The following is a 63,570-nucleotide window of genomic DNA, read 5'->3' as shown; positions in this document are numbered from 1 at the left end:
CTGAGTTTTCCAATTCTGATTATTATTTTTTATCTTGTATTATTTTCATTATTTTGTTAATTTTTAGATTATAATTCTAATCTGTCTTATGCTGATGTCTTTCTGTGTTCATTCCTGATCTGTAGGGATGTTATTCTGCTTCTTAATCTGTTTTTTCCTCTTAGTGTTAAGATCTGATCCTTTTATTTTTCCTTTTATATTTGAAATGAGGTTTTTCTTAACTTTCAGAAGTGGATGTGACTCAAGATATTTCCTCTAACTTCACAGTTCTAGAGTTTTTTGTTTTGTTTATGCAACATTTTTTTTTTTAATTTACAGCTTATTTTCTAGAGATTTGTCTTCCTGCCTTCCCTTATTTTATCTGGACCTGCTATTTCCTTTGACTGTTATTCCTGTGCTACTTACTTTGGATTCTCTTTGCAGAAGTTTTCTCGTTATTGTGAGACTTTGTCCTAGAAGTGAGTTTTGACTTGTTAGTCTGGGAATTCATGGGACCCAGACTTCTCTGGCTCCTTTAGACTTTACTGCAAACTCCTATATTCATTTATTATTAGAGAGTATAAAACTCCAGTTTCAGCTGAAGTTTCCAATAAATACTTCTTGACTCTTTTAGGGTTCTCAAGTCCATCTGATACACTTGATTTCTTCTATCCTGCAAAGATGGTACATTGCAGTCTTTTAACTCTCAATGGTTTACTCCCTGTCCATTCCTATTTTGCAGTATATGGCAATATCTTGTCACCTACTAGTAAAGATTATCACCATGGTTTTTGGCTTTGTTTATTTTTGTTTCTGTTTATAAAATAATTTGAAGATATTCAAAACCTATGTCATTTCTGTTTCCCAGAATCCCTTCAAACTGAACTCTTGATCCTACCTGCCTTTCCTGCACTAAACATGTTTCTCCCTCAAGCTACCCCCATCAAAGTAATGATAATACCATCCACCACCTTACACAAACCTGAAATCTGGTTGCCACTCATGATGCTATGCCCTGCATTCTCACTTCTAATACTGCATCTGTCAAGACCTATTGTCTTTCTAGTTCCAACAATGGAACCATACTGCCAATGGAGAATATTTGCGATGATTTTTGGCTTCCTGGCCACACCATTCTCACAATTGGGGAATACCCCATATTATGCATTCATCTTCCAGAGTAGAGGCTAGAGACTCAATTTCCCCAGCCTCTCATGGTATACTATGTGGCAATGAAATGCACCCATTTGATACTTCACTGTTAAGACAGCTGTGTGAGAAAGCAAGAATCTACTTTCTGGCAAGGGTGGTAATGAAAGCTCTCAGCTTGGGGTAGAATAATTGCATAGCTTTTATTATTTATTTTAACTACAGACATACTTCATGTTATTGTTCTTTATTGTGCTTCACAGATATTGTGTTTTTGTTTTTGTTTTTTGTTTTTTTTTTACAAAACTGAAAGTTTGTGCCAACACTATATCAAGCAAGTCTGTTGGTGGGATTTTTACAATATTTGCTTGCTTGTGGCTATGTTTCACATTTTGGTAGTCTTCAAAATACTTCAAATATTATTGTTATACTTGTGGTGGTGTTCTATGTTGAGTGATCTCTGATATTGCTATTGTAATTGTTTAACACCATGCCCGTATAATATGCGAAACTTAATTGATAAATGTGTGTATTCTGACTGCTCCACCGACCTGCTATTTCCTCATCTCTCTCACTGTCCTTGGGAATCCCTATTCCTGGTGACACAATTTCTTGGTGAAATTAGGCCAGTTAATAACCCTAAGCTTCTAAATGTTCAAGTGAAAGGAAGAGTCGCATGTCTCTCACTTTAAATAAAAAACTAGGAATGATTAAGCTTATTGAGGAAGGACATGTCAAAAGTCAAGATAGACTGAAAACTAGGTTCCTCGTGCCAAAGTTAGCCAAGTTGTGAACACAAAGGAAAAGTCCTTGAAGTAAATTAAAAGTGCTACTCCAGTGAACACATGAATGATAAGAAAGCAAAATAGTTTATTTCTGGTATGGAAAAAGTTTAGTGGCCTGGATAGAAGACCAAACCAGCCATAGCATTCCCTTAAACCAAAGCCTAATCCAGACCATTCATTTATTCTGTGAAGGCTGAGAGAGGTGGGAAAGCTCCTGAAGAACAGTTTTAAGCTAGCAGAGATTGGTTTAGGAGGTTTAAGGAAAAAAGCCCTCTCTGTAACATAAAAGCACAAAGTGAAGCAAATGCTGATGTATAAGCTGCAACAAATTTCCCAGGAGATCTGGCTAAGATAATTAATAAACGTGATGTTACCAAACTGGATCCATTTGCTAGATGTGCAGCAAACCAAATGCTGAGACACTGAGGTTCATAACCAAGAAAGAATTTGTTTGCAAGGCAGCCAAGCAAGGAGATGGAGAACAAGTCTCAGATCCACCTTGGGAGTATTTATAGAATAAGCAGGGTGGTCTCAGGCATGGGAAAGGAGATTGAAGTTATGGAAAATGGTGACGTAATCAGTGTTCTGTGCAGGTACATCTGGGTTATATGATTCTGCATATTCAAAATGGAGACACTTAGTATGATCTGAGGGTAGAGTTTTCTGGCTCTTTGACATCAAAAGACCATTCATTGGGCATCTGAGCAGGCCCAGTTTTAGGGTCATAGTCCCGTTTAGCCTCCAACCAGCTCACACTGGGCAGCAGCTGACTCCAAGTTCCTATAAAGCAACTGAGCTGTATGAAGCTAGGAAGGCATGCTGTTTAAAAGAGGAAAAGAGGAAGAAAAAAATATTACTGTGAACTTAATCAATGAAGTCAGATTAAAAGCAAAGAGGTTTTAACAAGCTGATCCTTTGTCTGTTCTTCCCTAATGAAAGTTCAAGAATTTCTGTTAGTTATCAGCTTCTGTTAATACTATGGGGCACAGTTTCAGTGTCTACATTAAATAAAAGATTTTCGATGTAGATGAAATAGCCTTCTATTAGGAGAATATGCTTTCTAGGACTTTCATAGCTAGAGAGAACAAGTCAATGCCTGGCTGACTATCTTATTAGGGACTAATGCAACTGGTAACTTTAAGCCAATGCTCATTTACCATTTTGAAAACCCTAGAAACCTTGAGTTATGCTCAATCCACTCTTTATGTACTGTATAAATGGAATGACAAAGCCTGGATGATAGCACAACTGTTTACAATGTGGTTTACTGATTATTTAAGCCCAATTGGTGAACCTTACTGCTCAGGAAAAAAAAAAAAAAAAGATTCCTTTCAAAATATTATTGCTCATAGACAATGTCCCTGGGCACCTAAGAGCTCTGATGCAGATGTACAATGAGATTCATGTTTTCATGCCTGCTAACACAGCATCCCTTTTGCAATTCATGGATTTTGTAAGACTATAGCTGCCATAGATAGTGATTCCTCTGGTGGATCTGGGTAAAGAAAATTGAAAGTCTGGAAAGGATTCACCATTCTAGATGCCATGAAGAACATTTGTGGTTCATGGAAGGGGGTCAAGATACCAACATTAGCAGGAGTTTGGAAGAAGTTGATTTTAATCCTTTTCAATGACTCTGAAGGGTTTAAAGCATTGGTGGAAAAAGTAACTGCAGATGTGGTGGAAATTGCAAGAAGACTTGAGTGGAGCCTGAACATGTATCTGAATCACTGACAAAACTAACAGATGGTGAGTTGCTTCCTATGAATAAGCACAGAAAGTTGTTTCTTGAGATGGACTCTACTACTGGTAAAGATGCTGTGAAGATTGTTAAATGTTCAGTTGCTCAGTCACATCCTACTCTTTGGGACTCCATTTACTGCAGCATACCAGACTTCCCTGTCCTTCACTATCTCCTGGAGTTTGCTCAAACTCATGTCCATTGAGTCAATGATGCCATCCAACCATCTCATCCTCTGTGCCCCCTTCTCCTCCTGCCCTCAATCTTTCCAGCATCTGGGTCTTTTTCAATGAGCTGGCTGTTCCCATGAGCTGGCCAAAGTATTGGAGCTTCAGCTAGAGCATCAGTCTTCCAATGAACATTAAGAGTTGATTTCCTTCAGGATTGACTGGTTTGATCTCCTTGCAGTCCAAGGGACTCTCAAGAGTCTTCTCCAGCACCACAGGTGGAAGCATCAGTTCTTCAGCCTTCTTTATGGTCCAACTCTCACATACATGCATGACTACTAGAGAAATCATAGCTTTGACTATACAGACCTTTGTCAGCAAAGTGATGTCTCTGCTTTTTAATATGCTGTGTAGGTTTGTCATAGGTTTTCTTCCAAGGAGCAAGTGTCTGTCAATTTAATGGCTGCAGTCAACATCCCCAGTGATTTTGGAGCCTGGGAAAATTAAGTCTGTCACTGTTTCCATTGTTTCCCCATCTATTTGCCATGAAGTGATGGGACCAGATGCCATGATCTTTGTTTTTTGAATGTTGAGTTTTAAGCTAGCTTTTTCATTCTCCTCTTTCACTTTCATCAAAAAGACTTTAGTTCCTCTTCACTTTCTGCCATAAGGCTCTGTCATCTGCATATCTGAGGTTACTGATATTTCTCCCAGCAATCTTGATTCCACCTTGTGTGTGATTCATCTACCCCGGCATTTTGCATGATGTACTCTGCATATAAGTTAAATGAGCAGGGTGACAATCTACAGCTTTGATGTAGTCCTTTCCCAATTTGGAACAGGCCATTGATCCATGTCCGGTTCTAACTGTTACCTCTTGACCTGCATACAGATTTCTCAGGAGACAGGTAAGAAAGGTGAGGTAAGATGACATTCCCATCTCTTAAGAATTTTTCACAGTTTGTTGTGATCCGCACAGTCAAAGGTTTTAGCATAGTCCATGAAGCATAAGTAGATGTTTTTCTGGAATTCTCTTGCTTTTTCTGTGATCCAACAGATGTTGGCAATTTGATCTTTGGTTTCTCTGACTTTTCTAAATCTAGCTTATACATCTGGAATTTCTCAGTTCAGGTACTGTTGAAGCCTAGCTTGAAGGATTTTGAGGATTCCTTGCTAGCATGTGAAATGAGTGCAATTATGCAGTAGTTTGAACATTCTTTGGCATTGCCCTTCTTTGGAATTGGAATGAAAACTGACCTTTTCCAGTCCTGTGGCCACTGCTGAGTTTTCCAAATTTGCTGGCATATTGAGTGAAGCACTTTCACAGCATCATCTCTTAGGATTTGAAATAGCTCAGTTGGAATTCCATCATCTCCACTAGCTTTGTTCGTAGTGATGCTTCCTAAGGTCCACTGACTTTACACTCCAGGATGTCTGGCCCTAGGCGAGTGACTATACCACTGTGGTTGTCTGGGTCCTTAAGACCTTTTTTGTATAGTTCTTCTGTGTATTCTTGCCACTTCTTCTTAATATCTTCTGCTTCCGTTAGATCCATACAATTTCTGTCCTTTACTGTGCCCATCTTTGCATGAAATGTTCCCCTGGTATCTCTAATTTTCTTGAAGAGATCTCTCTTCCTTCTCATTCTATTGTTTTCCTCTGTTTCTTTGCATTGTTCACTTAAGAGCACAAAGGATTTAGAATATTACATAAACTTAGTTAATGAAGCACCAGCAGGGTTTGAACAGATTGGCTTCCACTTTGAAAGAAGTTCTTCTATGAGTAAAATGGTATCAAACAGCGTTGCATGATACAGAGAAATCCTTTGTGAAAGGAAGAGCCCAGTAATGCAAACTTCACTGTCATTTTAAGAAATTGCTACAACAGCCCCAACCTTTAGCAACCACCACCCTGATCAGTCATCAGCCATCAACATCAAGGCAAGAGCCTTTACTACAAAAAGATTATGGCTCATCAAGGGCTCAGAGGATGATTAGGATTTTTTAGCAATGAATTATTTTCCAATTAAGGTAAAACATTTTTGAACATGATGATTTTATACACTTAATAGACTAGTAAAGTATAATATAAACATAATTTTCATATACACTAGGAAGCCAAAAATTTTGTGTGACTTGCTTTACTGCAATAGTTTCTTTATTGTGGTGCCCTGGAACCAAGCCCACAATATCTCTGAGGTATGCCTGTGGGTTATTATTTTCCAGCTAAATCTGCCAACTTGTCATTGTCATCATTGCTATCTCCTCCTCATCTTCCTTCTTTTGCCCCTCCACCTCTCCTCCTCTTTCTTTTAAAAATTGAAGCATAATTGACATATAATTAACTTCAGGTGTACAACATATTGTTTTAATGGTTGTATATATTATTAAATGATCACCACAATAAGTCTATTTAACACCATTACCATACTTATAGTATCTAGCTGTCAGGACAGGTGACGCAAACATATGTACATGGAACCAGTAGAGCTGCAGGAGGTCTTCAGGGAAGCAGACTCCTAGTGAGTGTTGAGCATATTCTTTGGCCCTCCCAGAAATTCTAGGAACTATCCAACACCCTTTAATATTGGATTGGCCAAAAAATTCATTTGAGTTGTTTCACAAGAAATTAGAGAAATCCAAAAGTAATGAACTTTTGGGGCAACCCAATAAACTTCTTTCCTATCCAACCAGCTTAAGTGGGTTTTGTTGTTTGCTACTATGGATGCTCTGATACATTGTTCTTTTTTCAATGCACCAGCCACAAAAGTTACTCTTTTTTCAGTCTCATGCCCTCTGTAGATACCTGGATAATCCCTCCATCTCCCTAATCTGTCCTTTTAATTATCATTTTCTTTTTCTCCAAAAAGTAGAATGAAGAGAATATTTCTACATTAATTTTTTTTGCATGTCACATTAATTGCTGAGTTCTATTTTCCACAGCAGTATTTTCTACTCTATGAAAGGACCTACTGAAAATTGCTTTTTCTCTTCTTAAAGAGTTCAGCCCATTTTCCCATATCCAGAGTCCTATGTAGTATTTTTATTTTTAAAACTCATGAAGAGGGTGAGGCTTCCTACATCTCGCATATATTTAGTTATTTCTTTTAATGGAGACTGCATTTTCTTGGGTTTTATTTTGCCCCCATTAAAACAGCTACATCATCTCTTTAGCTGTGCATAGGAAACAGAGGTAAAATATGAAATCATTTTGAAGACAAAATACATTTTTTAGGAAATCTGGGATAATTGAAGGTCTTTTAAGACCACGAGTGCGTAGAGAAGTTTTGAGGAAAGACTCTAGGATACAGACTTTTAAAGCTCTCAGTCAAATCCCAGAAATGATTAAGTTTGATCTAAGGAGAAAACAATTTCTGAAATTTCTACTTCTGGCATCCGATTGATTTGTTTTGGAAAAATGGTTGTATGTTGGCTGATACATTTGGGGATGAACACTTAGATTATTGCAGAGTACTGGAGAGGTCCTGGGGGAAAACTTTTCAGGAATTTAGACATTGAACATTTTGAAACACTGAGTATTTTATTTTGAGACTCAGTGTGGGACTGGATTATAATAACAAAATTCACAAACTCCACGACCACTTATAGAATCAAGTCTCAATCATTAGGGAGGAATGTAGCATCAAATCTGTCCTGTGCATATTTTTTAAATCTCTAGAAAGATGATTTCCCCTTTCTACAGTAATTCCTGTTTTATTCTGACAAGTGATTGTGTTATTTTTCTTTCCCACCTCCCAGAGTATCTGAGTCTATTTTTTATATTGCTTAACTTGACTTGTTTATTGAAATTATTTAAATATATGTTCCTATTGTCACTCTAGGCCTTACTAATATTACCAAGTATCTTTTTTGTCCCTCAGAGAATTTATTTTATAAATGGACATGTAATTGCAGGGAAAGAGTAGTTGTATTATTTTCTTTCTACTTTGCACATTTTCCCAGACATGTCAATATTACTTAGCACCACATATGCTTTAAATTCCTAATATTTATAAACAATTTAAAAAACAATTTGCTTGCATTTCTTTAGACATTTTATAAATATTGTATTAATCTGAAATACTTACCTTCACATATATTTAAAACAAATGCTGGGGTGGGGGGAGTCCTGTTACTATTGAAATGTTATAAGCTTAGTTTGGGAAGATTATTAATAAAGATATTTATTTTTAAACTTACTAAAATGAAATAAAACTTTACTTGGAAGTAAAAATAATTGACTCGCTGAAGAAAATCCAGTACAGTGCAACATCAAGTTGTCCATGTGGATTAGGACCCTATTACCTGGAAAGAAAAGATCCAGATAATGTGTGGAGAATATTTTTTCATCCATGTTTCATATCAATATAACATAGTTATAAATTGACTTAAAAGACTAGCAGAAGTCTCAGAACTTCTTTATTGTTATGTTTCTAGACAATTTACTTTTTTAGCCTATGTTTTTAGTCCAAATCTATGGTTTAATTCAATTCAACAAATATTTATTGGAATTATGGCATAAGGTAAAATAGTCTCTGTAACCATTAAAAAAAGAATGAGAATTATGCTGATGGTTGCATAATTCTATAATATTCTAAAAATCATTGAATTATATAATTTAAGTGAGTGAGTTACATAGTGTTTGAATTATATCTCAGTAAAGTATTACAAGAAAAGTAAGGAAAATTACATGAGCTAATGTGAAAGAAGAACCAAAATGCATTGTATAGGTGAGGAGTGGAGAGCAACAACAGAAATTACATATAGGATGATCTCATTTATGTAAAAAGAATAACGCACATTTCTGGAAGGATATGTAAGAAACTGTCAGCAACTGTTTCTTTTGAGTAATTGAAACAGAAAAGTTTGATGTAGTGGTGACTAGGAAAGTAAAACTTTTTCCTGTATACCCTTTTATACTGTTTTAATATTTACCATGAGCCTTTTTACTTTTATAATAATGAATTATTTTTATAGGGTGCTATGTATCAAATGCTGGGGAACCCAGGAGTTCTCGAACCTGCACAAACCATCTGCTGTGACAGGCAACATCTAGTCAGGCTTCAAGGTGAATAGGGGTCAGTCAGTAAATGTTTGTTGTCTCAATAAATGGATGGATGGATGGATGAATGGATGGGCGAACTATATGACTTTGTTTTTGTATGGGATACTCAACCTAGAAATATTTATCTATATCTTCTCTGGATAAGGATAGATATACATGGTAGAGAGATAAAGTTTAAAATCTCTTCTGTTCCTAAAACATGCTCTGAATTTGAGGAGATAAAACATACACAGTAAAAGCAGTAGACACAAGAGAGCCTCAGAACAAGACGCATCTCACCAGTGTCACTAACGTTTGTAATCCCGCTCCTTAGCTGCTTGGGACATTGGAACAGCTCATGTCTTCTCCATTCCTTCTCTAACCTCCTTTTCCATCTTATACACAGAGATAAGAGAGAACTTAGAAACGAAAGGAAGGGAAAAGGTAAACCAGCTGGGATGGGTCCTAATGTTTATGTCAAGGAGGAAAGGGAGTTTTATAGTAGACTTACTGCTTGGCATATAAGTTAAAACATGAAACTGGGGTGCCAATACTGAGGACTTCTGTGGAGGCTATGACCAAGATCACCCTCAGAAAACCTCTGTGGAGAAATTGAAAATCTGGTCCTGGAGAATTCCAAGGACAGAGGAGCCTAGCGGGCTGCGGTTCATAGGGCTGTGTAGAGTTGGACACGACTAAAGTGACTTATTAGCATTGCATGCACACAGATAGTATTTCACCTTTGAAAGTTATATGACCTCTATTGAAACTACTCAGTTCTGTTGTAGTACAAAAGGATCCAGAGACAATATGTAAACAATGGGCTTAGCTGGGTTCCAATAAAATTTAACAAAAACAGGAGAGACAATTTTGGCTTCCAGACTGTAGTTTGCTGACCCCTGACCCAGAGCAGCCCCTCATTTTGTGTTTGTATTCATCTACTTCTATGATGTGGGCTTCCTCTTTGCTTTCTCTCTGTCTTAAGGACTTCCCTAATTTCTTATGAGCCTAATATGACATTTTAAAGTGGTGCTTTTAGGAAATGGGGATATTAGAAGGTGATTAGGTCATGAAGGTAGAGCCCAAATGAATGGTATTCATGCCCTTGTAAAAGGGACCCCAGAGAGTTCCTTTGCCCCTTTTGCCATGTGATCCTTCTGTACTACAACAAAACTGAGTAGTTTCAACAGAGATCGTATGACTGGCAAAGGTAAAATACTTAATATCTGTGTGCGTGCAATGCCAAGTCACTTCAGTCGTGTCCAGCTCTATGCTACCCTATGAACCACAGCCCGCCAGGCTCCTCTGTCCTTGGAATTCTCCAGACAAGAATGCGGGAGTGGGTTGCCATGTTCTCCTCCTGGGGATCTTCCCAACCCAGAGATCAAACCTGCATCTCTTAATGTCTCTTGCAATGGCATGCAGGTTCTTTACCACTAATGCCACCTGGAAGCCCACTTGCTATCTAGCCCTTTATAGAAAAGTTTGCTGACCCCTGTTCCAGAGGCCCAGGGTGAGACTACATAGAGCGAACCGTATGAAACTGAAGCCTGGGCCTTTCGTCTGTACAAAGTGAAGGAGGTGAAATGTAGACTCCCCACAAATGGGACACTTGAAATGACTTTACTCTCTGTAAAAGACTGGACCGAGAAAAAACCTGACTCTTTGCAAAGGACACAGACAAGGAAAGCTGGCAATTCTTAAATCACATGATTATGACACATTTGAGACAGAGGTAGAGCCCAAATGAATGGTATTAGTGCCCTTGTAAAAGAGACCCCAGAGAGTTCCTTTGTCCCTTTTGCCATGTGAAGTTTCAGTGAGAAGATGGCCATCTATGAACCAGGAAATGGTTTTTCACCAGACATCAAGTATGCTGGTACAAAACTTGATCTTTTCAGCCTCCAAACCAAGAGAAATACCTTTCTGTTGCTTATAAGTCACCCAGTTTATGGTATTTTTGTTATAGCAGGCCAAATGGACTAAGATAAACATTTGGATAAAGAATGTTTTAGTACAAACTTCAGCTTTGTCTCTTATTAGATCTGTGACCCGAAGCAAGTCACTTAACTTCTCTGTGCCCCAGTTTTCTCACCTATAAAATGATAAAATCATAATACCTCATAATGCAGTGGAGAAGGCAATGGCAACCCACTCCAGTACTCTTGCCTGGAAAATCCCATGGACAGAGGAACCTGGTAGGCTGCAGTCCATGGGGTCGCTAGGAGTTGGATACAACTGAGCAATTTCACTTTCAATTTTCACTTTCATGTGTTGGAGAAGGAAATGGCAACCCACTCCAGTATTCTTGCCTGGAGAGTCCCAGGAATAGGGGAGCCTGGTGGGCTGCCATCTATGGGGTCGCACAGAGTCAGACACGACTGAAGCGACTTAGCAGCAGCAGCAGCAGCATAATGCAATATAACAGTGTTGTTGTGAGGATTAAATGAATTAATATTTGCAAAGCATTTAGAAAAGTGGTCAGTGCTGTGCTATTATTATTATCATCAACAAAATCATTCGAAACAGTCTTGACTTTTCATTTTTCATTTCTGTGTTTTAATTATGTCTATTATAGCTTTAATAATTTTAAAGATATTGTCCTTGGCAGTCACTTTCTATATCTCATCAAGTAACTCAAATTCTTGAATATAATTTTCCTGTATTTTATGACCTTTGACTTTGCTTCACATAAAAATTGTTACTTATTGTGTGACTTTTTATCATGAGCTCATATTCAATGAGGATGAATGTTTTTTGAGAATCCCCTGCCACCTAGCTGGGTCTATGTTTCTCCCACATTGATTTGCATTTACTAATGCCAGGGACTTCTCTGTTCCATAACCTAATTTTCTGTTTATATTTTGAAATAGGGTTTCCTTGAATGCAATATAAATTTAAACTCCAAGCCTGAGTAAGGATCAAGAATGAATTTTGGATCTCTCAGGGAATTACATGTTTTTCCTTACTGGTTGCCTAGACAGAGACAGACTATATTCACTAGGATCTCCTGTTCAGGTTGACAGATTTTTTTCTCTTGAGGCTTAGCCCCAACACCTCACTCAAAATGTGTCTACATGAACTTTAGACACCAGGTTAGAGGCTTTAGAACCAAGCCTCCAGGTTATTAGGTATCTGCTCAGGTCACTGCTCTGGCTTGAAGTTTCTTCCTTTTTATTAGCATGTTTTGATTCTCTTCCAGAAATGTTTCATGTAGCTTTTGTAGGTATGTCCAGTTCTTGAGGATATGCAAGCTCTTCGTCTCTTAGAAACCCCAGTAGACTTGCTTCTCACAACATTATTTCACAACTGTCTTCCTTCCTTGTCTCCCTTCCTTCTTAATATTTCATTTTTCATCGTATTATCTTTCCCCATTTCATATCAGTTTCTTTCCTTCACCAGTAGCATATTTCAATCCTAGAGACTTTCATATGTATTATGACAACCTGAAAAGATAAATAACCTTATTAAATGGTCTCCTACCATCATTGAGACACCAAAGCATTTGAACCAAAGGGAATGCATATTGGGTTGATGCAGGCAATTTTCATTTTAAAATCACTGGCTTTCATCTGGTAGGAATATTTCTTGATGTTACTCTTCTCGTCTCTCTTCTGAGTATTTTAGATTTCATCATTCTTTCTGACAGTTATTGATGTGTTAGTATTCTCCTACTCCATTCCTGACTCTGATAAACTGCGCTTTGAAAAATAACCTTGGTTGATTACACTGTTTTGAGGAAGAATGCTCTAACTGGCTAATCCGAAGATTCAGGCCTCCTGGGCAAATATATTCCTATATCGAAGATGAGAACATTAAACAAAATAGTCTGTCTACTGGTAACCATCACCATACCTAGTCCTGGCCCTGACTTCTCACTCACCAAGCAAGCTTCTCAGAGCCACATGACTCCTCCTGTAGAACAGAGAAGCCCATATATATCGATAGGTTGTCAACCAGGAGACCATATAGTATGAACTTTCTTTCCAAAAATTAGTAAGTTAGAATTTGTTGTTATCAAAACCACAATGCAGACCTCAACGAGCTTTCACTTTTTTGTTATAGTAAAATGTACCTACTATAACATTTACCATTTTAACCTTTTCTGAGCATAGAAATCAGTGGTATTAGGTGCATTCACATTGTTGTGCAATGGTCACCACTGTTGTATCCACCTGTAGAACTGTTTTACCACCCCAAACTGAAACTCTGTACCCAGTACAGGGTTCCCCTCAAGTCTCTCATAACCGTCTTCGCATTTGACAGTTCTAGGTACAATGCTTGTCCTTTCATGTCTGCCTTATTTCACTTAGCGTCATGTCCTCAAGGTTTGTTCATGTTGCAGCATGTGACAGGACTTCATTGAGCCTTTACTTTTTTTTTTTTAATTGGAGGATAATCACTTTACAATGCTGTTAGTTTCTGTTGTACAACAGCACAAATAAGCTATATGTACACAGATATTCCCTCCCTGTTGAGCCTCCCTCCCACCATCAGCCCCATCCCACCACTCTAGGTCATTACAGAGCACCGGCTTCTTACTAGCTATCTGTTTTTGCATGGTAGTGTATATATGTCAATGCTACTCTCTCATTTCATCCCACCCTCTCCTTCCCCACTGTGTCCTCAAGTCTGATCTCTGTGTCTGTGGCTCTGTTCCTATATTCACCTGTTTACAGGGCAGAAATAGAGATGCAGACTGATGAACCTACTTTTATTTTCTAATTTTATTTAGTCATTTTTTTGGTTTACTCTTAAAATCTTTTTAAAAAATTTTATACAGTTTTTAAAAGTTTCTTTCCATTTACAGTTATTACAAAATACTGGCTATATTCCCCATGTTGTACAATACATCCTTGAGCCTGTCTTACACTCAACAGTTTATACCTCCCATTGCCCCACCCTTAGATTGCACACATACCCCCACCCCTCCGTAGCCACTAGTTTGCTTTCTCTATCTGTGAGTCAGGTCTTTACTTTACATATATCCTTTGAGGGAAAGAAGATTTTTTATTAGCCACAAAGCCATGGGAAGTTTTATCTAAATGGATACCGAGATCACCGCTGACATCCCTCACTCATCAGCCCTTTAAATGCCATTCTCTCCCACAGCTACTGCTCTGGCTCTGTCATGTTTGAACTTTCCTTAGCCTTTTAGCAAGAGAAAGATTTTGGAAACACATCATTTTCACACGAGAAGGGAATTTTTATTCTGAAATATGTATGCTATTTAACTTATTAGGTGAAATTTGAAGGCACTGACCTTCACAAGTAGGGGAGCTGCCTAGTCTAACAAAAAAATAATGTCTTTGGCAGCCCTAACTTATCTTTAAGGGCTTCCCGGGGGCCTCAGTGGGTAAAGAATCTGCCTGCAATACAGGAGATGCAAGAGATGTGGGTTTAATCCCTGGGTGGGAAAGATCCCCTGAGTAGGAAATGGCAACTCACTCCAGTATTCTTGCCTAGAGCATTCCATGGACAGAGAAGCCTGGCGGACCATCTTTACAGAGGAGTTTATCTTTACTCCATCTCCACCCGCCCGTCCTGCAGTGTTGGAATGTTGTGGGAGGGAATTAGTCACATCTTGGTCACCTCCACCTGCTTCAGTTTTTTGTTATTTTTAATTATTTCCACTTTACTCCTCCTTCTTCTTATCCTGACAGACTACCGATCAGTTCTGCTCTATGTGCTTCAGTCACTTGCCTTTGCCTGGGAATAAGATCCAATCTCCTTACCCCGACTTCTGGGGTCCCACATAGTAGAACCCCAAGCTACCTTTCCAGATCCAGCCAAACAGGATTCTTTACTATTCTTGTATATGTCCTGTATTTTCCTCCTTTGTTTTATTTCACATTTTTTTCCTCTGATGACAAAAGCCTCCTTAGAGTCCTTTCAGAATTATGACCCTGAAATAAAGCTCATCTCAAATATCTACCTTGTGCAAGAAACCCTTTCAAATTTTTCCACCTCTATACCATCATTTTCCTGATAACTTCTTGCATGCAAGGTAAGTTGCTTCAGTCATGTTGGGCTTTGTGTGACCCTATGCACTGTAGCCTGCTCCTCTGTCCATGGAACTCTCCAGGCAGAAACTCTGGAGTGGGTTACTGTGCCCTCCTCCAGGGAGTCTTCCTGACCTAGGGATTGAACCCACATCTCTTATGTTTACCTGCAATGGCAGGTAGATTCTTCACCACTAGCACCACCTGGGAAGTCCAATAACTCCTTAGAACACTCTTATTTCCACCTCTCTTTTCGAGTCTATCCAATTATCTCTGAATTGTAGTTATTCACACCTTTGTTTTAGTGCCTCAAACTTAGTAGAATGTCTGTCCATTGTCTAAAGGAGGTGACTGTGTCTTGCTCTCCCACAACACCTAGAACTGTGATTTGTGCATAGTAGGTCCTTTATATTTGTTCTGTCATTTGCATGCTAGCCAATGGCATTACAACCTTAAATCAATCATGGAACCAGCTCCAGAACAGGTGCAACCTCTGGAGTCCAAGGGGAAAAAGGAGAGGACGGGACCAGGCAGTGTAGGAGACAGATCTGGCTAGTGGGATTGGTGTCCACTGCTGATTATTTACCCAGAGTAAGTGGGACATGGGTAACATTTATTTGCCACATCAGTGGTTTTTGTTGGTTACAATGTTAGGAGAAAATACAAATGCAACTGTCTGTAAACTCAGATGAAAAAGTAAACTCATATGAAAGTAAAAAGAAGAAACCAGATTTTTAAAGATCTGTACTTCCTTTTCTAACAGAGGAGAGGCCAAAATCAGATTACTCAAATGATTTCTGTAACTCTGGAATGCACCCAGTGCTTCACAATGTTAATGACTAAGCTACTGTAGAGAGTAACAGATTTTCTAAGAAACTTTGGAAATTTAGAAAATAAATGAACATGATCTTAAATTACTACCTTTTGGAGGGTAATTTTTGACTCATCCTGTACAAACTAGATGATACTGGTCTCTAGATTGTTTGCCTGATGAATTTTTAAACTATACTTATAAAAATAATGTTTAAATAACATTTAAAGTTTCAGGGGAAAAAGTGATTTTTTTTTCATCTCTGCATTTATTTAGCATCACATCTTTATTTTTACACTTAGTATTGACTAACAAATGTAGTAGCTATACATTTTTTTTATGGCTCTTTTCAGTTTACTGCATGAAGGTACACTAGTCCAAGTTAAAAGCAGACCCCAAATGGTTACATTATACAGGCTGTGAGAATTTTAAACTTGTGACAAGGGACAGAAGGGAAATTCTACTCATTACAAGGAAATCCTCACTTAAGCTTCAGTGAGCCAAAGCACTTAAAACCCATGAACCTTCAGCCGGTCGTCTTTAGCCAGTCCAGTCTCTACCAGGAGCTGGCATGAAATTTGCCTGCAATGGTACTGTAATTGAACATCCAGAATATGGAGAAGTAATTCAGCTACAGGGTGACCAGCGCAGGAAAAAGTGATTTAATGGTGAGCTTTTGTTCTCAAGTGAAAATTGCTCAGTTTTTAGAAAAATAAGCTGATTCTATATTGAGTAACACTTATTTCGAAGGGTTGAAAAAGCAAACAAGAAATGAGGAAAACCCTTAAGAAGTAAATAATGAAGCAGGTTGCAGATTATGAGTATCTTCAGTTATTCATCTTAGGAGACATTGGATGGTAGACCCACTGGCCAAAATTATAGGATTATTAAGAGATAGAGAAAGTCCAGGTAGACTGATGAATTAAATGGTTGTATAGTCTATTTTTTAAAGGGTTAAAGAGAGACCCTAATAACTAAGGGTTGAGTTTGCTTAAGTTTTAATCCTGAGATGAAGATTGTAGATCAAATACCAAAACAACCTACTCGTGGTATAGACAGACAAATAGAGGCAACAGGATCCGGAGAGGAGCAGTGTGGCTTTATGAAGCTCGGTGCGCCAGACAATTGTAATTTCCTTCCATGACAGGATGAGGAAACATGTAGCTTGGAGGCACGCAATAGAAGCCATTTATCTATCTTTTACTCAAGCTTTCAATTCTATCATACACAGGATGCCCAGCAGCCAGCTAAGAAAATGTAAGTTGAACATTCTGTTTTTCAAGCTGCAAGTCCTGGAGAGTTCCAGGAGAATTTTAAATACAAGTATACAGTCTTGAATAGAAGGTTATATATTTTTTAAAGTACTCTACCAGTTAAGAAGAAACTTACTAACTTCTGTTTTGCAGTAAAAAAAAAAAATTAGAAAGATCTGCACATAAAATGACTTTAGTTTCTTACATTTTTCCAAATGGTTCTGGGTCCCCAGATGTATCTTGGAGGCTGTATTAATGGGCCCCAGCAGTAACTAGATGGCACAATTAAACTAGGGAACTGAGAGAATTTACTGAACTATTTACAAAAGGGTGAGCAGGATTTAGGGAACAGCAAAGGTGGTGTAGCCGGAACAGCTGTTACCAGCACTGAAGTGAGGTGTCTGGAAGGGAGCGATAACCAGAACATCAAGGACAGCACTCTAACTAGGGTCACCCAGAAGGACTGGGGCCTGTGGCAGGCCATGCGGGTATCCTGCCATGACAGATTGAGGAAGGTGTGCAAACCCATGAATTAGATGCAAACTCAGAGTTACATGTGTGCATATGCCTTTTTCTGTGGAGTTGGCCCATAGATTGCTATCAACGGTCTCCTAAATGAATCCAAATGTTAAGAGCTATGTTTTTAAAAGAAGAATATAAAATTTAAACTCACTTTGTTGTATTTCTGAAGGTGATAGCTTTTAGTCCTTGTTAAGTACCTACGTAGTGCAGAGCACTTACTAACACTCTGTAACTATTCTATAACTGTATAAAAATAAGACAGGAAAAGTTAATGAGTATATTTTGGACCAAAGATTGAGTTTTACTAAGATTGCCTCGTGTGTCAGTTGTCTGGTGTGTTTGGCAGTGAAATGTGGAGCGGAGGAGCTGAACTGGCTGGTAATGATCTCACATAGAAAATTACGCTGAATAATATACACATGTTATTCTGAAAGGTTGGTCAGGGGATAATATTTAGGCAAAATTAAGTTGACAGGCAGTCAGCTATGTATTTGCATTAACTGATCAATTGATCGTGGTTGTTTTTGTTTGTTTGTTTATGGGGTTATATATACATATATATATGTATACACATGTAATTCATATATATGATATGTATCTTAGCTGTGGGTGCCATAACAAAATACCAAGGACTGAGTGATTAAAGAAATATAACAGAAGTTTATTTTCTCGTAGTTCTGGAAGCCAGGAGTTCCAGATCAAGATTTCAGCTGATTCCATGTCAGTTGAGAGCTCTCTTCCTGGCTTGCAGATGGCCACCTTCTCACTGCATCCTCACATGGACCTTTCTCAGTACATATGTACAGAGAGAGAAAGACAGTGAACTCTCTGGTGTCCCTTCTGATTAGCACACTAATTCTATCAGATAAGGGTCCCATCCTGTGACCTCAATGAACCTAATTCCTTATAGGCCCCATTTCCAAACATAGCCACAGTACAGGGTGAGAAATGCAATGTAAGATTTTCCAGGCATGAATACTAGAGTGGGTTGCCATTTCCTTCTCCAGGGGATCTTCCTGACCCAAGGATCGATCCCGGGTCTCCTGCATTGTAGGCAAACACTTTACCATCTGAGCTATCAGGGAAGCCCAAGAATTAGGTGAGGGGAACACAAAAATTGAATTGATAGCAATATATATAGAGAGAGATATAAATTATGTATAATTAATCCACTTTTATTATGTGTTAGGCACTGTGCACATTGCTGGGGATATAAAATGGTTAATATACTGTTTCTTTTTTCTGTGAGAATGCTAAGAAACTACTCCTTTAGCAAATTTCAAGTATACAATACAATGCTAAACTATAGTCACCATACTGCATATCAGATCCTCAAAACTTATTCACCTTATGACTAGAAATGTGTATCCTTTGACCACTTAGACCAACATCTCCCCTTTTCCTGCTCCAGCTCTTGGTAACCACCATTCTATTCTCTGTTTCTATGAATCTGATTTTTTGGGGGGATTCTACATATAAGCAATACCATACAGTATATGTCTTTCTCTGTCTGGTTTATTTTATTGGTATAATACCCTCCAGTTTCATCCATGTTGTTACAAATGGCGGGATTCCTCCTCTTTTTATGACTAAATAATATTCCATTGTGTATATATATGTATATATTACACACATATATATAACACATTTTCTTTGTCCATTCATCAGTCAACAGACACACATACTGTTTCCATAGGTTGGCTAATGTATATAACTATGTGAGGTGATGGATATATTAATTAACTTGACTGTGGTAATCATTTCAGAATGTAAGTATCATAAATGTATGTATCATAAATCATCATATTGTACACTTGAAAATATTAGAAAAAAAGGATACTGTTCCCATTGAGGAGTAAGAATCAAGTAAAAGAGCTTGATCTGTATATAACTCTTCCAATGAGGTCATCATCAAAAGGCTTCTAGAAGTTCATCTGGAGGAGCGCCAGCTAGATCCACAGACTATTCATTCTTTTATTTTTTTTTAAATCAGTGTCTTTTGACCCAGGCTGCACATCATCAGAGGAAATTATTAAAATAGGGCTTCCCAATCCCAGTCTGAGAGACTCCCATTTAGCTGGTTTGAGGTGGGGCCCCGGTGTTTTTTGAAGGCTTTTCCGATATCCCAACGTGCACCAGTGTTGAGAGCAACCTGGAGTAAAGGCATTGATGTACACACCTCTCCCCCTCCCCGCCTCCCTCACTCACCACTACACTACACTCTAGCCTCTTAGAATCATGGCTAGTTTGTTCTTCTCCTGATGAGTAGTTCACATTTTATCTTAGAGGCGCTGTAAATGTTTTCTCTTTATGAAGCAACTGCTGGGCAACCCAGAGCCAATTCAGGACCTACTGTCTGCCACTGCATGGGCTATATGCAGTGCACTGTGGTATTAGCTTCAGGATTTGTGTCAGTGGTGGCCCTTCCCTTCCCTTCCCTTTTTCTTTTCTTCCCCCCATTATGGCTAGTTTATACTATCTTGATGTACTTAAATTTATCCTTATAAATTGTCTCTTATTCTTCTGGGGGAAAAGGAGAGATACGGATTTATAACGAATGAATGAACAAAGGAAAAACATACCAAAATTGCATGGAAACACCCATAAATAGAAATAATCAGAGGAATTTTTGCAAGTCTAAGTGTTTCTTGAACTGACTGCTAGGAGGGCAAGACTGAATGAGTTTGCAGAAGGTGAGGTTAGGAGTGAGGTGAAGAGGTGGTTCCTAGACTTAGGACAGGCATAGGTGAGTAGTGGCTGAATGCCTGCAGTGGATAACACTCCATGGCAGTCAAAGGGTAGAAAGGAAACAGGAGCCTCCCAAATGAAGCTGGGCATCCATTACCCAAGTTCACGTAAAAGCATAAGTGTTCTCAAAACAGCATATAAATGAGAACACATTGATATCTAAGGAACTAGGTATGATGAATCAAGGGGGAATTAAGCTTGGAGATCTTCCTAAAGAGGGTGAATTTGGGGTTTGATTTTAACAGAGGGGAAAGTCACGTACTATAGGAGAAAACAAGAAGTTCTAGACATCACCACAACTCTACACTGATGATGCAGAGAACTCTCTACCTCACAAAGTGGGATGTGATGGGAGGAAGCCAGGGAGAGCTGAGCTGACAAGGGACTGAATAAGGAGAGGATGGGTTTGCAAAGATTAGAGGCATTTTTAGTGAAAGTTTGTAAGGGAAATGTTTGAAGAGAATACATTCTTCACTTAAATGAAGCACCTAGAATGAGATAGGCACTTTTTGGGTGCTTGGGATACAGCAGTGAATAAGACAAATGTAGTGTTTGTCCTCGTGAATCTCATAGTCTAAACACATTAAAGACCCAAATCTCAACACAATTGCAAGCTGTCATGAATACTTTAAAGAAGCTATGGAGGGTGCTGTGGGAAGCTATGGGTGAAGCTGGGAGGAATCTGGTTTGAGGACAGGGAAGGCTTTTCACTGGAGCACAGGTTGGAAAAACGTCTTAGAATCAATTAATAGGCATGTGATTGATTGGATGTAGGAATAAAGGAGGCAGAATCATCAAAAAGGTTTCCGAGGTTTCTGGCATGTGTGCACACATGCATACACCCCACACAGGAGCTGAGAGGAGGATTAACTGTGAGTATTTAATTCTCTCTCTCTCTCCCCCTATAACCTCTTCTTCTCTCAATAAAAAGGAAAATAAGATTTTCCAGGAACAGACAGATAAAAGTTCAAATTGAAGGCTTATGGAGAACACTCTGAAGTACTTTCCACTTTGTCTGAAAAAAAAAAAATGAAACACAGTGAAAACCCCACTAATAACTACAATGTCATTCTACCTTACTTTTAGTTCTAACGATGGTATTTAATGGTCAATTATTGGGACGGCTTTAAAAACACTCCAAGCATAACTGTTACCAAAAATGTTTCCAGACTGATGTTCCTCTCTGGGGATTGTTTACTGTCATTGATTACAGTAGGCAAAAAATATCAAGGTTGGGATTAAACTTTATTTGAGCCACAACAATATAAATATATGTATACAACATTATGTACTGTTCAAGATTGTAAGCCATCCTCCACCCATCCTCCATCCATGCCTCCCAACTCCTAAGTGTATCATCTTTAGAAGAACTGCCCCCTCCAAGCAGCATCAATTCATACAAAGCATGTTGTACCCTCCAAGTGGCACCATATGCCTGCCAGAGGGTCAAACTGAATAGGCGGGGCAGGGTGCAGGCAAGACCACTTCAAAGTCACACAAAAGGATGACTTTAACATCTTGAACTCAAGTCTAAATTCAGCTGTTATTATTCCTCAGCCTATGAGGTTAATATTGAAATGAAATTTAAAAAATACAGCCCGTTTGAAATGCATTTCCTTAAAAGAAAAAATTGTTAGAAAATAGTTTAATCGTGTGTGATTTGGGAAGAAAAATGAAGATCTTTCTTTACATTCCCAAAGGTTTTCATCTGAAAATCAATGTGTGATCTAGAGTTTTTACAGCTTGTGATAAAATCACAAACATGGGCAAACCTCAGCCTCTAATCCTATTCTGTGGTGCACTAAAATCCTGCAGGGGGAAAAAAATGAAGTATGGTCCTATTTCCCTATGCGAAGCTTTTTCATAGAGACCTACATTACACTGACACTTTTTTTCTGTAAATATTTTGAATGTGCATGATCAATTTCTGTCACTTGTCCAACACCTAGAAGTGCCTGACAACATCCTAACATGAATTTCTGGATTGGTTTCAGAAGCAGAGTGACGGATAACTGTATCTACAAGTGGTTGATCTATTTTGATGTGAACTTAATTAATGCTGCATATGAAACTCCAAATGTCACAATACAGTTTTACAATTTTAATTATTAGACTGACTAACTCATTTTAAAATGAAATTTGAACTTAATTTAATGTAAGTTATTAAATTCTTTTCAACAAATTCATGTTTAAGAGAAAGGGTTTTATAAAATCACTCAATTATGATTTTACCATGTGAATGAGAACTATATAAAAATGCCACAAATAATATATGACTTCAGCATCATGACTGGAACTAGGAATTTGCAGAGAAGGATTGAGCTGCCCACCTATGATGTCTGGTCACATAATCCAAGCCGCTGTTTAATGAACTTGGAGATTAGGAGCTGAGGCCTTTTCTGGTACTCCACGAGAACATCGTGGGGAGAGTTGATCTGGTCACATTCAAGTCTGTTGAGAAGTGTCACACAGACCACAGCAGCTGGAAAAGTAAACAAGACCATTACTGACCAAATGGGTTTATCTTTCTTACAGAAACGTTACCTGGACACTCCCCACGTCCCCGGCACACGGGCTGTGTCTTATTTTCCCTATTGTGTGAACGCAACCCACTGAACCCACTAGACTTCTATGTTATAATTCAGGTTTCTGTGGACTCCCATCAAACACTCCATCTAAATAGATTAACTGAAACAGTTGTCAGTACTCTCCCTTCTCCTTTCCCCTACAACTGGGTAGGTGAAGGCTCAGAAAAGCTTTGTATTCAAGACAAGAACAAGGAAGGATCTTTGCCATTCAAGACACACAAACCTCCAGCTTTCTATCCCATGTCCAGTTCTTAGAGCAGGCTTTTCTTTCTTGAGGATATAACTAGAGAGCTAGCCATTTTTCCTGAGATGACATTTTACTCCTTGATCCAATATTTGAGTGTGCCTGCTGGAAAGGGAAGTAACCAGAGAAGAGATATGAACAGCCTTAAAGGCAAGACCTGACCCTTTTGAAATTTGAGAAAAAAAGTGAAACAATATGCTTAAACATAAGAATCAGTTCAGTGAAGGAGCACATTTATTAGCATTTAGTTTCTAAAGAATGATGACAAAATCTTGTGATAATTGCAAAACTAAGGGGAAAGAACAAGCATCTTTCTTTTCTAATAAATGAAAGTTTCACTTTTGATAAGTCACCAACATCTTTGATTTGTTCCATCAAGAACTCGAGAGAAACACTGAGTACCCTACAAATTTTTTTATTGCCAGTTTCACATGAAATATTTGATTTCAAGGACTATGGTTACATACACTGAAATCAGTGACAGTCACTTTAAATTGATAGCAGTATCATAATCTCTATGTTCATCTGCATTATTTAAAGAAGGATTTCAGTGGATCTGAGATTAGATGTAGCTACCTTCACAAGCTTTGAGGTCATGAAGATAAATTTGGGTATGAAGGCAATATTTATTTCTTTGACTTCTCTGCTATCTCAGACTTCTGGATTTCAGAAGGAAAAATGGACTGTAACTATAATAGGTGCTATCTTTTTTGTTTGGTTTAGCTCTTGCTAGATGCTGGGTATTTACGATACTGTTTAGACCTCATTGCTGTTCCATAAGCTAACTATTATTCTTAGCCTCTTTTGACAAATGATGAAATGAGGAATTAGGGAGGTCAAAAGGTCCAGGAGGACAAGCTAGTAAATAGCCAATCAACTCCCCACTTCATAGACTGCTGAGAAGACTCCTTTTCCTCCCATCCCTCTTCTACTGAGCTGGCACATGGCAAACCATAAGGCAGACCTGTCCTGACCTACCAGTCAAATTGACTCTCCTGTTCAGTGAACTGTGACAAGCAGTGAAAATATCCAACTGAAACTGAGTCAAATATTTCCTCACCTAGGACCCTATTTATTCAAAAATCATCCGGTTGTAAAGCAACTTGGCCCAACAGGTAAACAAGCAAACGGAAGGGCTAGAAACTTCCTCAGCTTTTCAAGTTAATGATCAGCTAGTCTGTGAAGGCTGACATGGGCTGGTGGTAGCAGAGAAAAGATGAAAGTCCTTCTCTAATCCTTCACTTGGCAGAGAGATAAAAGGAAACTCGTGCTTGTCAAGGAGCAAGAGCTGACTTTATTAAACATCTTCTCCAGGGATTTCATGGGTCGTGCCAAAGAGGGACAAGAACAGGTCACCGTGATCTCAGTGGTTTTCTTGACACTGGCAGACCAATTACCAAGCAGCTTGTAATAATCTTGTCATCTAAAATTACAATTTCCACAAGCAATTAAAAGGGACTAACTTACCCAAAACAATTTTTCAGAATTAAGCCTGACAGTTTTGCCACCATAATCCTCTTATTGGGCAGGGAGGATGTCCCTGTGGAGGGACATTTAGTTACCTAGCTGTCACCAAGGAGGTTGTCAGCTAAGTGACCTCAGGCTGCAATGGGATGGGAACACACCAATGTCAACATGGAGCTCAATCCACTCAGAGCTGCACCAGGAACTCCCAGTGATTCTCAACTCTTTGATCCTTAATTTTTTTTCTTTTTTTTTTTTTGGCCCTTTGCAAATCTGATAAAAGCTGTAACAGGAACCTCTCTTCAAAAAAATACACATGTGCATATACACATAAAATATTGGGTTGGTCAAAATGTTCATTCAGATTTTCCCATGTATTATGGGAAAACCTGAACAAACATTTTGGCCAATCTAGTATTTGTGTATTGGAGAAGGAAATGGCAACCCACTCCGGTATTCTTGCCTGGAGAATCCCAGGGACAGAGGAGCCTGGTGGGCTGCTGTCCAAGGGGTAGCACAGAGTCAGACATGACTGAAGCGACTTAGCATGCATGCATGCATTGGAGAAGGAAATGGCAACCCCCTCCAGTATTCTTGCCGGGAGAATCCCAGGGACAGGGGAGCCTTGGTGGGCTGCCATCTATAGGGTTGCACAAAGTCAGACACAACTGAAGCGACTTAGCAGCAGCAGCAGACTTACAGAATTAGGAGTGAGGAGTAAAAAGGACAGTTAAGCTGTATTTTATAAAAAAGCAATTATCAGTTAAATTATTTGCACACTGATATTTGAGAACTATTGCCTTAAAGACTTTAAATTTTACCCCTAATTAAATCACATGAAAACAAATGTTCATACCTGCCCCCTAGCACTTTAGATTCCCAAAGAAATGCTGGATTAGAACCAAGATTTAATATTAACTTCTATCAAAAATTGTCCCATATCTTTTATGAAAGTGTTACTAAAGACACTGTCAATGTAATACAGTTGATCACTTACATTTAACATTTGAATAAATTTTTATGACAAACCTCAAATGCTTTCTTTTACAAGATAATGAATGCTGTATTACTCAAAGAGTCTCTATTTTCAACCTGGCTTCTAGGAAACTCAGACTACTCATATGTAGTCTTGCCCTTCTAGGTAACTCTTTGCTATTGAGAACATCCATTCGCTCCCTTAACTATATGCCTCTTATTTTGTTTACTTTTGCTTAAATTTATTTATACATTCATCTTTTATTGAAAGCTGCTGCTCATGCCTTTTCAAAAAATAGGGAAAGTATAGGTAATCTGTCAATAGATAAATATGTTACTCTTTTACACCTTATGGAGTAGTGTAGAAAGTGGGAACAAAGAGGCAGGAGATATCAGGGCTAGTCCATCATCGTTTTGATCTAGCTGTGCTTCCTTTGACAGGTTACTTTTTACTCTCTGAGTTTTATTCTCTGAGAATGGAGCAGGTTGGACCTCAAAGGTCTCGCCCAAGCCCACCCCCTCAGCATCTGTGTCTCACATTATCTTGGTGGGAGGGCCATGCTGTCCTCTCCTGGAGATCCAGGTTCAACCTTAGGAACTTGCACTTCTGTTGGATGCTGGACCTCCAAGCAGAGCTGTGTCAGGATGGGCAGAGGATGGAAACTGCTGTGCTGGGGTTGGGGGCTCCAGCAGGGACAATTCCTCACTGGGGTCACAGATGGAGAGAGGCAGGTCATGGGTAACGCTATCACAGAAAAAGTTGGATCCATGGATCCAAATCATTCTCTAATGGGTGAGTGTGTTGGTACAAGGCAGGCAGAAGTAGGATAGAGGACAGGAGAGTAGAATTAAAATAAATCAAACAAAATTTTAGACACTGACCTTCATTAAAAATATGTAAAAACCAGCAAAACAAGAAGAAACAATTAAAAAAAATTTACCTTTATAAGCATAATAAATTAATTACTTATCATTTGTGTCTGATTTCCCAAATACACTGGCTTATTTTCTTGGTGAAATAATGTCTATACTTAAAACTGAATAAGTATCAATGTGATGCTTTACTTGATTTCAACACTATTTTGATATATGATTAACCTTTACGGGCTTTGCTTTCTGAAGTAGCACAACTATCTGCTCACAACGTATAAAATAGAAAAATCTGCACTTATTTTTTTGTTTCCTGTGAATAGAGACTCTGAACCTTGTGTATCCATCGGAGGCTGCCGGGAAGACACAGCAGGGCATGGTGCAAAGGGGCCTCAAGTCAGAGAGAGGTCAGTTCCAGTTCCAGTTCAACTACTTCTTATTTACTGTGAGAACTTGGGAAAGTTGTTAGCCTCTCTGAGCCACAGTATCTCTCAGCAGATACTGTGAGGTTGAAGAGCTGCAATGGGTCACCTTTTGCTTTTGTATAATAATAATTCAAAACGCATTTTTGAGTTAAGAAATAACTCCAGCTCCAGACTGAGTATAATCTTTAATCCTTGTTGTAATATCTTGTTTACTCTATCAATGATCATCCTGCAGTTCCCAGAGTCCAATAGCCTTCATTTTTGGGATCAGCAGATGAATATAATATGCACTTAAAGTCAGGATTCTGCTCCCTTTCATCAAACTGTAGTAAAGTAATATTATGAAGACTGAATTTATCCCCAAAGTTCCCAGTATATGTCAAAAGAAATAACAGTGAATTCTTCCTTTATCCTAAAGAAAAACCACTGTGAGTGCTGCCAAAAACTAAAGACAAAGAAGATTTAAGTGAACCTAATCTTGGATAAATACTAGGTTTCATATATTGTCATGCAAGCAAGCATGTGTCAAAAGGCAGCCAACACTGTCTTTTAAAGATGGATAAAAACTGAATATATCACAAGTTCCCAGTGCAAAAGGATTATCATCTTTAACCAGAATGTTAGGGGTTTTAATTAAAGTAGATTTTGTTTTAAGAGATGGAAAGATGTGTGCATATTATAGAACCATAGATGAATATACTTATACAGCATTGTACAGTGGGTTTACATGGTTCTGAAGCTTTAGCCTTTCAAGGTAGAATAATTTTGTGAAGACCACTATTTCCCTCACTTAAATCTTTGTTAAAACTACAATGGACTCCACTATTCTTTTTCAGCATAATGAGATCAGGATAACAACAGTGATGTAGAGATGTCCATGGCTCCATTTCAAGTAGTTTGTCCATCTAGCAGATATTAGGAGATATAGAAGTATTATATGAGCCTTATAGCAAAAGGATGCTTAACTTTATAAGGTTTTGCCACTTCCTACTGGGACGAGTATGAAGCATTCCAGAGTCCTTTAGACAATCCCAAGCCATAAATGTAGCTGAATAACGAGGAACCAATTGAGTCTGTTATAGCTATCTTCTATGGTCTATAGAGGTCGAGTAGTCATTCTTTTTATTCATTTAGCAAATATTTATTGAAAGACCATATACAGATATTATTCCAAGTGCTAAAGATATAGCAAGAAAATGACAGTATTCCTGTTCTTGTACTACTTATGTTGTAATGGAGATAGATGCTAAATATGTATCGCCATGTATTAATACATGCAAAATTATATGTAAGTTACTATATAAAGAAAAAAGAAATGTTGTTTGGTTTAGTGGTAAATATGATACAGAGAAATGAGGTAGAAAGAGTGAATGAGTAAGTAGAATGAATGAGAATGAGTTTAGTTTAGGTAGTCATGCAAAATGTCCCTGATGAAGTGAGAATTACGTCCCTTAATGTAAGTGAGATCTTACATGAATTGTAAAGAAGTGCTAGTCCATGGGGTCCCAGGACCTCCTTGTCCTGGTGAATGCAGAAAGATCTGTTTTTGCACTAGTCCATATTCAATGAGTGACTCCTCTGAGTTAGAACAATGATCCTCTAGAAGACTCTTGTTCAAATAAAATATTATTTATAAGCTGAAACCATTAGGCATCATTGCCTTAGTATGAAGCCAGTCATCTGGTACTACTAAAGGGACCTGAAAGGCCATTAGAGAAGGCCATCTGGAGACACATGGGGAATGGGACGTTGCTGACAGTGGGAGCAAGATGGAAGGGGAGGGGGAACAGGCCTGGGAGTCTTGAGCTTTTGGTGCCAGATGAAACGTATTTTCCAGTGTTGCTTACCATTAGTATATAACCTCCCTGATGAGTATGTTAAAGCAGCCATTTGTGAAGGCTCTTGCAGCCCTTCCTCAAATGACGCTTTTCCAGCTCATACAGAGCTTTTCCAAGCTTCATTCACTGCGTTTGGGGTAGGATGTAATGAAGTGGGGATGAAAGATGGGAATGTGGCAGAATCATATGCATGGGGTTTTGGTCTGTGTCCTTGGTGGTTGACCTTCCAGGGGTTGATCTTCCTGTACCAAGAATTCATCTTTGGAAACAGTGGTGTCTGAGGGAGATAAAGAGTCCCTGTCACCAAGAAAAAATTTGGACAGAAATACTCCCAAGAACTACAGAATTACATACTTAACAGATACAACCTTTAGTGTGAATGTTGGCAGCCGAGAAGGGATCTGCTCAAGGAAAAGGCTCCATCAGTGGCCTGGAAGACAGCTATTGGCAGGCTGAAATCAGCTACCAACAGCTTCAATAGCAGCAGAAAAGGGGAAACACAGCAGAGGGCAGGAACTAGAGCAAGCTAGAGAGGAAAGAGCCTAGGAGGGTACCTGCAGGTGGCAGAGAGAGCAAGGTCACAAGGACTTGTGGCAAGGGCAAAAACTTCCTCACAACAGAGTAACTTCTCTGAGGTTTTGGCAACATTTCAAAGAGAGAAAGACTGGGGTCCAGTGTTCACAGCCTAGAACTCTCTCTGACTGCCTCTTAAGAAAGAACTGATGGTCATCACCAAACATCAGGGCAGCAGTTCGTGACCTGGCACGTTGTGTTTGATTAAATTGGTTACCAAATTTTCCTCCATCTGCATATTTGATGAGGCGTGACTCAAGTGACCACTTGCTATTTCCATGAGAAAGAAATGTGAGGAAACATTTCCTGGAGCAGAAATAATCTGAATCCAGGTGTTCCTGCAGGTCATGTGCTGGCTAGGCTGCCGCTCAGAAAAGGGTGAGTTACTCCCAGCTAGGGCTCCCAACCTCACTAACTTGTGGAAGGAAAGCAGACATTATTGCTTCCCTGAAAGTGGGTATTAATGATGGCCTTCTAAAGAGGACAAGGATGCAACTGCATCCTTCACTCATATGTTACAAGTATTTGTGTGTGCATTCATTCTGCGATGAGCGTAATGGTTCTACAATTAATCTCTTCTTGTGACTTACAACTTCTAAGATGTGCTTTTAGAAATGTTACCACATACATTTTGTTTGTAGCTTTGTATATTAAAATTAGGTGACAATAAGGACAAATACTAGAATTAAAATTCTACCTGTGATCAAGTAAATCATTATCGGGCTATAATTCTTTGCTTCTTTGAAGATTTCTTCTTTGGTTCTGGGACACTAGACTCTCCAGGTGTTCTGAAAATTGCACTGACCCCTCCTCCTTAGTTTCTGCTAGATCTCCCTCACCTGCCCTAACTTTTTCATCGGTTTCCACGTTGATTTGCTTTGTCATCTCATTCATTGCGGGACTTTGAATGCTACCTACATGTTGTCAACTTACAACTTTCTTTCTTTACTTCTCCAGTCCAAACTTGACACCTAAACTCAAGATTGATAAACCCACCTGCTTATTTAACCTCTATTTGATGTCTACTACAGTACCCCCAGGACTTCCCTGATAGCTCAGTTGTTAAAGAATCTGCCTGCAATGCAGGAGACCCTGGTTCAATTCCTGGGTCAGGAAGATCCACTGGAGAAGAGATAGGCTACTTACTCCAGTATTCCTAGGCTTCCCTTGTAGCTCAGCTGGTAAAGAATCTACCTGCAATGTGGGAGACCTAGGTTCGATCCCTGGCTTGGGAGAAGGGAAAGGCTACCCACTCCAGTATTCTGACCTGGAGAATTCCATGGACTGTATAGTCCAGGGGGTCACAAAGAGTCGGACACGACTGAGCAGCTTTCACTTTCACAGTACCCCTAAAGCCCCACCCAATTTTCTCTGCCCCAATTGTGATAACTCCATCCTTTCAGCTGTTCAGGCCCAAAGCCTGGGAGTTGATCTTCACTCCTGTGTTTCTCTCCAAATTCACATCACATTGTCAACAAATCTTGTTGGGTTTGCTTTCAAGCTATATCTAGCATGATTTCTTCTCACTTTCTCGATTATGGTTCATATATCCCTAGACTATGGTATCAGCCGTCCTTTTTCCCTGCTTCTGCCATGGACCCCAGTAGGCTCTTCCCAGATCAGCAGCCAGTGTGCTCCTGTTCAAAGGCAAGCCAGATCCCATCACTTCTCCATTCAAAGGCCTCCAATGGCTTCTCATGTTGCTCCGAGTGAAAGTCACAGTTCTCATGGGGACCACCCAGGCCTCATTCACTCCATCCCTACCCTCTCCACTGCTGTCCCTGCCCTCCAGACACACTGGACTCCCTGTGTGTCCTTCACGCTCTGAATGCTCCTGCTTGGCAGTCTTAGATTTGCATTTCCCAGACTGCTTTGCCCAGGCACCCATGTGGCATTTTCCTGAGTGGCACCTTCTCCGTGTACCCTTCCCTATTTTAATTCATGGTTTTCCTCCCTACCTTGGTTGCCCCTGCACCTTTCCCTGCCTTATTTTTTCACCATCATGCTCCTCAGCATCTAACACTCTACTGTATTGTTATAGATAACTCTTTGTTGTTATTTCTCTCCCCTCTAGACTCCTCAAGGGCAGAGATTCTGTGTCATCCTCTGCTGTGTCCATACTGCCTGGGTGCTCAGGAAACCAGTTGATGCCTAGGAGAAAGTTCTTCCTTCTTTAGGAAGACAATGATTGAGACAAATCTTATCAGCCAAAAATTTGATTTAAAAACCAGGCTTCTTGTATTGTGCCATGCTATAAAACACATTTGAATAGATGACATTTTTATGGACTCTTATGAAAAAAGATAATTGCCATGTGAAAAACAAAACTAGGCATTCTTTTTTTTTAACTCTCTAAAACCATGGAAATATTAGAACTTTATTAACATTTTTCCTAGCTAACTTACTACACTAATATTTTCTAACTTTTCATTGTATTTTATTTTTCCATTTATTTTTATTAGTTGGAAGCTAATTACAATATTGTAGTGGTTTTTGTCATACATTGACGTGAATCAGCCATGGATTTACATGTATTCCCCATCCCGATCCCCCCTCCCACCTCCCTCCCCACCCCATCCCTCTGGGTCTTCCCAGTGCACCAGGCCCGAGCACTTGTCTCATGCATCCAGAAAACTAGGCATTCTTAAAAAAAAAGTTGCTCCAATGTTTTCTTGAACATCATTATTCATATTTGGGGACTGCTTGCCATTCAAAAATACTATTTTAGATGATGCTATTTAGCCTTAGATCTGAGGCTTTCATAGCCAAGTTAATATATAACATTTAACTAACTTTGCAGCTTTACCTTTTCCATCAGTTAAGCTTGATTTTTTATCTAGAAGATGAGTATGAAAATAATTCATATTTGACTTCATAATGCCATTCTCCACCCAAAGAAGCAGAGCTTCTTGGAGAAATGGATGATTCCAGACCTGAGGCAAAGACAATGCAAGTGATGCCTAAGAGGTAAGAGAATTATGTCAAAAAAGGACAAAAGAGTGTGTTAGAAGAGACTCTTCCTAGCCAATTTTGGGATAATTTGACTATCAAAAAGAGTTAACGACAGAAGCTGTATATACACACTGCTTTGAACAAAATCGGCAAGACAATAACTCCCTGTCACCAAAGAGAGAGAGAGAGGAGTGTGAGAAAGGAAGCCTCTTTTTGAAAAATACCAGCTAATAAATGTTGGAGGAATGATGGAATTAGAAAATCAAAATTATCAAAATGCCAAATTATTATCCCCGAGGTAACTTGTTACTTACAAAGAGAAAGCATTAATTTTTTAATGGAGAGAGATGACAGTTACCACTTGAACCAAGTGATGCAAAATTACTAATAGTGGAATATCTTCACCTTACCTTTCTCTGATATGGAGCAAGGGAAACTAATGTGCATAGTTTACGTTACTATGAAATCTTCTTGCCACAGAACTGACTCTAATCAAGCCCCTAGATTTTGCTTCTGCTTTACAGGAAATATTCAGTATAAATGCACAAGTGGAACCCTGAAATGATGTGTGCAGAAAAATCTAGGACATGGGTGTGCTACAGGATAGCAGCCTGGACTTTCCAAAAAAATCACAGTCCCAGGAAAAAAAGAAAAGTAGGGAGCCTATTCTAGTTGTAAAAATATAGAGATACAATAACCAAGCAACACAGCATATAAAGTTAATTCAATACTGGATTAAAGTACTCTTTAAAGATATTCTTAGGACAATCAGAAAATTTAAATATGGAATGGATATTAAATGATGTTATGAAATGATTTTTACTTTTCTTAGCTTTTCTTGTTTGATAATTGTATTATGGACATTAAGAGAACATCCTTATTCTTAGGAAATGATGCTGAGGTACAAAAGTTAAGTGGCGTGATATTTGTAATTTACTTATAATGATTTAGAAGAAGAAACTAAATAGATGGATATATATGTATATATATGCATACACACATATATACATACACACACATATATATTTAGAGAGGATGCACAAACGTGAAAATACTAAAAACTTGAATTTTGCTAAAGGGTACCTAAGTATTATACTATTCTTTCAATTTTTCTGTATTCTTGATTTCTTTTCAAAATAAAAGAGTGGGGAAAGCAAAAATGCGTGTGAATTAACTCTAAAAACACACTGCTCCACTGATATTTTGTCCTTTGATGGACTATTTTAGGGATATGTTATTTGTGTCATGTCTCAGTAAATTCAATTGTAGTAAAAACCAGCAGTCACTATTAGGATGAAGAAAACTGAACTTGCTGTCAAGTCTTGGCTACATGACCCACTATCTAGTGATCATGGGCAACTCACTTTTGACCCTTAAGGTTTAGTTTCCTCATTTGCAAAATAGGAATAATGTCCTGCCCACTCACAAGATATTATGACATAATCATACTTTCAACCCAAATTAATATATAGCTGAATTCCTTTTTCTTCTCCTGAAGTGTGAAAATAACTTCATGAAAGAAGAGAACTTGACCCTAGGCATTCATGAAAGTCTTACCTTTTAGACCACAAAGTCTACACATGGCTGCAAACACTGTAGATTCCATTTCAATATTTCTGACGCCGGCATTATACGCTCTCTTCAAGTAATCTAACCCCTTTTCTCTGGAAAAAGAGCACAGTGCTCCATCTAGTCGACCCTGACCTGAAAGAGAATGAGGAATGTTTAGTGACTTGATGTCCCACTACAGTTGCTGTGGCATCACTAAGAGGCTTGCTGTCAGACCAAGTGCTCTGTGGCTAAGTCTAACCTGTGGCCTGCACCCCCAGGTAAGGTAAACCTAGCCGGTAAATCTAGCCATCAGAATCATCCTACCAGAGGACATGAGGCAAGATTGTGCCTAGCTCAAGCATCTCACATAGAGTGGGGTCTCCACGGCACTGAGCTCCCCAACTCTGGGGCAAGTAACCACTGAGTGGCCTCAGCAGCCAGCACTGTGCCCAGGGATAGCGGGATCTGGAGGGTCGCTGGAAGATCTGCCCTTTGAGGAAAATCTCAGGTTGCTCCTGTGACTGGCAGATGGCCCAGAAACGGTTGCTGCAGAAGAATAAAATGCTCCAAGCCCCAGTGATGATCCTAAGCTACTTGAGGATCAGGAGGGTGGTTTGGATATTGCAATTCCGTCTGACCATCATAACCATGGTAGCAGCCTACAGACTGTTGATTTGTCAACCCTGTTCCCTGCCACACACCCCAGGCTGCACGCTAGCCTCTTGTGATCACATTTTCCCCTTTTAGGATGCTCTCAGTGTTTATTTAGCACTTAATTCCACCTGCACCTACTAGTGGGGCCAGAAGGCGCTGGAGAAAAGGCAGATGCTATGACTCCTCCACTGCGCATGCGCTGGGAAGAGACGTCACCGGGTCCTACCTCCGAGGGTGTCCTTTTGAAGCAGGGAGGCCAGTATACACTGTTCTCCATATTGCACAATTCTTTTTTTGTCTCCCTTTCCTCTCCTTTTCCCCCTTTCCTTTATCTTTTATGCTGCTTCTACTGTCCCTACTTCTCCCGCACTCCTTGGAGCTGCGTGCTAACACCACTAATGAACCAGTCTAAACGCAGACATCCCACAAGTCAAGCAGGTAATGTCAATGAGGTGCCTGGTGGGAAGGGAGCAGCCTCACCTCACCTTCAATGAATGCAGCCCCAGGTGTGACTTGCCAGGGCGGCTGTGCATAAATTATTTTATATTTTTAATATTATGTTATTTCAAGAAGCCAAAAATCTGGGTTTTTCATATGAAAAATGAAATTTTTTTTCGTTTTTCATATGAAATATCCAGAACATATAAATGTTGGCAAAATAATTCACATTTTAAAAATACTGTGCAGCCCAAAGAAACATTGACTCCTACATGTGCTCTTTGCAAGCTCTGGCTTAAACTCATTGGTGACCCTCCAAATGAAGGGGCCAGTGGGCTGAGATGGAGTCTTTACCCTATCAGACCCAAAGCAACTCCTATTTTATAACACGTATGTTGTGACAACACATTTACTAACCTGAAGTAACCAGTATAGATAATATAATGTATCTTCACACATAATTGCTTAGAATTCAATGTAGTACTTTAAGTTTGATCCAAAGGGAAAAGAAAAATAATTAAAAATGAAGTAATATGTGGTTTGATGAACATACTTAGACACAGCTGTACTACAAGATTTCTAGAATGTCCTCCAAGGAATGGTACCAACCCTGGTTAGATTCTTTCTTGTGGAATGAGAAGGGTCTGTTCTGGAATGATTTTTCTCCTGGCCCCCCACCCCTTGTAGCAAGAACTGCTACTTGGAAGTCACCTTCAATTTGTTCCTAAACTTGATTTGAGGACCTTTTACTCATGGCTGAGAGAGAAGAGAACTGATCTGAGACTATTCCATCCCTTCAGGATTTCCTCCTCCAAATATTTTTCCTGAGTTCCTGGTTCCCACTCTTTTCTAGGTACTTGCTCCTTTTCAAGGTACTGGTGAATGTACCTCAAAATGGCAGAAGCAGAGAAGTGTATCCCCCTTCTCCAGTTTAAATTAAAGGTATAAACAGAGATAAGATTTTACTAACATCACTAATTGCATAGAGTATCCAATTTGTTCTTGGAGGATTAAACCCACTCTCAAAATAAATTCATTATGTGTATGTCTCTTCTGCTTATTATGTCCTTACATTTCTTTACTTTAGTAAGTTGAAAAGGCTGTTTCAGTGCCTCTTTAAATCCCCAACTATTAATTCTCTATGGTGAAGTTTTTAATATAAATTATAGGTTTGAATAACAAAGTATTGCTGGTAATTTTCTGCTGCTTTCACAGTTTAGAAATTCTTCTCACCTTCATAAAAATCATAGGTACACATCGTATGTCCAATGAGGGTTGGGAAGTTGGAAATTTCTTTGCTACAGTTGAATAGTTCCTCAGCCAGCTCTTTGTCAAGTTCGGTGCTTCTGGTGACAATGTTGTCCAAGATTACCTGTTCAAACCGGGGCTTAAAGAAGGAGTCTACAGCTTCATCTGTTATTACAACAGATCCCGGTGCAATCCCTGCAGTGTGGGAATAAATAGGTGGTTACAGAAGAATGTCACTTAGAATTGACTTGTGACACATAGTATATAATCTCTTCTTCCAGCATTAATTAATGCTAGCTACTAATGATTCTCTGGATTTTCAAGTTTTAAATTATTTTCTTTTCCAAATGCAATTAAGAGTAACACTCCAAACAGGCATTTACATTTGCTGTCTTTCCAGATTCACATTTACAATGTGATGGGGTTTAGATTTCAAGATAAACATGACTCTTGGGCATGCAAATTAGTATTGGCCTTCGGGCTCAAATTTGAATAAATTAGGTCAGAAATAAACTAAGTGAGACTGCCAGCAAGTAGTCTTCATAAAGTGATGTGACTATTTGATATTTAATCTTCTCTGCAACTCTTTGATTACTATAATTTATTTGCATCACTGTCCTCTCTTCCATTTGATCTTCATCACATCCATTTCCTCCTCCCCTCTCCCACCGCATGTAAATTAGGCCTCTTGTCTGACCTTCCATTGCTACAAAGTCTGGTTTGCTCCTGGGACTCAGGAACTCAAGTCTCTGGGACTTGAGAAACCATTTTCTGCCAACTGTTATTCCCCTGGCCTGACGTGCTGTCTCATCCTCCCCCATGCACTTTCATCAGACTAACTCCAACCCCCATTCTTCAAGTGTCAGTTTAAATCCCTTCCTTTAAAAGATCTGAATCCACAGTGGGGTGTGGGGAGGTCTAAAAGGTCACACAGATAGATTACATTCAATTTCCCCAGGAGGCTTTCCCTGGTGGCTCAGATGGTAAAGAATCCACCTACAATGCAGGACACCTGGGTTCGATCCTTGGGTTGAGAAGATCCCCTGGAGAAGGAAATGGCCACCACTCCAGTATTCTTGCCTGGGAAATCCCATGGACAGAGGAGCCTAGCAGTCTATAGTCCATGGGGTCACAGACAGTTGGACATAACTGAGCGACCAACACTTTCTTCACTAGATTTTCTCTGTCCTAAGATTCATTACATTTTTTGTAATTCCTCATTTGTTTGTCTGTTGTCCTGATAAAACATAGGCTCTATAAAGGCAAGGGCAGTATTTGTCCTGTTTTCTCCTTGGTAGTATTACGCCTATCACATTATAGGTTTTGTTGTTATTCAGTCACTAAGAGTCTCCAGCTCTTTGTAACCCCATGGACTGCAGCACACCAGGCTCCTCTGTCCTTCTCTATGTCCCAGAGTTTGCTCAAATTCATGTCCATTGAGTTGATGATGCGATCTAACCATCTCATCCTCTGCCACCCCCTTCTCCTTTTGGCTTCACTCTTTCTGAGCATCAGGGACTTTTCCAATGAGTCAACCCTCAAATCAGGTGGCCAAAGTACTGGAGCTTCAGTTTCAGCAGCAGTCCTTCCAATGAATATTCAGAATTGATTTCCTTTGGTATTTACTGGTTTGATCTCCTTGCAGTTCAAGTGACTCTCAAGAGTCTTTTCCAGCACTACAATTTTTTGTTTGTTTGTTTATAGTCCAGGTCTTTATTTTTACACCCATCAGGCCATGAATTCATAGAGAATGGGCTCCAACAGTTTGGGTTCCTTTCCATTGGTCCTCATGAAGTGTACTTCTCTGGGTAGAGCAGGCTGTCACTTCAGCTGAACCCAAGTCCCTTTCTAAACTTTGGCTTCCTTCTTTCTCTGATCATTTTCCTTCACATATTTCAGGAAGCATCTCAGCTCTTAGGTTGCTTAATATGCTCTATATGTACATTAATTCTCTTGGCAAGAATCTTGCCCTTAACTTGTTTGTTTACAATGATGCCAACAGCATGCTGGGTAACACTGTAGACTCTCCCAGTTTTGCCATGGTAGCATTTGTGGGACATTCCTTTTTCAACAATACCCATCCCCTTGATATCCACGATATCATCCTTCTTGTAGATTTCTCTGTATGTGGCCAAAGGAACAACTCCGTGTTTTCTGAAAGGCCTAGGGAACATGTAGCGGGTGCCCCTCCTCTTTCCCTTTGTGTTGGTCATTTTGGTGAATTACTGGAAGGTGGCGGTTCTGGCCGAAAGGCCAGCACCACAATTTGAAAGCTTCAGTTTCGGCGCTTAACCTTCTTTATGGTCCAACTCTCACATCGATACATGACTACTGGAAAAGCCATAGCTTTGACTATATGAAACTTTGTTGGCAAAATGATGTCTCTGCTTTTTAATATACTGTCTAGGTTTGTCAGCTTTCTTTCCAAGGAGCAAACGTCTTTTTATTTCATGGCTGCAGTCACTATCTGTAGTGATTTTGGAGCCCAAGAAAATAAAGTCTGACACTGTTTCCAGTTTTCCCCCTTCTTTTTGCCTTGAAGTGATGGGATCAGATGCCATGATCTTAATTTTTTGAATGTTGAGTTTCAGGCCAGCTTTTCCACTCTCTTCTTTCACCCTCATCAAGAGGCTCTTTAGTTCCTCTTCATTTTCTGCCTTTAGAGTGGTATCATCTACATATCTGAGGTTATTGATATTTCTCCTGGCAATCTTGATTATAGCTTGTGATTCATCCAACCCACCATTTTGCATGATATACTCTGCATAACAGTTAAATAAGCAAGGTGACAATATACAGCCTTGTCATATTGCTTTCATAATTTGAAACCAGTCTTTTGTTTCATGTCCAGTTCTAACTATTGTTTCTTGACCCCCATATAGGTTTCTCAAGAGACAGGTAAAGTGGTCTGGTACTCCTATCTCTTTAAGAGTTTTCCACAGTTTGGTGTGATCCACACAGTCAAAGGCTTTAGTGGAGTCAATAAAGCAGAGGTAGATGTTTTTCTGGAACTACCTTGCTTTCTCCATGATCCAGTGAATGTTGGCAAGTTGATCTCTGATTCCTCTGCCTCTTCAAAACCCAGCTGGTAAACCTGGAAGTTCTCAGTTCACTACTGCTGAAACCTAGCTTGAAGGATTTGGAGTATAACCTTGCTAGCATGGGAAATGAGCTCAATCGTATGGTAGTTTGAACATTCTTTAGTATTGCTCTTCTTTCAAATTGGAAGGAAAACTGACATTTTCCAGTCCTGTGGCCACTGCTAAGTTTTCCAAATTTGCTGACATACTGAGTGTAGCACTTTAACAGCATCATCGTTTAGGATTTTTAATTAGCTCAGCAGGAATTCCGTCACCTCCACCATCACATAGTGATGCTTCCTAAGGCCCATTTGACTTCACATTCCTAGATGTTCAGCTCTAGGTGAATAACCACATCATCATGATTATCTAGGTCATTAAGACCTTTTTTGTAAGTTCTTCTATATATTCTTGCCACTTCTTCTTAATTTCTTCTGCTTCTGTTAGATTCTTACCATTTCTGTCTTTTATCATAGTGGTTCAGTTGGTAAAGAATCTTCCTGCAATGCAGGAGACCCAGGTTCGATCCCTGGGTCAGGAAGATTCTCTGGAGAAGGGAATGACAACCCACTCCAGTATTCTTACCTGGAGAATTCCATGGACAGAGGAGCCTAGCAGACTGTAATCCATGTGGTCACTAAGAGTCAGACATGACTGAGCAACTTTCACTTTCACTCTTCATCCTTGCATGAAATGTTCCCTTGATATCTCCAATTTTCTTGACAAGATCTCTAGTCTTTTCCATCCTATTGTTTTCCTCTTTTTCTTTGCATTGTTCATTTAAGAAGGCATTCTTACCTTTCCTCACTGTTCTCTGGAACTCTGCATTCCGTCGGGTATCTTTCCCTTTCTCCCTTGCCTTTTGCTTCTCTTTTTTTTCCTCAGCTATTTGCAAAGCCTTCTCAGACAACCACTTTGCCTTCTTGCATTTCTTTCTCTTTAGGATGGTTTTGGTCACCACCTCCTGTACTGTGTTATAAACTTCCTTCCATAGTTCTTCAGGCATTCTATCTACCAGATCTAATACCTTGAATTTATTCATCATCTCCACTGTATAATCATAAGGAATTTGATTTAGGTCATACCTGAATGACCTAGCCGATCTCCCTACCTTTTTCGATTTAACCCTGAATTTTGCAATAAGGAACTGATGATCTGAGCCACAGTCAGCTCCAGGTCTTGTTTTTGCTAACTGTACAGAGCTTCTCCATCTTTGGCTGCAAAGAACATAATCAATCTGATTTCAGTATTGACCATCTCATGATGTCCATGTGTAGAGCTGTCTCTAGGGTTATTGGAAAAGGGTGTTTGCTATGACCAGCATCTTCTTGTGAAAAAACTGAGCATTTACCCTGCTTCATTTTGTACTCCAAGACCAAACTTGCCTGTTATTCTGGGTATCTATTGACTTCTTACCTTTTCATTCCATTCCCCTATGATGAAAAAGACATCTTTTTTGGTGTTAGTTCTAGAAGGTCTTGTAGGTCTTCATAGTACCAATCAACTCCAGCTTCTTTCGCATCAGTGATTGGGGCATAGACTTGGATTACTGTGATATTGAATGGTTTGCCTAGAAATGAATCAAAATCATTCTGTCGTTTTTGAAGCTGCACACAGGTACTGCATTTTGGACTCTTTTATTGATTATGAGGGCTACTCTCTTTCTTTGAAGGGATTCTTGCACCCAGTAGTAGATAAAATGGTCACCTGAATTACATTTGCTCTTTCTGTTCCATTTTAATTCACTGATTCCTAAGATGTCGACGTTCAATCTTGCCATCTCCTGCTTGAACACCTCCAATTTACCTTGATTTTTAGACCTAACATTCCAGGTTCCTATGCAATATTATTCTTCACAGCATGGAACTTCACTTTCACCACCAGACATATCCACAACTGGGTGTTATTTCCGCTTTGGCCCAGCCACCTAATTCTTTCTGGAACTATTAGTAGTTGCCCTCTTCTTCCCCAGTAGCATATTGGACACCTTCTGAACTGGAGGGCTCATCTTCTGGTGTCATATCTTTTTGCTTTTTCATACTGTTCATGGCATTCTCATGGCAAGAATACTGGAGTGGGTTGCCATTTCTTCCTCTAGTGGACCACATTTTGTCAGAACTGTTCACTATGACCTGTCCATCTTGGGTGGCCCTGCATGGAATGGCTTATAGCTTCATTGAGTTACACAAGCCCCTTTGCCACAACAAAGCTGTGATCCATGACACATTATAAGTACTCATTATAAGTTCACATTATAAGTAAAAATTCACTGAATGAGTGAAATGTTTCCATAGAGATGCCATAGACAGAGATCTGCAAACTACAACTTATGGGCCAGATCCAGTCCATCTTTGTAAATAGAGTTTTATTGAAACTCAGCCACATTGACTCATTTGCATATTTTTAATGATTGTTTCCACACTAATGCCAGAGTTCAGATGTTACAACAGAAACCATATGGCCTGCAAAGCCTAAAATATTTATTATGTGACTTAGTATAGAAAAAAATTACAAACCTCTACCACAGTGCATAGCCATATCCTTCTGGGTTCTTAATAAATTCCAACATGGGTCAGCATGTGGTTGATTTAGAAAAGCCAGGTAGAGACCCAAAGTGGACTATGATAATAGAACTTTGGTAGGTCAGATACTTTTTAAATAAATCAGAAAAGTAGCTTCTTGAATTATTCACAATGTCCTAAAGACAAGAAAGTGACTGAGAAGGAAACTGAAAATGTGGACATCAATAATGAAGTTATTCACATGCCATCCTATTATTTAGATGCATTGAAACATTTATATCCCAGTTAAAGGCTAATGTACTATTTACTATTTATTCAAATACTTCATAATCATCAAGTTTTGTTGGCTCATCTAAAGAATGGAAACATAAGGGGGGAAGAAAACAAGTTGCACATTCTTCATCTCCAAATCAATGTTTCTTATGACAAAACAAACAAACACATCTTACCAATAAGTTAAGAATTCTTAAGGAGGCCAACTTCAAAATGATAGATATCCACAATAGCACATTGCTTTAATTTCCCACAATTCATAGGCCTTCATTGTGCTGCAAGGGATGTATATATCATGAAGCAAAACACCTAGAGTCCATGACCATAAGCTGGATAGTCAGTAGGTTACCTTGCCCACACTGGACACTTGCTAATATCGTAGGGAAACCTCAGCGGTCAGGATGGTACACTTCATGGGCACGGGCTGCACAGACAGATCCTTGTATCCCACAACTCAAGAATTCTGAGCACTTTTTATAACAACATTATCCATTTCATCCCCAAATGCCTCATTCCCTACTATTGCCTATTTAGCATAACATTAGCTAAACAACCATCCTGAAGGATGCCTGATCTAACAATGATTGCTAACATTCTCCTTCTCTTCCGAATGGACATCCATAGATGTCCTTTAATCCATCTGTGAGGGTCTTGGATGGACTTTATTCCTGTACCACAGCTATGGAAAGGACATGATTTTTTTTTAACATGTTTGTTTCCAGTGAAGCACGACTTAGCCACCTGTGTAATTCTAAGACCAAATTTTTTTTAATAATTCCCAGCTTAAAAAAAAAAATCCCATTCAGTCCTGTCACTCTGTCAACCCAACATTTTCAGTTACAATGCCCTGCTGTTTGCATTTCTTGACATAGTAGAATCATCCTCTCACGAGATCTGCTCCTGAGGAAAAGGTTGAAAAAGAAGGTCTCCTCAGAACTTTACCTGAACCCAGGGTGGATATATAAACAAGGCTCCTGACCAGTTTCCTGGCCAGCCAAGGAATAAAGGAGGAGGGTTGGTGATGAGAAAAACTTTGGAAGCATCTCCCGACTCTTCCCTAACAGCCTGGCCTGATGTCTTCTGGTATGTCCATGTAGAAAAGACCCAGACCAAGCCAAGAAAAGGGTAGTCACTGCCGTGAGCTAAAAACAATGCTTTCCTGAGAACTATTGACATCTTCTTACTTAGCTGATAAACAAGGCAAGTCTTAGTGATTTTTTTTCACTTGAAAGCAGTTATTTCTGTCACTTATAAAATTTTTAAGCTTCAAAATGTATGCTAATCCTTGAAACTTACTCTTATTCTCAAAGCAAATTTCCTAGCAATTGTTTCACTCTTCCCTTTTAGAACACCTAAGCCTGTCTGGGCAATGGGCAATGTGATGTCTCACTCCAGGGTTCCACGCAGGTAAAAAGAGAAAGATTATACATACACCCATATATGTGTGTATATATATATGTGTGTGTGTGTATATATACACACACACACATATTTCTTTAAATTCCTTTAGTTTTCTCTAAGTTTAAATTTCCAAATTGCCTCAAGCTCAGCCTCCTGACACTTTTCAGCCCATCTGGGTTTCAGCGGGGCTCTGAGTATGTTGGTATGCTTTGGCAGCTAGTTACCCTGTATGGAACCACTACTTGGATTTATTAGTATAGTATAGAAATCAGTTTATCTCACCTATTCCCCCTGATGTACCGATTCTGATAATGGTAACGTCAGAGCACCGGGCATGGTATAGTAATTTAATGAGTTCATGAAGCATAATAGAAATGGAGGGGATGCCCATGCCATGCTGTGGAGAGAAAAGGGAAAGTCATTATACATCTCGCAGACTGATACATGCACAGGACATATTTTCTTCCTTCATTACAAGTTAACAGCCCGCAGATAAATTTACATAATCATTATGACTTTGCCAAAGCTGAGAAAAACGTAAGTCAGCTCTAACTGACGCCCACATGACATGCTGATAGATGGGTCCATCTGTGATGATCAAAGAGAGGCATCTCCCTGCCAGTTAAACTGAGTTCAGCCCTCATTGTCAAGAGCAGAAGGTGGGGACAGCGTGGTGTACTGGTGTGTCAGGGCAATGCCATTTCTGGGCTTTTCACAGTGAGTCTTTGAAAAAGAGCTTTTTGCAAGATTGACTTGATTTCGAGGAAATATAGATTTGGCTGCCACGTATTTAGTCCTTTTCCACCATAGTAAATGAAAGAGTAAATCCATTTCATTGCTCCATGTATCCATGTTCATTTGCTGGTAACTCTGTGTGAGCTTTGAAAGGTACAAAGTTAGAGATGTGGGTTATACCTACGCCTAAAAATTGGAGCATATACTAAGTGTGTGCATGCCTGCTAAGTCACTTCAGTTGTGTCCGACTCTTTGCAACCCTATGAACTATAGCCCATGAGGCTCCTCTGTCCTTGGGATTCTCCAGCAAAGAATACTGGAGTGGGTTCCCATACCCTCCTCCAGGGATCTTCCACACCCACGTCTCTTATGTCTCCTGCATTGGCAGGTGGGTTCTTTACCACTAACGCCACCTGGGAAGCCCATACTAAATGTGTAGGTGAGACTAAGTTGTTGATTAAATTGCTATAGATCGTGATTGCAACCCCGTCTTCCTCAGCATTTGGAAGAGTAGAATCATTGTCATAGAATAAAGATCAACACAGGTTAGAGGACTTGGCCATTCTTGGCATTTACAATATGTTCTAATAATGTTCCAGAAAGATCCTCCATGCTGGAATTTGTGGTAGATGGAGCTAAGTTTAGAATCAGTTTCTATTTCATTTCTAACATAATGCAAGAGAGTCAAATGTGGTCTTCAGTATTCTACTCAGGCACAAAGATGTGTGTGCACAAAAGCACCAGGGGCATCTTGGCAGTTAGATGATGGCTTCCACTAGTTCTTCATTAACAAATCTGGAAAACCACTCAGCCATGGGCACAATATTTTCACTTGAGTTCCCTTTTTTTCACCATCAAGAATATTAAACTATGGAAACTTTGAACCTCTGGACTTCCTGTTTTTGGTTGCCATGGAACATGTTCTGACTTCCAAATGCATCGTAAGTCTCCTGGAGGCATGAATCAAACCTATATTAATTGTATGTCCAAGATTAACAAGTCTGGGCTCTGCCACTAATGAGTAAACTCTCTAAATCTCATTTCCTCAATTATAAATGAAGAGAATGAACCATTATTTGATCTATTAGTTTCCTCCTAAATCAGATACTTGATAGGTTTATGATTATCACTTTACATACGGCATGGTGATAAAGTGACAAATGGGCTTATGTATTTCTACTGAACTCTCTGTCTCTCTCTTTCACACACACACACACACACACACACACACCTCAGCAGCTTTTGGAGAGGAAGAATTTTCAAAGAAGGGATCTCAACTAGAAATCCTCTTTCTGCCTACTGAGGCTCATTTCCAGTTGGCTGACCTCTTTGGGCATGATGCATATTTCAGTTCTTTTTCTGACAGGTCAACAGTATCAGTCACTGCTGTTTTTATATCTGAAGTTTTACTACTTGTTTATGATAGTTTCTCATTTTTATAAATTTTACCTTTTTGTCCTTCCCCATTTATTGTGCAAAAAAGGACAAAGAGTTGTAGTCTAAAAGTCAAACAAAAGTTAGTAAGACAAAATATGCCAAGATCAGGGGGTATTCAGTTTTTCCTAATATAGATATTCTATAACTGTTAGATAAACAAATACATGAATGAATGGTTTCTCCCATTTGAGTCCAAAGCAGGTTTTATGTGTTTTGACTCAGAGGAGAGATCAACTTGGCTGTTCCACTAGTGTTGCATAGTTTTCCCTTCTTCAGTCCAGGCTTGCAGCCATGATCATCCATTCTTCCATCTCCAGAGTGACTGAGGAAAAGTAGTTATCCCCTAGTGCAGGAGTCATGTATAATGCAGCTCCTTAGAATTGTCACACCCTGTTGTAGATTCTTCGCTTGTCATCTGACATGGTTAACTGTCTCCTTATGGGGGCTTCAGTGGCTAGATATGTACAGCCTCAGAGCTGTTGTTTCAGATAACAGCCCTGTGACAGAGAGACCCACTTGGAAGGCAAGCTGGGTGCACATGCATTTGCACTTGGCTAAGTGTATGCCACCCTGGGTCCAAGAGGGAAAGAGGCTTTGTGTTCCCTAAGATTGCAAGTCATTCCACTTTCATATTGTCTCAGGACACCGTGTGTCCAGAACTGTTAGCATGTTCTAAATACAGGAGAGCAATTTACAAGATCTCCATAGAAATGCATTAGCAGCTTTTCAGCAAGCTTAGTATAGTGTTAAATGGCACCACTTTGGTAATCCTGAAAATTAGACCCTGTGTACTAAAAGCCCAACATTCCCAAAGTTGGATAAGACATAGAGGAGAAAAATTGCTGGTGGCTTATTAATCAGTTACAAACTAAAGAGAGGAAGTATGCTTTGAAGCCTTTTCCCCCTAACTTGCATAGCTGAGTCGTAACTAATAAAGTATACCAAAGTGGCACGGAATGTTATTTTCTGCCCTTAGGACTTTTTCCAACTATTAATGTCACACCTGGACACTTACTTTAACTGTGTTAAAATGCAAAGAAGAAGAGGAAAAGGAACTCCTATATTTGGAAGGTCCCACTTTCTTTTGCTCGCTTGTGATGACTACGTGACATGCAGCTATTGAGTACTTACACTGATGGAGAGGACGGGGCCGATTTTGTACATACAATATCTGTCTGTCCCAGCACAGATATCCTTGATGTCCTCTTCACCATCCTCCAATCTGAGCTCCTTGTGCATAAACAGTGCAAATGCTTTCATTCTGTTGGGGCTCCCACCAACACAGACAAACTGTTAATAAAAATAAACAATTACCCACCTTAGTACCTGAGATAAAAGGCAAGGGTCCTCTTTCAACTTTAATGTTGTTATTTTGTTTTTCAGTTATATACTTCAGGATATATGTAGACCTTCTGGGTTAATGTTCATGAGTTAAATAATTGGCATCATTAACTGGGAAATCAGGCAACCGGAAAAAAAGTTTGATGTACTTAATTAGTAAAGAAAAAGATAATCACAAAATCAAAATAAGTGTTGATTTTGTTCAGGTGGGTATTTTTGTCACAATGAACATCTACCAGCATTTTAAGTTCATATGGGTAGCCTGTTGTTGGGCATTAGTGGGCTACAGGCTTAACATGGCAATTCTGAGGACATGGAATATAAGTAATGTAAGAGTAACCATAAGAGAATAACAAGTTTAGATATGTTTTCTGATTCCACCCTCCAAATCATATGTTTTTATTATGAAATACACGATGTTAACATGAAACTTAAAAGAAAGCACAAGGCTTTCCAACTTCTCATTCAGAAGAAATCCTCATGGAACAAGCCTTATCATTGTAGACTAAAAATCTCAGTATGGTATTTCATCACTTCCAATGAGCTGGTTTTATTTTTGTCTTATTCATTCACATTTTAACGTCTTTGAAGTTACAATATGTGTTGCAGTCAAGAGTGTCAAATCTAATAAAGTACAGTAATAAAATTGTCTGGCAATTGCTGTGCAATAACCTGTTAGGGGTACATCAGCCCCAGGGCTGGGAGAGGTGGATGCCAGAGACAGGATGGGCATGACCTAAGTGTAGTGTGAATGAGCAGCCAGCTTTGTGGGGACCAGTGCTCAGCAGTGGGATGATGAGTGGCAGCAGGTATCAGAGACCCAGTGAAGCATAGTACACAGAAAGGTACCAGGTGCAAAGTCATTCTGGAATCTGAGCTGAGTGGTAAAGTGTACAGAGTCTGAAGAAGCCCCGAGTCAGAGAGATATGGAAACATAGTGGTTAAAGGACTGCCCTTTGAAGTTAGAGAAGCCTGGTTTTGTACCCCAATCCTGTCTCTGATTAAGAAGCAGCTTGTTCAGTGTTATACATGTAATCTCTCTGTGCCTCAGATCATCATCACCAAAACAGGAAAAAAAATATAGTCCCTTTCGAGGATTTTGTTGAGTGTGATAGAGAACAAAGCCAGGCACTTTTTGAGTGGTCAACAAATGGTAACTTGATCTTTCATATTATAGAGCAATTTCCTAGCCCTGCTTTTAGCTTGCTTATTTGTTTCTGTATTTGCATAATTTTTGCAAATGACGCTGGTTCAAATCCAGCAAGGAAAAGGCAGCTGGTGCTGCCTGACTGATGCAGGCAGTGTTGGGCAGAGCTTCAGAAAGATTGTCGATGAGGTCTCTCACAGGGATAAAGAGTATCTGCCGAAGGAGATACCTAACTGAGGTTGTAGAGTCAGGTGCCCAATTCACAATCGATTTACTGTGAATGACGGGTGGTCTCACTACACAATGCATTCTGTTTCCATTTAGCAATAATTCCTGTGCCACCTCATTCTCTATTATGGTGTGTAATTACCCTTTTATCCAGGCCCTCTGCTTCTCTCCTACCCTCATTATTGTCTTTTCTGTGCCTTCTTACAAGGCTCTCGGCTGGGGCCTAAAGTTGGTATGAACTGTAATGAAAGGTATTCGTCAAGCCTGAGTAGCAAAGAGGATAAGACCATGGTCTAAGGTGAGTTTTTGAATTATTATTGATTATTCATGAAATTTTCCCCTTGTGGGTATGGATAGTTAAGGCTTGGCTCAAGATCTAAGTACAAGGAGGTCATTTTTGTTGTTGTTTCCTTTTTACAAAATACAGTAGTTTGAAAATAACCTCATTGTGTGGTACCATAAATGTAAATTACAGCTATTCAGATTGACCATAAAACCAAAACAGATGTTGGAATAGCTTGCGGTTTGAATTCTTCTTTGAACGTAGATATTGCTGTAATCAATGGGAATTTCTGAATGTTTCTGGAGACATAAAGATGATAAGTATAGACAAAAGCATTTTTGTTCTTAAAGAGTTATTTCTAAATCAGACTTACTAAATATCACCTCTGGACATAATTTTCAGTCTGGTTGCTTTGATGAGAAGTAAAATACAACTGAAGACCACCAACCAACATTAACCTTAAGCAACAATTTCTGTGATTTATGTCCCCTCAATTATGATTTGTCCTAGTTCTATCAAAGGAGATAAAAACGAGTTGGGAAGGAGTCTGAAGCATTGCAAAACTATGTTAAGGACTTGGCCTAATGACTGCCAGAATGAACTCACTTTCAAATATGCCTACTGTTTTGAAAGACTTAGCTTTGCCATGTTGTATTAATCTAGTCCTATTTCAGTATATATATTTCATATGTTAATAAAGAAGTAAAAAGACTTAAAATACATATTACATAGTGGTATAATGCTTTTCCATATTACTTGAAATTTCTAGGGAGAGAATGGAGGGCACCAGTTAGTGATTTTATAAAGGATATATTTGGAGGCTGAATTTGAGCAGATAGCTTCTAAAGATCCCCCATTATATTTTTCAAATGATTGATTGAGTCAAGTCAGTACGACAGAAGACATTAGCTGTTCACCAAAGCTATTTCCCCTTCTTTCTGGGTACACTACTAAATGTAACTTTCTGGCCTTCTCTTCAGTTAGATGAGGCCATATACCTGAGTTCCAGCTGCTAGAATGTGAACAGAAGTGATGAGTGTCACTTTCAGTTCTCACCCAGAGAAATCTCCCATTAATGATCCTATAGATTGTCTTCCATGTGTCTGCTGAATGGGTGTTGACACCCAGGCACTCCTTGCAAGGCACCCCTTGAAGATGACAGAGCAACAAGATGAAAGAAGTCTGGACCCTTAATCACCAGTTGGAGGAAAGCCACCCATTGACCAGGGGCACCCACTTGGTACTCAGTGTGGGTGAGAAACAAACTTATATTGTGTTAGGCCACTGATATTTTGAAGTAGCAGCTAACAAAGCCGTAATTTAAGTATGGTAAGTAAGAAAACGAAGAAAATAGAGATCATTTCAATGATTCAAAATTTTAAGTTTAAAAATTTTACACACTCAAAGTTCTTCTTTTCTTTGAACACAGTGGCATTAATAATGATCATCTCTGTGAAGATAAGGCTAAGTTTTCAGGTACTGATGGGTTATGTCCTCTCTTCTTACCTAGGATTGCTATCTTGGAATTTAAATGAGTCAAGTAATTGAACCTAGCATGTTCTCAATCAAAGATAAGAATGAAACTGGAAGGAGGCAAGTTTCTGAGAAGAGCCTTAATAAATATGTCAGATTTTACCTGCTGCCTCTAAAGAATAAACAGCCAGTTCAGATTATTTGGAATTACATTACTTGTTCCCCAATCTACACACACACACACACACACACACACGTTTGCCTCCTAGCCATCCAAATGGCCCAATCAATAGAGTTGTTCTCTGATAGAAATGTGCTCTGAAGAGAATCTACTGAAGTAGTCTGGAACCAGGTGGGTTATGAATTTTTAAGATTGGATAGTGGTTATGATAAAGTATAAGAATGAGTGCTGATAAAAATCCAGTCAGGTAGAAGAGAGAGAGATACCTAGATATGTAAATAATAGATCATGTTCTGTCTCAAAAACATGTCTTTTTAATTAGATGTGCACCTTAGTTTATTAATTACGATGGATCATTTAATTAATCAGAGTTATCCTCATATAAGGGTCCTGGAAAAATTGTGAGGCATGAACCTCAAATCTAACATCTGAATTCAGATAAAGTCTGGTTAATGAGTATCACAGACAGCCTTGATCAATTTCTCTTGGAGCATAAATATCAGAAACAGCAGTAGGAAGAGAGGTTACATTGAAAAGATGAAGCAAAAGATTGAGGGATGCCATGAAAGGGCAAGGAGTCACTGATTGCAGGGGAGTAAGGAAACAGGCAGGTCACATCAGATCAGCTCCTATTGTGCCATAGGAGCAATGGGAGGGGAGGAAGCAATTTAACACCTACTGTTAATGAGCATCATAGATTGATTTCTTCACCCCCCTCTTCCCGCTTTCCTTCCTTCTCCTCCTTCTTCATGTACCTACCATCGTCCTCCTCTTCCTCCCCTTTCTCCAGTGTCCCCTGCCAATTAATGGACTGTTCTCAGTTACAATGACTCAAAGAGCCCACGTAGTGCAGTAGGCAAGAATCCTGGGAACTGGGCAAGCCCTGGCTCTGCCCCTGTATGGTGTAACTTGTTAACCACCTTTGACCACCCTGAGCTCAATTTCCTTGTTTTATGGAGGAAATGAATATCTGCTATACCCACCTAAAAGAGGGAATGTGAAGATTTAGATAGTGGATGTGCGAATTTTTATTTTTGTTCTTATAATTGCTAAAGGAGTGAATAAAAGTCAGCTGAAAACTGCACAGTTCTCTAGTAGTGGGACTGTAATTCAGTGTAGGCCTTTTAGGGCACAAAAAAATTTTTTTAGGTTCATATATGAAATAGATAATGAATGAGAGCCTAGTATACAGTTCAGGGAACTCTACACAATGCTCTGGGGTGACCTAAATGGGAAGGAAATCCAAAAACGAGGGGATATATATATATATAGACTTATAATTCACTTTGCTATACAGCAAAAACTAACACAACATTGTAAAGCAACTATACTCCAATAAAAATTAATTTAAAAATAAGTTTATTCCCTTTGACTACTTCTGTAAATTATCTTAAAGAAATAGACTTATATGTGAAAAAATTTTAGGTACAAAAATATCAATTTGAGCGCTGTTTATAATGGAAAATACTTCAACATGAAAGCCAACTTTAGACTATATAATGTATGGCATAGGCACTTGGCATCCATTAAAAACTGTGTTTCAAAGAGAATATTGAAATATGGGGAAATATTAATGACATCAAGTTAAATGAAAAACACAAGATATAAAGTTATGTAATTCCAACTATTTTAAAATCTATTAAAAAGCTTTAAAAGAAAAGAAAATAAGTTGATGGCATCTATGTCTAGATGGTAGGAGTTTTTCTTAGGTGTGTTTTTTAAAGTCATTATTCTTTTTTATATTTTTCCAATTTTAAATAATGAACATGAGCCACTTTTATAATTAACATATACATTTAAGATAAAATAAATAATACAGACATAATTTTCCTAGTAACATTCCATAAACAATTTTTTCTCATAATATTGTCTTATGAAATAACAAAAATCTTAATAATATGAAATATTAAATAATTGTTTTCAGGAAGTGGTAGATCCTATTGTTAGTTCTGTTGAGTTATTTCATGGTTTGATAAAATGAAGATTAGTGAGGTTCATCTATAAATAAAGATGTTAAACAGTGAACTGAACCATAATGAATTCTGAACACCCAGCAGGATTGTCAATAAAGTCAGATTTATCTCTAGGGGCCAGAGAAGTCAAATAACAATGTTTGCATTAGATTTAGTTTGGGAACGTGTCTTGTTGAGGTGGAAATGATTGTTTATGACATACACAATCTAAATTGTTTCAGAGAATAAGCATGACTTTGGTTCCTATTGGACCTCTGACATTTCTCTAGCCAAAAGAGTAATGTTTATGTTAGGAAAATAAAGAGAAATATCACCAGAGGAAATTAAATTGTTTTCCCTAAAGTTAGAAATACTTTTACCTTTACATCCCCAAACATTTCTGGTAGGTTGTGTGTTTTTGTTCCTAAATCCAAGTGATAGAGAACATCTTCATCCATAGAGTCCAGGTAAGGATTTTTAACATGAACAAAACTCTTTCTGAAAAAAAAAAAATAGTACAAAGAAGATGTAAAGGAATCTGGAGAGATACCACACAAAAGAGAAATATCATTCTACATCTATGATAACCACAAGCCCAAATATTGGACACAAACCTTCATTTAGGATTAATTGATTTGTAAGGAAGAAATACAGTATAATGAATAAAAATGACAAAGATTTGGTGTGCATTTACTGTGTGCCAGGCATAGCATTAGGCATGAAAATTCCACAATGTCATAAAAACTGCATATAATAAATATATTACTTCATTTAATCCTATAATCATTCTATTAGGTAACAAACACTAATAATTCAATTTGTAAGAAGCCAAAGCTTACAAAAGTTGAGAAACTTGTGCAAGATTATATAACCAGGAAATTGCAGAACCGTCATTTCTGCACAGGCAGGCTTTTGCTCCCATGGCTATCCTTCCATACGCTCTGCTGAGGGAATCTTATCACTGCTGTCTTTTCATCTCTGCATATTTCTTTGTCTCCTCAACTTTCCATGGGGTTTTGTGTATGTCTGTGTCTGAGTGTATGTGTACATGTAATCTGTGAGTCCAATGGTGTCTCTCAGCCCCATAGACCAGTGTTTCTCAAAGTTCAACAAGCATAAGAATCACTGGACACTTTATGGCTTCTCTTCTAGAGATTTTGATTCAGCAGGTTGGGTGTGTGTGTGTGTGTCAGATTTTGCCTTTTAAACAAGCTGCTCATTGGTGTGGTGTTGCTGGCCCAAGGATCACACTCAGAGTAGCACTGCCATTGAGGATTCCATCAACCATGCTGAATACACCACCTCCTCTCCACGCCAGTGGCCACTGCCCCAGCTTAGACCTCCATCACAGCAGTGCAGCCTGAACCACCGGTTTTTCATCCCTCTCTTGGTAAAGTAATACAAGACATGGAAGCCAAGACAGTGAATTGGCTGCTTTTATAGAAATCACCTTAATTCAAACATTCATATTTATGAAGCACATCATCTATATAGCCTTGGTTATTTCAATAATAATTATATATTGCTTTAATTAGTAGTGATAAAAAATTATGTACCCTACACCACAGTGGATCCAGCCATCTTTACCAAGAACCATCTGGGACTTTTCTGTTCTATAGACCTCCCATTTCCCTCCAAATACCTCAAAACACCTTAACAAAAACCTTGTATCTTTCTATATCTCTGATGATCCTCAACCTGATTGTACATTAAAATCACCAAGGGGCTTTGTAGGAAACACTGGTGCTCGGGCCCCAATTAATTTAAACTCTGATTATGTTTCAGGTCTTCTGGGATGATCTGATGTGAAGCCAAAGTTAAGGACCCTTGCTCTAGGTCTTTGTTCCTGAAACAGCCTTCTGCTACCCTTCCGTTTTTTAATTATTGGAATCCTACTCACTTTTTTTTTTAAAAGTATGGTTTCAGATATATATAGATTTTTTTATTGGAGTAAAATTGCCTTGAGTAATGAAAATTTAAAAAATAAACAAATGGGACCTAATTGAACTTAAAATCTTCATCACAGCAAAAGAAACCATAAACAATATGAAAAGATAGCCCTCAGAATGAGAGAAAATATTTGCAAGTGAAACAACTGATTAAAAGATTAATCTCCAAAATATACAAACATCTCATGCAGCTCAATATCAAAACAACAAACTCACTCAAAAAGAGGCAGAGACGTACATAGACATTTCTCCAAAGAAGACATACAGATGACCAAGAGGCACATGAAAAGATGCTGAAAGTGAAAGTCGTTCAGTCATGTCCGACTCTTGCGCCCCATGGACTTTACAGTCCATGGAATTCTCCAGGCCAGAATACTGGAGTGGGTAGCCTTTCCCTTCTCCAGGGGATCTTCCCAACCCAGGGATCAAACCCAAGTCTCCTGCATTGCAGGCAGATTCTTAACCAGCTGAACCACCAGGGAAGCCCAAGAATACTGGAATGGGTAGCCTATCCCTTCTCCAGGGGATCTTCCCAAACCAGGAATCGAACCAGGATCTCATGCATTGCAGGTGGATTCTTTACCAACTGAGCTATCAGGGAAACCCTCACTAGGTATTAGAGAAATGCAGATCAAAACTACAATGAGGTACCATCTCACACCAGTTAGAATGGCCACCATCTAAAAAGTCTATGAACAATAAGTCTACAAACAATAAAAAGGGTATGGAGAAAAGGAAACCCTCCTACTCATTCTTCAAGGTCAAATTCAAATACCATATCCTCTGTGAAGGCTTTTCAAAGCATCTTTCCTCTCTGGTCAGTATGAATTCCTCTCCACTGTGCTCCTAAAACATTTATTTTAGCATTTCACATGTTAATTTTTTTGCCTCCCCAGAAAGAAATGAATTCCCTCATGCAAGCTCTCTCATATATCTTTTTTTTAAGCTTTTTATTTTCTGTTCGAGTATAGCCAATTAATTAATGGCAGCCCACTCCAGTACGTTTGCCTGGAGAATTCCATGGACAGAGGAGCCTGGTGGGCTACAGTCCATGGGGTCTCAAAGGGTCGGACACAATGAGCACACACGCATAGCCGATTAACGGTGTTTTAGTTTCAGGTGAACTGTGTAGGGACTCAGCTGTACATATACATCTTTTTTTAATTCCTAAATCTTTAAAAATTCTACTTGCTGAATTAAATTTAACTGTTCAGGAAGTAGAACAGAAATACTATTAATTTCCAAGACATTTAGGATAACAGATTCTTAGTGAATCAGAGTAGATTTCAAAAATAAAATATTCCATTGCATTAGTGCACTTTCAGAATAAGCTTCAAAGAAAAGGATATCTCCTTTCTTCTCTTGATGAAGGGCAAGAGGACATTTACCCACTGTCCCTTGCTAGACAAAGTGGTCAATGAACCAGCAGGGTCAGCAGCATTCACCTGGGCAACTTGTTAGAAATGCAAAATCTCACTCCCTACCCTGGATCTAATGAAGTCTACATTTCAACTAACTGTTTTGTGATTCTCATGCACATTAAAATTTGAGAAACACCACCAACCACTTTCTCTTCCAGTTTCTATTATGCTTCCTTTCTTACTCTGCCAAAACAGCTTCACTATCTGGATATTTTTCTTTTGGATTCCCAATTGAATGAGTGGGAATTGAATTAATTGAATCGTTACTCTGTAAAAGAGTTAATCTACTCCAGTAAGTCAAACTCTAACTACATATCAGAATCATACATGGTGCTTTAAAAAGTAGTAATACCTGGACCCAGCTCCTTGAAAATCTAATTTAGTTGGTCAAGGAGATCTGGGACTTTGTATTTTTAAAATCACTGATCTACTCCACCTCTCCTATCTTCAAGAAGAAATTCTCAAACTGGTATAACCATTAATTATATACTTTCAAGTTAATAATAATACTCCTCTTAATTCATTCTTCAGTTTTCCTTGATGTCCCATTGTCTAATGATCCCTTGGACTAGAAATTGGGGCAGGGAGATGTCTGTAGAAGATTTTTATTACATTGGGTTCATCAAGAAGCATTTCTAAGATGATCGTGCTTACAAATGACCAAATAAAGTATTAATTTGGGGTATCATACCAAATTCAATCCCATATGAATCAGACAATTGCTTCAGTTTTTCCAAGATATATAATTTTTATTAAATAGACTTGTATTTACTGTCTTCTCCTCTACCTTGTTTTGCTTTTTTTTTTTTTCTAAAACATAAGCCAGAGATGGGGTTGGGAATAAAGTCTTTTAGCACACTATGACAAGCTACATGGCATGGTCAGTATTAAATATTGTTAACCAAAGTAAAGTATTGGCTGAGAAGTCTTTCCATTTTACTATTGCCTCCATCTTCATAATTTTTCCTTTTCTTTCTCCTTGGCTTCCCTGGAGAAATGAACACAGTGGAAGGCTACTTCTGTTTGGGATGTGTAAGTGTAGCATTTTCTAAAATGCTGACCTGATGGAGGCTTTAAGCAGACATTTTACACAACTCTCAGCAAATCAGAGGGAACTTGCAAAAATTCCTTAAGCTTCATGAAGATTAATGCTCTATTATGTTCTGTGAACCTGGGGCAAGAATTGGAGCTAAATTTGCAGACAGCTTCAACAGATTTATGTCTACCCCAGACAAATAACCTACATGGTATTTTAAAAGTGAATTCTGTGTAAAGTCTATCACAAAGCATATGAAATCACTTTGTAATATACTGCAACACAGTTAAATCTGCCTTAGATACCAGGAGGTCCCTTTAATTATATCTCAGATACAGCACATAGTCTTGGAATTAAAGACTGAACTCCACACTGAATTTCAGGCTGAACTGTGAATTTGTTCATTCAGGCAGTTTGGTTCTTTTTCCATGTTTTTTTTTTTTGTGACTTGTTTTGTCCCCACTTTCTTTTTTCTTTAATTGAGATGTAATTGACATATTGCCCCACTTTCTTAAAGATGAGCTAAACTCTCCCAAGAACTGAGGAAATAAAATGTCATTGAGAAGAAAATTGGCATTGTTTTTCCTTTGTATTCTGAATTGTGTTCCACTTATGTGATCTCTAAACTTAAGAAACTTACATAACTGTAGAGATCCATCTTCTGAACATTTAATATAAAGTCTAAAGAACCTCCATCTTGTCAAAGTCAATAGAAAAAAGTCAAAATTACTCACCCAACATATGTATTCCTGTCAGATCTCAAGGATGTATTGGAAGCAGGTAAAATCGAAGCCATACTCTGTAATATGAAGACAGTCACTCTTAAGTTGTTAACAGAAAATAAAAATATTGTAATTTGCTATTCAATTACAGATCAAATCACGGTAGAATGATGTTAGAATGCCACTCTCCCTTTAAACTTGTTTTCTTCTGAAACTGCTAATGGAACTTTCCCCTTAGCTTTCTAAACTCCCTTATCAATTCAAAAATATTCCCCCTGACATAGCCTTTTATACCATACCCCAGCTCTCAGGGCAACATTTCCCCAAGAAGATAGGCCCCCTTTGAAGGTGTGGCATCCTATCTCTTTAATAGGATAGGTTGGTTGATTTGTTAACTGTTGACCAGTGCACCCTCTCCTTACATTTGGCCTTTGTCCAGCATGGGTCTGGGGTAGCACACAGACTTATTTACTTTAAGACAACTGTATATGGTTTCAAGTCCTCCATTGATTTCCATAACAAATCCACCAGGTTGTCTCAAAATGTATCCGGTACGTGTGAAAACTTTCAGTTCCCAAACATTTCGTTTTCTTACCCTATCCTACCTCTCATCAACTTGTTTTCATTCTTTGTGATCACAAGTGAGAAAAATACACAAACTCAGGACCTCAGTACACCCCTTCATTTGAACTTTGCCCGTTCAAATTCACACAGAAGGTCTGATAATTAAACAAAACCTGTTTCCAAGTACTTTTTATTTAGCTAAACCCAAGGCTGCCTGTGAAATCCAATGAAGCAGCTGTCAGAAATCAACCCAGGTAGAATAACAAAATACAGACTAATATTTTCAGAAAACAGGGCATTTCTGTCAAGAAATCCATGAATTCACCATGTTTGCTGTTGTTTATCACTTTATACTTCTACAGACAGAAAATCTAAAAGACGTTAGAGGAACTTCATCATCCTGTTTCACCTTTGGCTCAGCCCCAGTGGCAATCAGGTGCGGTTCTATGCTAGTGAGAGCATCAAGAATATTAGTCTCATGACTTTCAAGCAAACTGGAGCTTCCAATGTCCATAAATACCCAAACAGCACCAGATCAAGGCATTCCAAAATGTGCATGGATTTCTCTGTAAGGATGTGCATAACAGCGGAGAATCAAATGCCCACATCTTTTTTTTTTTAAATTTTTTGGAGTATAGTTGATTTACAATGTTGTGTTGGGTTCTGGTGTACAGCAAAGTGAATCAGTTATACATATATCCACTTTTATTTTGATTCTTTTCCCATACAAATCATTACAGAGTATTGAGTAGAGTTCCACGTGCTATACAACATGTCCTTGTTAGGTATCAAATGCCCGTGTCTTAATTGGAGTCTGCATGTTAGAAGATACTCCTCTTCCTGGTGACAGTCATTGTGGGAAACTCCTCAAATTCCATACTGGCTTCCTTTGGTCCATCTTAGCTTGCAAAGTTTACTGATTGAAAAGGAAAGGCCGTAAATAGGGAACCGATGTAGCAGTCTAAGTTCTGTCATTGCCACCACCAAACATACATTTGTCACTTTGGGTATCCAAAAATCCCCAAGGAAACTGAAGGTAATGGAAACGATGAAGCAAAATAAGCCTGCACATGTATGTTGCTTGTAATTTGGAACAGTAGTTCGTGTTTGTAGTTTATAATAACACATATGTCTCTGACCTCATGACCTACCTCAAAGTGGTCTGCTTGCTGCTCTTTCCCAATGCCCCCTGACAGTGTTGAGACTCAGCATGCCCACTTCCCACGGCTGGGACTGTCCCACTTATGTTTAGTATTCTGTGCTCCTCTCAATTTACTGTTGAGTATAATGAGGAGGAACCCCGCACCCCCCACCCACCGTCGCCAGTTCCAGTGTGGCATTTACCTCTGGTTCTGACAGGTGAAAACACTCACTAATTAGAAAAATGCTATATAATTAATTACTCCAGTGAATTAATTAGGCCAGTTGACATGTTGGTTTCCAGTGCAAATTCTGTCAGCCAATGATCTTTTTTCAAAATTATAGTTATTTACAATGTTGTATTAGTTCTTGGTGTACAGTAAAGTGATTGTTATACACAAACATACATGTATATATTCTTTTTATATTCTTTTGATTTGTTGATTATTCTAAAATATTGAAAATATTTTTCTGTGCTATACATTAGGACTTTGCTGTTTATCTATTTTATATATGGTACTTTGTATCTGCTAATCCAAAACTCCTAATTTATCCCTTCCCTAATTTATCCTTTCCTTTGTGGCAACCATAAGTTTGTTTTCTATGCCTGTCAGCTAATGATTTCATCACTGCCTGTGCCAGGTAATGCCAGCAAAGATTTATGGACCCCATATAACAACTCTCCAGGACATTACACAAGTGGTCATCATCTGGGTGGAATGCAGAACAGTCTTGTACAGTCTATGAATGTGGAGTACTAATTCATGTCTTCTGAGTTGTCTTATTTTCCCTAGTTTTCAATCTTCTTAAGACTCAAGCCCTTCTTATGATAGATTGGTCCTCGATAATTTTTAAAAACTGTCTGTATTGCAAAAGGCCAGTCATCTAAACAAGAACAGGAAAAGTTTTTGTTTTTAGGAAGCACGCACAATGCCAACTCACACCATCACTGGGTGTTTTGTGAGCAGAGGCCACGTGCCAGGAAGAGTCCATGACTCAGCACAGCTTTGAGATTAGCAGGGGCTGCATCAGCTCCACCAAGTCTGTTCTCCACAGTGCCTGGCCTGGGACAAAGCAGTTCACTTCCAACTGTCTTCCTGCACAGTGCCAGCAACCTCCTATTCTCAGTCTAATAAAAATTTTCTCTCTGCTTTAATCTTGCCCCCAAACCTCTAATGTTGGAGAAAAGAAATCAGAGCCCTGCTGTGTAACTGGGTAGTATTCGTGTCTCTCCCCAGTTGATATACTTTATGCTGAATCTGTGCTATTTACTCATATAAACTTGGGATTATGCATTCAGGCTAAGTCACCTCAGTCATGTCTGACTCTTTTTGACCCTATGAACTGCAGCCCGCCAGGCTCCTCTCTCCAAGGGATTCTCCAGGCGAGAATATTGGAGTGGATTGCGATGCCCTCCTCCAGGGATCTTCCTGACTCAGAGATGGAACCCACGTCTCTTTTGTCTCCTACATTATCAGGCAGCTTCTTTGCCACTAGTGCCACCTACCCACCCTCTAAAACTGTGCTCCTATCATGCTGGGGAGGGACATAATTAGAAACTTGGAATTCCCAGAACCTTGCTGTAAGGGCTGGGCATCTACCTAGTGCCAGACACTGTGCCAATTCTGAGAACACAAAATGGGTGAAATGGATGGTGTCTTTCCTAAAGGAATTTATGCTCTAGTGGAGAAGAGAGATGAGTGGTAAATATGACAAGTGCTATGAAAAGAGAGGCCTTGAACCCAAGATGGAAGAAGTGGGAGCTTCTGGGAGGATGTGATACGTGGGTTGAGTCTTGAAGAAAGATGTAATCCCAAAAAAATAGTGCTGAGGGTGGAAGTGGGTAAATATGAGAAGTCTGTGCTCCTGGCCCAGGGAACAGTGTGTGAAATGCATAGAGGTGACAGAAAAAGCATCACATTGAGAGAACCATCAGTAGCGCTGTGTGGCTTTACTATTTGCACCAGAATATCTCAGACAGGGCTTTGGTGATTTTTTCTTTTTGAGATTCTGATATTTTAAAAAATAAGGAAAAGCCAAAAACAAACTTACACTAATTGCAGTGTATTTTAAATGTTGACATTTAGTGAACTGGCATCTTAACTCTTTTAATAAACAATAGTCAAATTGTGCTAGTGACAAGATATTGCAGGGTTATTAAAACAATTCTTAATTCATCACACAATGTAAGTTTAATGAAATACAGTTTAAAGTTACAGTATGTTCTTCTCTCTCTTTCTGGGTAATCAGTGAGTTATGAGTATACATATATAAAGTCTAATTGTAGACCAAAGGCGCCCCCAGGGCCCACCGGGCTAGGCCTGCCTCCCAGAAGCCAAGCTGAGTGCCTTGTTCCTTCCTCCCAGACAATCCGTTCTGCCCTGGCCCTGAATCTCTGCTGCATAAGGTACCACTGAAGGTCATATCCATTCACCTGAAACTACAGCAGGCACCTCTGCCCAGGAAACAATCACACACACACAGACAACAGCACCAAACTCACAGCTTGGGGGAGATAGGGTAAAAAGCACAGCTAAATCCCCACACCCACTCCCTCCTTTTTTCCCACTTCTGTGCAGGTCTCCCAGGGTATCCCTTCTTCCTGCCATACCAGAACCCCCACCCCGCAACTCCATCATTTGGCCCACTATCGATGACTTGAGAGTTCAAAAAATGTCTTGTTACCCATTTGGATGCTAATGCTTGCTGTAGATTTTCTTTTACTCATTCAGCAAATATTTACTGAGCATACACTATGCTCCAAGAAGTCTAGGAAGTGCTGGCAATACAGGTGTGACTAGCACAGTTTTTGCTTTTCTGATTTCTTCCGCAAACATATTGGCATTCCATGAATAGAGAAGATGCAAGGGATCACCCATCTCACACTATCTTTCTATAGATTGTAACACATATGTTAAGTGTATCTGCATCATTTTATTCTTAAAACTTACTTAATTTTTGGCTCTTCCCTTAAGTGTTTATTTTACAATATATAGGTTTTAATTGCCTCAAGTCTTTTTTAGAAGAAAGGAGATATCTAAAAATACACAATTGTTTCCTTTGTTGTATAGATGTTCTGCAGCTTAATATTTTTACACATATGTGTGAAGAAAATGTACCTTATTATCTATTAGCCACCCAGTCTTTCTCACAGTACCCACTGTTCTAGAAGTTGGGGCAGAGGGTGGTGGCTTTAAACTTGCCAGTCAGTAGCAGCTTCATGTCTTTGGTTAAATGGTCTCATTCAGATGACCTGCTCTGATTGATACACATACTCAGTCTCTCTAATCTCCTGCCTCTGCCCACTTCTTCTATCTGAAATAACACCTACCGAATAGAGTGTGTGGGGAGAATTTACTTGATTTCTTGGCAGTAAGGGAAAGGAGGGCCTCTGGAGCCATGTGCTCAGTTCCTTGCCATTTGGCAGGTGGCAGGTCAGGTGTCGTCCACTGTGTCGCTCTGAGGAATCTGTGACTATTTGGGTTGGTCTATGAGTCCCTGAATGAGGCTACTGAGATGCAGCTAATTCCATCTAGCACTAGTGGAACATCATGCACCCATCTCTGAAGTCTGTGGCCTCTACGCCAGCCTCAAAGCCCTGTTCCATTGTATCCTTCCTGTTCAGTCTCCTGGCTTCTAACAACATCCAAGAACCTCTGCATTCTTCAAGAGAACACTCAGGAAGTTTCGAGACTCTACCTGCCAGACCTAGGCTTGGGGAGCCACTAGTCTTATCTCTGGCTGTTTCTCCTGACTCTTCTGTCTCTACTGTGGCTGCTAATTCACTCACCCCATATTGGAAATGGGCCCAGGTTGAATACAGAACTTCTTCTAGAGACATCCTACATTCTCCTGTCAGGTCATCCTTACATCTTCCCCTGGGTGAGATCAAAAGATGCAGGTCTCTTGCTCCAATGTTCTCAGGCTGACCTATGCCTAATTAGATATTTAATAGTACTCTCTTCCTTGAATTTTATCCACAAGAGTGGATGGGAACCAAGGACCCTTGTCTGGTCTCCTTACCCCATTTCTCCTGCCTTCTCATTCTCATAACTAGAAAATAAGGTCCCCTTCATACCATTTCTCCCTGTCTGATGTGAAATGCCCTTATGTACTGAATTCTCCCTGGCTTCTAGCAATCTCCAATCAAGTTCAGCAGACCTAGCTTTTAGTATGCTAATAGAGATATAAACATTTTTAAATTTATTTTTGTTATATATATATACACACACACACACACAAACACACACACACACACTGATAGCTCAATTGGTAAAGAGTCCACCTGCAATGCAGGAGACCCCAGTTAGATTCCTGGGTCAGGAAGATCCACTGGAGAAGGGATATGTCCGATATTCCTGGGCTTCCCTTTTGGCTCAGCTGGTAAAGAATCTGCCTGGATGGGATGGGGAAGGAGATGGGAGAGAGGTTGAAAAGGGAGGGGATATATGTATACCCATGGCTCATTCTTGTTGAGGTTTAACAGAAAACAACAAAATTCTATAAAGCAACTATCCTTCAATTTGAAAATAAATTTAAAAGATAAAATAAAAAAGAAAGAAAAGGAATCTGCCTGCAATGTGGTAGACCTGGGTTTGATCCCTAGGTTGGGAAGATCCCCTGGAGAAGGAAAAGGCTACCCACTCTAGTATTCTGGCCTGGAGA

The 63,570-nt window shown here is 39.1% G+C and overlaps 1 protein-coding gene and 1 pseudogene across 1 annotated transcript; both read right to left on the bottom strand.

The window, feature by feature from the left end:
- Positions 1-18,092: 18,092 nt before the first annotated feature.
- On the bottom strand, positions 18,093-57,506 carry UPP2 (uridine phosphorylase 2). Its single transcript, XM_043488355.1, has 8 exons — positions 57,214-57,506; positions 52,454-52,571; positions 46,600-46,758; positions 43,579-43,693; positions 36,006-36,215; positions 33,687-33,833; positions 22,531-22,682; positions 18,093-21,215 (listed from the first exon to the last, which is right to left on the bottom strand). Exons 1-7 carry the CDS (start codon positions 57,273-57,275, stop codon positions 22,531-22,533), a joined length of 963 nt encoding a protein of 320 aa, XP_043344290.1. The 5' UTR covers positions 57,276-57,506; the 3' UTR covers positions 18,093-21,215.
- Positions 37,749-38,300, bottom strand: LOC122453979 (annotated as a pseudogene).
- Positions 57,507-63,570: the final 6,064 nt, after the last annotated feature.

The sequence above is a fragment of the Cervus canadensis genome, chromosome 15, assembly GCF_019320065.1.
Source record: "Cervus canadensis isolate Bull #8, Minnesota chromosome 15, ASM1932006v1, whole genome shotgun sequence".
NCBI classification, from domain to species: Eukaryota; Metazoa; Chordata; class Mammalia; order Artiodactyla; family Cervidae; genus Cervus; species Cervus canadensis.
This window is presented reverse-complemented; position numbering and strand designations above follow the sequence as displayed.

What these genes read in the sequence shown, in the direction of transcription:
- UPP2 (XM_043488355.1), bottom strand. Translation starts at nt 57,275, where the DNA reads ATGGCTTCGATTTTACCTGCTTCCAATACATCCTTGAGATCTGACAGG. An exon ending in AAATGTTTGGGGATGTAAAG is followed by an intron (nt 46,759 to 52,453) that starts GTAAAAGTATTT and finishes TTTTATTAACAG; the next exon opens with TTTGTCTGTGTTGGTGGGAG. An exon ending in TAGACTTTGTGGTCTAAAAG is followed by an intron (nt 22,683 to 33,686) that starts GTAAGACTTTCA and finishes TTACTTTTCCAG; the next exon opens with CTGCTGTGGTCTGTGTGACA.